Source organism: Mirounga leonina, unplaced genomic scaffold (genome assembly GCF_011800145.1).
Source record: "Mirounga leonina isolate KUSES-001 unplaced genomic scaffold, KU_Mleo_1.0 Mir_154, whole genome shotgun sequence".
NCBI lineage: Eukaryota > Metazoa > Chordata > Mammalia > Carnivora > Phocidae > Mirounga > Mirounga leonina.
The window spans coordinates 52,939,454-53,011,542 of NW_023270389.1; the positions used below are offsets into that span (position 1 = coordinate 52,939,454).

General features: G+C 39.2%; 1 protein-coding gene across 2 annotated transcripts; it reads left to right on the forward strand.

The window, feature by feature from the left end:
* The first annotated feature begins 17,940 nt into the window (after window positions 1-17,940).
* TNFSF4 (TNF superfamily member 4) lies at window positions 17,941-46,478 on the forward strand. 2 transcript variants are annotated; one of them, XM_035010785.1, is made up of 3 exons: window positions 17,941-18,947; window positions 42,132-42,180; window positions 43,701-46,478. In XM_035010785.1, exons 1-3 carry the CDS (start codon window positions 18,795-18,797, stop codon window positions 44,048-44,050), a joined length of 552 nt encoding a protein of 183 aa, XP_034866676.1. In that variant the 5' UTR covers window positions 17,941-18,794; the 3' UTR covers window positions 44,051-46,478. The 2 variants fall into 2 exon arrangements, 1 of the variants encoding a protein (XP_034866676.1); XR_004680289.1 differs by lacking the exon at window positions 42,132-42,180 and having other exon boundaries at window positions 18,877-18,947; window positions 43,701-43,730.
* Window positions 46,479-72,089: the final 25,611 nt, after the last annotated feature.

Sequence of the window (72,089 nt, forward strand, 5' to 3'; positions counted from 1 at the left end):
CAAGGTATTCCAATGGATCTTAAAGTAACAGTATAAATTCATTGATGTAATTTTTGATTTACAGGGCAACCAATGTTTAAGAAACTACCACTTGTTAAGTTCTGGTATGTAATCAAATGATGATATCCACAATTTTCTGAAAAGAATATTAAAACACTCCTCTCTACCAACTACACATTTGTAGTTAATTAGATTTTCTTCATACATATCAACCAAAACAGCATGTCACAACAGATTAAATGCAGCAGATATGTGAATCCAGTTGCCTTTCATTAAGTCAGGTATTTTAAAAATATATATAAAAACATAAACTGTTCTCATTAATTTTTTTGAAAATATAGTTCTTTTCTATAAAAATTTGTTGTTGATGTTAACATGCAATAGGGTTAATTTTTAAATGAATAAATGTTCAAAATATTCTTTTTTAAAAATTAATTTATTTTTTTATTATGTTATGTTAGTCACCATACAGTACTTCATCATTTTTGGATGTAGTGTTCCATGATTCATTGTTTGCTTATAACACCCAGTGCTCATTGCAATATGTGCCCTCCTTAATACCCATCTCAGTTTTAATTTTTGCTATAGTAAATATTGATAGATATAGCACATGTAAATAAAAGCTCTTAAGGATCCTCAATAATTTTTAAGAGCATAAAGAGGTCCTGAGTTAAAAAAAAAATGAGAATCGCTGGTCTCTATATACTCTATGATATGGGTATAATTATTATCCCAAGTTTATGGATGATGAAACTAAGGCTAAGAGACATTAAGTAGCTTGCTCCAAATAGCTTGTGGTACAGCTAAGATTCAAACTGCAGCAGAATGATTCTGGAACTTAACACTTGTCACCACTAAAAATGCCTCCCAGCATTTCTGGATTTAGAAAGCTGGCGAGAATCTGGACAGTCTCTCTACCATCCCTTTCCCACTTAGAACAGGCCTCTTCTGGGATGCCTGGTTTTGGTTCAGGTCATGATCTCAGGGTCATGAGGTAGAACCCTGGGTGGGCTCCGTGCTCAGCATGCAGTCTGCTTGAGATTCTCCCCCTTTCTCTCTCTCTCTCTCCCTCCTTGCTTTCTGTCTCTCAAATAAATAAATAAATAAATAAGATCCTAAAGAAAAAGAACAGATTTCTTCTATGCCCACTTTTTATTCTATTCACCTCACCTCCTTCTAAGTTCTAAAGACATGGGCCAGTTTATATGCAAAACTGCACTTAGTACAGTTAGGAAGAACAGAACATAGAACATATGGAGAGAGGGTGACCACAGACCTACCTGGGTGGGGCTTTTCACTTTCTACTAATTAGGAAGAGGAGAGAGGATATAAGCCAGCACTAGGCAATCTGGGGAAGGTTGGTTCAGTTGGCCAGGGTAGGTGGCAGAAGATCTGACTTAACAACTTTTGTCCTGTTCCATGTTCTCATTTCAGAAGTATTCCAGAGATGCACTTCCACATACTGGTCCATGGCAGACACTGAGCATAACTTAGAACCCTCTTTCTCATTGAGCATAGCGACAGGCTCAAGGCCTGGCCTTCTCAAGGCCAGGTCCCCTACAGTCACTCTGCATAAAGGATATGGCATATGTGATGAACCTTATTACTGTTCTGATGTTATGTTGTACCTGTGATCCCATCTGTACAGCAGGTGTGAGTCTCTTGAACACAGAGCCCATCAGGAAGCTGTGTGTGACTCATTCCCAACTAGAAAAGCAAGTGCTGCTACTTCTATGGAATTTTCACTGGCTACAGTCATTAGGAAAGATCTGTATATTTTTCCTCCTATACCTATGAAATAGAACCCTCTTTTGTCATCCATGCCCTATAGACAAATATATAGTAATTAGCAGCATGGGCTCTGGAGTCAGATTATCTGGGTGTGACTCTCTAGTTGTATTGTGAGGATCAGATGACTTAATGTAAATGAAACACATTTAACAGTACTCAGCTTATAGTAATTCTCCGTGAATAGTATACTGTGGCAGAGTCCCTATTTAGGAAAATGTAGATTGTTTAAAGCTAGGAATTTCAGCTCCAGCAGCAAGGGGGTTAGGTATCCTGAATTATCCTCCAGTTGAAAACATCCAAAAGAAATGGAAAGAATATAAAGAATATTTTAAAAATGCATCTCTGAGCCAGCAAGAAAGGGAGACATCCACAGAGGCTGAAAACTCAGTGAAAGTAGGAAAGTAGGAAACTTAAAGGCAAATGCACATCCAAGCAGATTTCATTTGGGGTTATCTAACAAACCTTGGTGAGCTTGATGTTTTGTTTTGATGGGTGTGCAGGACTTAGAAGTCAAGGGATAAAGACTAAGTTTGGACTAAAGTGGGGATCTCCTAAGAAACTCACAAATAAAGCTGGAACACCTAAGAGCTATGGTCTTAGTTTAAGGTTAAACTCAATCTTCCCTGTAGAATGGGACAACAAGGAAACCTATCTGTTTTGACCTTGGTTTGAGCAGAGGAAGAAAAATCTCCCCTGAGAGTTTATAACCACAAGCCAGTCCTCTCTGGGGTTTGAACATGAATGGAAAGTCTGAGCTGCAAAAAGAAATGGTGAGCAAGTATGTGATTAAAGATGGGTTAAATAAAAACAAACACTGACTGTATAAAATAATAACAGTGGGCGCTTGGGTGGCTCAGTTGGTTAAGTGACTACCTTCGGCTCAGGTCATGATCCTGGAGTCCCGGGATCGAGTCCCGCATCGGGCTCCCTGCGTCTGCTTCTCCCTCTGACCCTCCTCCCTCTCATGCTCTCTGTATCTCATTCTCTCTGTCTCAAATAAATAAATAAAATCTTTAAAAATAAAATAAAATAAAATAATAACAGCAATGATAATACCTAACTGGTAGGACAAATCAAAACAAGACAGAATCAAAATACCAGACAGCTACAGCATTTAAGTTCAGGGAATTACACTGATTAGAATGAAAACATTCTAAGATCTGTGTAGTGCTTAAGAGAGGATAAAAATACGAAATTTCGAGTTCGTTAAGTATGCATGTTAAAAAATTTAGGTTAACCACTAAAGGAATAGGCAACAAGTTCTCCTTCATCCTGAACACCTTTTGAAAATCTTCTCGGGTGTAATGATTTGGCACTGAGGTAACATTATCTGAGACCCTGTTGTTGGGTCGTAAAGAGAAAGAATAGTTTTTACAACATAAAATATTCACTAATGAATTGGCTAATAATGAAATTAGTCCCCACATAAATATCCTTCTCCATCTTTTCCAAGTCTATGGTTGTGAACGTTTGAATGCAAAGTAAATTGAGGGATGAGTAAAATGCAAATCTTGCAAGACAGTCAAGATATTGAGTCTGTGAAAGTACAAGTGGAGAATCACACCTAAAGCTTTTGAGAAAGCTCTGGCAGGTTCAGAACAGTTAACAACTGAAGAAGAGGGAATCAGCAAAGATGGTAGCATGATCACATGATTTAAAGGAGAATGATTTTTTTTTAAAGATTTTATTTATTTATTTGAGAGAGAGAGAATGAGAGAGAGCACATGAGAGGGGGGAGGGTCAGAGGGAGAAGCAGACTCCCCGCCGAGCAGGGAGCCCGATGCGGGACTCGATCCCGGGACTCCAGGATCATGACCTGAGCCGAAGGCAGTCGCTTAACCAACTGAGCCACCCAGGCGCCCGGGAGAATGATTTTGATACACACAGGTTAAAAGAGCCCTTGAGAAAATGGATGAATCTTTAATTGCACTGATTATGGAAAAACCTGAGATGCTAGAAAAGGGAGCCCAAAATACAGTCACCTGAGATAGAAGTTATGTCTCTCTCATATAAGAGTCTAGCTCTGTGAGGTCAGTTGGGGTGCATGCTCCTTCCATCTTACTGCTCTGTTTTCTCCTGGGGGGTGATGCTCACCTGTGGAGTCAGAGATAAATCATGTGGCATATCCATGTTTCAATTAAAAGGAAGGGGAAAGAGAGGAAGTCCAGAACAAGCAATTTCCTTTTAAGCAAGTGATAACAGAAGATATATGTTTATATCACTTCCTCTTATGTTCCATTGGCGAGAACTAAATTGCATGGCCACAGCTGCTAGTGAAGCTGAGAAACGTAGTCTCTGCCTGGCTGGCAAAGGGCCTAGCATAAGAGGAGAATAGATTTGTGGGGACCACTAATTATCTGCCCCAGGTAAAATGGACCCTGTGATCATGTTCTAAAAAACACATGAAATCATGTTGCACTATCTGTACAGTGATGTAGGATAGTTAGGTCTGATAAATTACACCCACCCAAATCAATACTTGATTCAGTCTTTAACTTAAAAAAAAAATCACCATAGCATTATTACTCATATTTTGTAAGTCAGATAAAATGAACTTATTTAAAAAAATAAATAAGCAAGGGTTTATTAGACTAGGTGCTTAATAACCTTTGTTTTGTCTTTTTATTTTCTAGTAAAATGACTAGAAAACTCTTATTTCTCCTCCACATCTGTAGTTGATGTGACTCTCGATCCACAATCTCTGTGTTCGAGAATTGAAACAAACCTAATTTCTATGTTTCTATTTTTAACCTTTGTGTATTTAGGTCCAAGCAGTTGCAATTTAATTTCACTTCATAGTTCCTCTTTTCACTCTGGTTGCACCTAAATTCCAGCACCCAGAAATTATTGGGGCTCTGTCTAACCTGGCATTTGCTGGGACAGCTATCATTCATCTGGGCCTCCTTCATTAAAAACATACTTCAAACAAATACATGTGCCAGGCCCTGAGAAAACGTTCAGCCCTTTCCCTTCACTAGTGAATTTTGGTACATTGCTAAAAATTCTGGCTCAAGAGCAAGGTTAAGCATGCACACATGTTAGAAAGAGAAGTCAATTTAAAAGATTGGCTCAAAGTGAGGAAGAAGAAAGTTAATGACTAAATGGAAATCTGGGGGTTATCTATGATTTTTCATTTTCAATGAATTTTTTAGAGATGTGTATGTATAAGAAAGAGTGACTTCTGTTTGTCCTGGGGAATTACTCTTTCAGTGTTGGGGTCAGGGGTAAAGATCATTGTAAACATTCAAGTGAATGCGGTGGTATTCAACCCACCTCTTACCACATGACTGTAGCTTCCTAGTTGCTGTGGGATATCAGAGGGAGAAAGAGCCACGGTTCTAAAAGTTGCTTAGAGTCTCCTTGTAAAGAAAAATGACAGCTAGGACAGGCAGGAAACAGAACTGTACTAATAAAACACTGTGGCGGAAATAAAGCACAGTCCTGAAGAAGGCTAGTATTATAGATAGGCAGAGAGGAAGGGGAGATGATTGTAAGATGAAAGAACAGTGTGGTCAATTAATTGCAAAAGGGCAGCAAGGAGCATGGTAGGCAGAGCGTCTCGGGCCAGGGATGACAGGTGTAGCTGGAGCCAAGGTTTGAGTGGGAAAATTTGCTTTGTGGCTACACTCTCTTCTCAGCTACTCATGCTGCACAGCTGCAAGCCCTCTCCTGGACACTCAGTTTAATTGTGTTACTCTTTCTATAGCCCTAGTGAATGAGAACACTGGCTCTGCAGTCAGCAGACCCGAGTTTGAATTCTGCGTCCAATACTTACTGCTGTGTGAGCTTGGGGAAGTTACTTAATCTCTCTGAACCTCTCTCTCCTCATTGCCTAGGAGGTTTTTGATGACTGCAATGAGCTACCATATATAAAGCATCCCATGGAGTTTTCAGATACTCAATAAGAGCAATAGTCATCATTATGATCACCACTGTGGTGATGAGTGCTGGGACCAGGGTGGTAGCATGGGGCAAAAGAGGATGAAGTGCAGCTTCAGAGTGTCCTGAGTTCACACAACAGCTACATCACTTCCCTAAAATTCCCACTCTGCCAGGAATAAATGAGATCATGAACATGATGTGCTCCACATAGGCCTGGTATGTCATAGTGCTTTTGAAGATGTTTGCTTCCTTCCCCATCACTTATCCACCCTTTTTTCTTTGTTCCTCAGCATACATCATCTATGTTTCTAGTTTTGTGTTTGTGCATAGACTAGGACAATGGACACAGATGAGGGTGGTCATGTGTTGGCTTGCCTGGACAGTCCTGGTGTGTGTTGTTCACCCAACATTATTTCAAGTAGTTTTGAATAGTCTTCCCTTTCACTCACAACACGTCCAGTTTGGCAATTAATCACCCTAGTGGGACGTCCAGCTTTCTGCCCTCCTGTCCTGCATGCTAGCCATAGTCACGGGATGCTTTTTCTGAAGGGGAAATCACCTGGGGGCTTTGGGCTGGGGCATATCCCTCCAGAGTGGCTGCAGAGCTGACAGGCATCTCCCCAGGCAACCCCCTTATTTGTATCTCCTTCACTGTCTGGGGGTCCCCAGGATTACCTGGCCAGCTCTCTGTTTTCTAGCACAGACTATTCTTTCCCCTGGAACTCTTACTGAGATAAGACACAGACATACAATAGAGTTTCCCACCATAGAGTTTCCCACCCTCGCCTTTCCTGTTTGTTTCCAGCCAACACAGTTTTTCTGGTCCTCTGAGAGTTTATGATACATTTGGGAAAAGGAAGAAGGGGGATCAAAATAATGTATAGGAGGAAATCACAACTCAACATTGGGATGACATTAGAAATGCCCCTAACCTCCATAAGCATATGAAAGTTGGCCTTTCTTAGCCCTCCTCACTGATTCATCCCTTCCAGTGAACTTCTGAAATCCACCTTGGTCTAGTCCTCTTGACTAAATTTTTTTTTTTTTTATTCTTGGGACTTAATGTAATAGTTTCCCCACTATTTTCTTTAGCAATTTATTTTTGGAACTTATTGGGTGCCCAATAAATATTTTTTTTCTAGAATGGGGGCAAGCAAAGAAATGGACTGAAAAGGAACAAATTCCTGGCAGGTTTTTTTTTTTTTCTGAAAAGGCTCATTCCCTGAGAAATCCTGGTCTAATCAGAATGACACTCCGGATAAGGATAGAATCAGTATAAATGCTTATTGAAGGCTATGTGCCAGGTGCTTTAGGAGCATTATGTCACTGACATCTCACAGCGACCCTGTTAAGTTATTATACTCTTTCCTACCTTTACTATACAATTATTATATTGTTTCCCACATTTATTAATGAGGAAACCAAGGCTTAATAAGGTTACATTGTCTAATTACTCCAATAATTCTTCCATTATTACTGAAAAGGTTGAGGCAAGCTGGAATTCAGACTCAGTCAGCCAGTCTTCAAAGCACCTGCTCTTAATCCTTAGACTGTCTCCCCAGACTGCAGGAACCAGAGACCCCATCCCAGACTTGTAGCTAGGATCCAACCTAGAGAGAGCCTGTCTGGCATGGGGCTGAATTTGGGGTGGAGTGGGCCCTACACTTCTGAGACAAGGCTCGACACTCTGACCATTTCTACTTTGTCTCTCTGTGGTCTTGCTTTACCTTGCTTTCTCTGACAGCTTTTCATACCAGTCTTAATGATCATATCCTCATTTTACCTTTAAAGGTTATTGAAAAGGTACCATTTGGTGGCCGTTTGGAAGGGTCACCCCCACTTCAGTTGGCACTGATTTTCCACTGCTGTATTTTCTTACCAGATGGAGTGCCATGAGGGAAAAGGGGCATTCTGATGTTAGGGTGTACAATGGGATGGTGGAAGAGGCTGCTGCACCTGGGTGGACTCAGGGAAGGAATTTTCCAGGCATTTAAGCTAAACCTCTAAATTTTGCTAATTTTGGATCAGTTCTTCCTGTGAGGTCAGCATGGGGGAAATGCTCTTGATTACTCTTCACCTTTGGATTTCTGGGATCAAGATCTTTACTGCCTGATTATATCGTGTGTGGTTATTTATTTATTTTTCACTGAGACAACTAACTTTCCCCGATTAAGGTTGGGACTTTTTCTCTTTGATCATTTCAGACCCTTTCAGTGGACTTTTTGTATCTTGTCTTTTGCCTCTGATGTTTCCTTTACTCAATCAGACTTTATTTCATATCTCACTGGCTTCTCCCCTGCCTTAATTTTTAGATGTCAGGGAGTATCCAGGATAGGCTATTGGGTTCTCATTCTGGAATGCAGTCTTAACAGTGAGAGACAAAACTAAGGTCAAAGCTGGAGGCTGATTGGAGGGAGAACATATACCTTCTAAATGGGTTCTTTTAGTAGGAGTAATCCAGGATCATAATGTTACAGTATTTCTAGCTTTGGAGATGATCAACTATAACATTAGCTAACACTTACCACACATGTACTATATGTTACATCCTGCAAATTGCCTATTTTGCTGCACTTGACTTTCACTCAAACCCTGAGCGGGAAACTTTCCATTTTCACGAGGACAAAATCAAGGCTTAGAGAATTTAAGGGCCTTGCCAAAGGGTCACACAACTAGCAAATGATGGTTGTGGGGTTAGGATTCAGCCATTTTAACCTCTACACTGCTGTGTGAAGGAAGATATCACATGGGGTGAGTCAGCCAAATGACCTTAATCTTGTTACATAACCTGTCTGTGTTTTAGTTTCCTCATCTGTAAAATGGGAAGAAGAAAATGACTCTTGGAGTCATCTTAAGCACCTCTGTGGTGCTTAAATGAGGAGCTGTCCAAAACAGATCTCTTGATTTGCAAAGTGCCTCCTCAAACTGCTTCTCTATGGTCTTCCTCTTAACTGAGTCAATGACACCAATACATAGCGACTCAGTCAAGTCATCCAGAAAGCATGATTGCTTTCTCGAGTTCCTTCACTTGTCATATTTAATCCAGTAAGCCTTCTTGCTCCACCTGAAAAGTACATCCCAAATCTGATCATTTGTCAAAATCTCTACTGCCACAACCCTAGTAGTCAAGGGGCTTCACATCTTGCCAGGATTACTGTGTCTTACTGCTTATAGAAGTTGTTAGTATTAATTCATCTCCCACACAAGTAGAAAAAGAAAACAAATAGAACTCCCCCCACTTTTTTTCTTAAGTAGTAACTAGAAGACCAATAGAAAATATTTTTTACTAACCTTGCAATAACAGAATCCTACATTTTACACATTAGGATGGAACTTTATTTAATATGATGTGAAGGTTAGAGGTGGGAGCAGCTAGGAAACATCAAAGGTGGTTTTTTTTTTTTTTTTTTTTATGTTAGGGGAATTTTGTTCCCCATGTCTGGGCCAGGAACAGAAGATGAGATCTTCAGTTACTAGAAAGAGAGAGATTGAGAGTGTCAAGGAAGAGGGGGCTACTGTAAATAAGGAGTTTTAGAATTTTTTCATCAATGGGCATTGAGTTGGCCCTTCCCTTGTCACCTGGAAACTGAGATGAAGCCTGTAGGGGCCCTTGAGATAAATTGGGTTCTTGGGTGCTGTCAGTAGACATTTGTAGTAACTATGGAGGGGACCTCACCAACAGCCAATAGGAACAGGGATCTAGAGAGTTCAGTATGGAATGTCAAAGTGATTAGATCATGCAAGGGGCCTGAAGACTCAGGAGGAACAATGGTTCAAGGAGAGAACTGATGACAAAGATGAAAACTATCAATCTGGACTGATTTGTGGAGCATCCGAGCTCTCTTTGAAACACCCAGAAATACTTGGGACCACACTGTGGAATGTGACAGGGTCAGGTTATCACGTGGGTTAGGATCTATCTAGCCCAACAGTATCCACTGGAAATATCACAATGTAATCTAAAAATTTTTAGTAACCACATAAAAAAAGCAAATAGAAACAGGTGAAATTAATTATAACAATGTTGTATTTAACCTAATAGATCCAAAATATTGTCATTTCAATGTGACACTAGTCCAGTGGTATGCTGGTAAAGCAGTTCTCTCTGAAAAAAAGTCCCGGTTTGTAGTGTGTACCAATTTCCATGATGTAAATACTCTTACTATGCTCAATTTCAAGTTACAATAATGATACTAATAATGACAACTAACAATTATTGAATGCTACTCTGTATCGAACAGTTTCTCTCTCTCTTTCAGCACTGTACTTTATTTGTCCTTTTTTGTTAGCATTTTGTTATAACATTTCTATAAGAAAAAAAAGAGCAACCCAATTTCAAGTTGTCTCTTTTTTTAAATTTTAATTTATTTTATTATGTTATGTTAATCACCATACATTACATCATTAGTTTTTGATGTCGTGTTCCATGATTCATTGTTTGCGTGTAACACCCAGTGCTCCATTCAGTACGTGCCCTCTTTAATACCCATCACCATCTCAAGTTGTCTCTTAATTCTGATACAACTTTATTTTAGTCATTTGTAAGTCTCTTTATACTGTAGTGTTTTCTACAGCTGCAGTATCCCAATTACAAGGTTATTATCTATCTATTTATTATCTATCTATTATCTATCATCTATCATCTATCATCTATCTATCATCTATCTGTCATCTATTTATCTATCATCTATCTCTATCATCTACTGATTGATCATAGATGACTAAAAAAGGCTGTGACATTAAATAATTTATCAGTAGGAAGTTGTAAAGCTTTTATTTGCATACAGATCTTTTGACTTTGCCCAGAATGTCAAGAATAAAAGCAAAGTGGGATCAAAGAATGGCAGGGCATCATGGAACTAGAAGGGTAGAAGGATAGAACAATAGAAGCCCCAAAGAACAGGAATAAAACTATAGCCCTCAATCCAATTGAATTCAGTCCCTGTACTGAGCACAGCCATGGACCAGTTCTGGGGCGGAGCAGGGGCATATGACAATGGCTAAGGCTTGTACCCTCTTCCCCAGGGGTTGACAGGCACATCTATGCAGAACTCTGACACAGGTTAGACTGTAATTGGTGCTAAAAATAGAGCCTGATTCAGCTGTCCCAGACTGAGCCTAGAAAGCACCAAGGAACACAGCCGAAGGTAGGAAGGAGAGGCCTGGAGGAATTCCCTAAACTGATTTGCATAAAGTCGTAGAGTTTTGTGTGTGTGTGTGTGTGATTTTCGCAGAAAGGATATACCTCTAGGACTTATTAATACAGCTTAGGGAGGTGGAAATGAGTGAACAAACCATATAGTGAGGGTAGGGAGATAAGGGGAAAACTACCTTCAAAAAGAGAGAGACTGTTGATCAGACCTAAGCTTTAAGAGGTGGTTAATGAACATATACATCTGTGGAAGAATAAACATTAAAATGCCCTTACAGATTAAAAAAGAAATCACACTACAACATTTGTTGAAGGCCTACTCTGTCTAGAAACATTGCTCAGTGTATTTATAGATTCTTTTACTCTAGCTCCAAACTAGAAGTACATTCAGAAAAGAGTTCCCTAGATGTACATTGAAGATGACAGAGTGCATGTATCTGGAGGTAGAAACAAGAGAGAGTTTGAGAAACAATGCTCCTCTGGTACAGTTTTTATAATTTTTAGCTTTCTCAGTCTGTTCAGGCTGCCATAATCAAATACCCTAGACTGGGTGCTTAAACAACGGAAATTTATTTTTTCACAGTTTGGAGGCCAAAAGGCCATGATCAAGGAATCAACATGGTCAGGTTCTGGTGAGAGCTCTCTTCCTGTCTTGTGGCTGTCTTCTCACTGCACCCCTCACTTGGCAGGTAGAGAGAGAGAGAGTGAACAAGCTCTCTAGTGACACTTATAAAGGCCTTACCCTATCAGACAAGGCTCCACCTTCATGATCTAATTACCCTCCATCTCCAAATATCATCATCTGGGGGTTAGGACTTCAACAGAGATTTGTGGGGGGACACAAGCTTTCAGTCTATACCACGAGCTATTAAAGGTTTGGAACAGTTAAACAAACAGACAAACCCAGATGATCTTGGTTTAAATCCCAACGCTGTTGTGGTTAAATTACTCTGAGATTCTGGTACCTCATCTTAAAGATTTGATTAGTAATGACCATGCACAGTTGTTCCCAGAAGGATTGAATGAAGCTCAGAGGATTTGTTCCTGGCACACAGAAGACATACAAGAAACATAAGCATGTGTTCTATTCACCAACAATTTGGGAAAAAAATCAGATCCAGCAGATAAGAAGTTATTTTGCTACTGAATTTGACAATGTTAACATCTGCTTAGATATACTGATTGCTTACTAAGTGCCTGGGCCAGACACAGGGCTTGTATTTTCATTTAAAAAATTAATAGTTTTGGGGTGCCTAGGTGGCACAGCTGGTTAAATATCCGACTCTTGCTTTTGGTTCACGTCGTGAGATAGAGCCCCGAGTCGGGCTCTGTGCTTGGCGTGGAGTCTGCTTGAGTTTCTCTCTTCTGCTCCCTCTGTCCCTCCCCTCTGCTCTCTCTCTCAAATAAATAAGTCTTTAAAAAAATTAATAGTATCATATAGAGTTTAAGAACAGGCCTCAGAGTAAGAGGATCTGGATTCAAATCCCGTATTACAAGGTTACTATGTGACCTTGGCCAAGTTAGTTCATCTTACTAAGCCTCAGTTTCTTTCAATTATAAAATGGGTAGAAAAATAGTACCCTCCTTATAGATTTGTTGTTGGGCAGTGGAGAGGCGTTTCAGGCAGGACAATAAGCAAATGCAATGTTCAGAGTGTGAGTACTGTATTGTTTCATTCATGATCAATTATGGGAATGGATCTATACCAGGGTTCGTCAACCTCAGCACTATTGACATTTTAAACCATTAATCCTTTGTTGTAGTGGGAGCTGTTCTGTGCCTTGTGGGATGTTTAGCAGCATCCCTGTGCTCTACCCAGCAGATAACCTGTTACACCCATCCCAAATCCAGACAACGAAAAATGTCTCCAGACATGGCCAAAGGACTGACTCCTGGGGGAGCCAAATCGCCCCCTGTTGGGAATCACTGGTTTACATGAATTCCAATTTACACCCAATTAAACATATTTTGGAAAGAGGAGGGAATTTCTTATGTACTCTGTTTGGATTTGCTTTTGGAATGATTATTTTTGAAAGAAAAATTATCTTTTGGGGGTGAATAAAGGTTCTGTATGTGACGGTGGTTTCATGAGTATCTACAGTCAAAACTCATCTAATTTTTCACTTTAAAGAGATAAAGGTATTTTTGTCTATAATTATATTTCAATAAAGTTGATTCTTTAAAAAAGAAAACTGCCTATATTGTTATGTATTAAAAGATCTACTTACAAATTTTTATATATTCTTGGTGGTGCCACGTTTTATACATACACAACTTAAAAAGTAATATTGTGTCTAGGAATTTCCTCTCATGATGTTGTAATACTTCCTGGGCATAGTTCCACAGACAGAAAAATTTCTGTGGCTGTTTTGTGCCACATAAGTTTTAGAATCTATCATCATGCTCTAAAATAACTGCCAATGATCAACTTAAGATAAAGAAAAGTAGCAAATTCATATGAATGGAGGGGAAAATCAGCATCAGAAGAAAAGGGGTTGACAAGATGAGGGGCTAATGAGTCTGAAACCCAAATGAAATATCACTAGAAGAATTCACATTTGCATTTGAAATAATGGTGTACATCCGGTTTCAATGAAAAGTACACATTTCAGGTTTGCTAATCTTTCACATAAGACCAAAGTCCAGCTATCAGGAAACTTCTGTATTTAATAGTGCCATTTTCAGTTTTGTTTAGACTCTCATTCTTTCTGATCCTGAAAATAGCACGTTTCAGATCTACTGCAAGCAAATTCAATTTAATTTGGTAAATCTTTATAGAAAGACGATTTTGGCCCTGAGAGTGAGTGCTATACAAGACTCTTAACTTTAGGATCATGCAACATCATGGAGGAGCCTGAAATAGATTTAAATTGTTATGACACAAGAGAGATTATGATAAATGCTCTTGATACAGGGGTGGAAACAACTGCATTCTTCTGGGAGTCCCAGGGGAAGCTCCTTATCATAGAAATGTAATAATGAAAGAGACCTTAAGTGGTCATCTGGGGAGATTCACAAATCTTACCGGAAGTTTTAGAAATACAGATTCACAAGGCACTACTCCAAACTTCTCAAATCAGAATTTCTAGAATGAAGGGGTCAGGAATCTGAATCTTTCAAAAGCTAGCTTCGTGATTCTGACGATCAACTAGGCTTTGGGAACTACTGTTCATACAACCCTCCCCACTCGATGGATTCCCGGAACAAGATTCTTTCAGGGGTTTTGTTTAGTTTTCTCTGGAACACTGCAAGCTCAGTGCCTCACAAGACAGCCAGCCCTTCATGGAAAATGTAGTGTGTAGGCTTTGATTGTCAGAGATGGAGGGTAAGGATATTTGAGGCACAGCAACTATCAGAAATCACCAGGAAACAGAAGGAGATAAGTTTGGAGTGGAAACATGAAGCCCTAGGTCCCATTATGGAGTGACTTGAATATCAAGCCAATGAGTTTCAGCTGCATCCTTTTTGAGATGTAGACCCTTGATAGAATTTAGTCATCACTGGGTTTAAAGAATCTGCCAAAGCAGAATGGATTGGAGATCAAAGAGATTGGAAATAGGGAGAAGAGCTAGAAGTTTCCTTCAGGAGTTCAAGTGAGGAGTAATAAGGACTTGGGTCAGAAGCAGTAAGAAAGGCAAAGTGGAGGAAATTATGAGCCGTGCCGCAGGGATAGTCCTACAGAGCTTGAACGACTGGGGCCAAGGAAGAGTCAAAGCTGATTCTGGGGTTTTGAGATTCTGGAATGCTGGAATATTAACCAGAATGAAGACATTAGGATTGAGATCAGGTTGGGAAGGCAGACGGCAAATCAGGCTTTTGACATTTGGAATGCATTTGTTTCCATCACCAACTATCTTAATTCGTCACTTGTCCCAGGACAGAGCTTAGTTATGACTCCCTTTGTATGTTCAGAGGTTGGCATAGAATAGGCCCTCAAAACATTTGGTGAGTTAATAGCCACTGTAAATATCTTTCCCTCTCTGCTTCAGTTTAGGATCTTATTTCTCACTTAAATAATTGCAAGTTCCCGACACCATACCGCTGTCTTTGTGTGAATTAGAACAAGGTGCCCTCTCTGAATTTATGAATTTAAAAAGGGGGCTTTTATTGGGTGGATGCAGCTCTTTGTCCACTTGGGGCTTGGGAAGCCATGCACACCTTTGTGGGAAGATAAAGACTGCCCTTCCTGTAGGGCGAAGCCTTCCACTCAAGGATGGAGGACAGGGACAGCTCAGGGCAGAGGTGGCTTCAGACCACACTCTTCTCCTCAGATGCCACAGGGTGCCCTGGAAAAGTCCCCCAGCTAGTGCCCTTGATCCTGCTCTGCCATTTCTATTTCACTCAAGGAGATATTTTTCTAAAATGTCACCATATTACATTCTGCTTCAAACCTTTCTTTGTTTCCCCAAGACCTTCAGGATAAAGTTCAAAGTTCTTAGAACAAAAGTCCATTGGTGACTGCAAGCCTCTTCCCCGGTCACTCTCCTTCACAGTCCTCCTCTCTAGTCACAGTTCCCAAATGGGCAAAGCACAAGCAGCTTCACCATGTTGCGTTTCCCTCATTCCCTGCCCAGCTATTACTGCTCTCACTTTCCTGCCTGTGACTGTCCTGCCTTCCTGTCTATGACCTCCTTGAGGACTAAGAATGTGTTTTGTTCATGTCATTTCCCTAGCACCAGTATGCCGGCACCCGGCTTATGCTGGTTGAGTGGACAAATGACTTAGAAACCAATGAAAAGCCAGATTTTACCACCATACCCCTCCCCCCAAACCAAACCAAAAAATCAAAATAGAACAACACAAAACAAATACCCCCCACACACCAAACAAATATTTTTTTAAAAAGTTTTTGCTGCTTTCTAAGCATGAGGTATTCTGTCAGTTGTCAAAGCCTTTTATTTTCCATACTTTTCTGTAATCTTGAAATGGCCATTCGTTTAGAGGTCAAAGATCTATGGGAAGATAATTGCTTGGAATGAAGTTGAGGCTTCCTTCCAAGGCTGGCTTGCTCTGGAGGGTCTGTGTGTGTGATCTCTGCGAGAAGCTTTACAAAACAGCACAGAGATTCAGGTAACATTCTTGACCTCGTTGAAAACATTCTCTTTGAAGCTGGAGGACTCTGTCCATTTGCCTGAGATAGAATGCCATTGGCAATGTCTCAGACGGTGGTTTTACTTGTTCCAAATGCCAGGACAGCCCAACTTTGAAATGTTGATGTAGTCTGTCAATAGGGCTTGCCTGGAACTTCCAGGCCAATTTATATTTATTTTTTCTGGGTGTATTCCTCTGCTTTCCACAAAGAATGTGAAGAAACTGTGAGAATGTGTTCAATAAAAAGAGAAATGTTTTGATGTATACTATCACTTGAACTTTAACCTAAATATCACAAGTAGGCAAAATATGACGTTGGAGATCCAGACAGGGAGGTGAGAGGTGCGCCGCACTCCTGTAGACCCACACATTGCAATGGTCGACCCCGCGCTCTTTTGGGACAACACAAAAATGGAAGCTTATTCTGTTGCATAGTTCTCATCGTCTATAACAAAAAACAGTAATTATAGTTTTTCTTCATAGAAACCACGATGTTAATAATGAGAAGAGATACGGCTCAGGGCAGAAGTACACACACTAAATGTTTATTTTTCTATCCTTTTGGCAGTCATTTAAAAATATTTTCTATAATTTCAGCATTAATAGTTTTCATAGATCTTTTACAGCTAGTCTTTATAGTTTCTTTTAGTATTTTAGGCTTTACTCTTTTCGTTGGGTTTTGAAAATAAGTGAGTAAGTCATTACCAATTTTAACATCTATTTATGACTATCAACTATTACACAAGAATTGGGCTCTACACACTGATTTTTTTTTTCATTCTTTCCCCCCTCCACACCCTGTATGTTACACATGCTTTTTTTTTTTTTTTTAAGATTTTATTTATTTGCGAGAGAGAGAATGAGAGACAGAGAGCATGAGATGGAGGAGGGTCAGAAGGAGAAGCAGACTTCCTGCTGAGCAGGGAGCCCGACGCGGGGCTCGATCCCGGGACTCCAGGATCATGACCTGAGCCGAAGGCGGTTGCTTAACCAGCTGAGCCACCCAGGCGCCCAATGTTACACATACTTTGCTCATAGGAATAACTAGCTAGAAATAAGTGTCAATGGAACTTGCTTTTTTTTTTTAATTTTTTTTTTAATTTTTTTATTGTTATGTCAATCCCCATACATTACATCATTAGTTTTAGATGTAGTGTTCCATGATTCATTGTTGGAACTTGCTTTTTAATTTTGGCTTGGAGTCTATGATAAAGTGTTACCTTATCTTCCAGACAAAAACTTGAATTTCTGAAGACCAAAGTGTTCTCCAAGTGCAAGGCATAATGGTTATAATGAGGATATTAATTCATATCTTTGATTTATGCTGTAATAATAAAAGTATTTTCCATTTTCCACAAACGATATCTCTTTGGAATATGCCTTATATTCACTTTCTATAAAATTAAGTTGATATAGCATCCATATTATTGATATCAAAATAGTCTTTCCTCCCTCCTTTCTTTAAATATCTGTTGAATGGCTCATGGGAAGCTTAGAGAGACCTACTTGCCCACAGAAGAAACAGAATTCTGCCTTAAACTTCCCCTCCCCAGCATCCCCATGTCCTTCCGTACAGCACTGGGTTTACCATGTATCCAGTAAATATTTGTCAATCTAGACTTGACTTTATAAATCATTTCATCATTTATTTCATTTTGTCATTTATTTCAGTGCTCAAGGGTGAGTAGTGTCCATCTACTAGTAGAATACTCTGACTTTCTAAGTTCTGAGTCCCGCCCCTGACCTCAAAGGAAGGAACAATCTATTTCAATCTATTCATTTCTTCATTCACACAAAAATTATGTAAGGGGACAAGGAAAAGTGGAAGGAAGGGGAAAAGTTCAGGATACTCTTCTGCTTCTTTTCTGCTATGCTTAAAATTAATCATGTAAATGCTTACTAAATTTGCCTTAAAAGATCAAAGGAGAAAAAGATTGTAAGGCTGTCTATCTAGTACAGTGTCTGACGATAGGAGATGCTCAATATTTATTACAATGCAGTGTACTAAAACCAGAGGATCTCACTCCTTTTTTTTTTTAAAGATTTTATTTATTTATTTGAGAGAGAGACTGAGAGAGAGAGAGAGAGCACATGAGAGGGGGGAGGGCCAGAGGGAGAAGCAGACTCCCCGCCCAGCAGGGAGCCCGATGTGGGACTCGATCCCGGGACTCCAGGATCATGACCTGAGCCGAAGGCAGTCGCCCAACCAACTGAGCCACCCAGGCGACCGGATCTCACTCCTTTATTGTTACATGACCACCATCCCATTTTCTTCTTTTCTCTCTTTCATTTCAAGAACGGTCTGTGTGTGCTTCTTTATATCCATGGATATTTGCACAACGGTTCAATGCTTAGTTACTCAATAAAGTGCAGATGAGAAATTAAGTCCAACATTTCCCTCCAATCTCTTCTCTTACTTAAGACACCTCAGGGAAGGGATACAGGAACTCCTACATCAACGGATGATGATTTTTATCTTTATCAAGTGACCCACAATTTGGTTACTGGTGCAATGAGAAATTAAGAAATTAGCACACTTTTATGACTGTCATTTCACAGTCACTCAAATCAGAACTGGAATGCTACAAAAACAACTCCCTGTTAGCCCAGAGGAAAAAAAAAGAAAGAAAGTAAAGGGGAAATTCAGATTAGTCACAAAGAAGTTCCCCCGCCTGCCTGCAGAAGCTGCAGTGTTAAAACTGAGAGAGTGCGTTCTGCTCTTTCAATCGCCTCTTATCTCTGGTCCTGGGACCTCTGTGTATTTTCTGATTGATAAGCTTTGTTTTCCCTTCATCTCCTTCTTTGTGGAGAAGAGGTCAGTCCCCCTCAGGCTCCCCTTTACCACAGTTTTCATCTTCCTTGCATCCAAACTGTGAAGATGGAAGGGGTCCAACCCCTGGATGAGAATGTGGGAAACACACCAGGGCGAAGATTCCAGAAGAACAAGCTATTGCTGGTGGCAGCCATAATTCAGGGGCTGGGATTGCTCCTGTGTTTCACCTACATCTGCCTGAACTTCTATGCTTCCCAGGTAAGATCGATGCTCCTGTGGGCACTTTGTTTCCTCCAGCTCATGGTGATGGCAGCTCCAGCAGCTCCAGTCACTTGGAAATAATCTGGTGCCAAAACTGCTCATTGCCCTTCATCTGCCCCCCAGCGATTGTATAAAGTGTGGACCCTCTTGTCTCTCCTTTCCTTCCTTCTTTTCAGTAGTGGCAGTGGTGGGGCAGAGTAGCGGTAGGTAGGGCAAGGGCACGGCTTCTGGATTCTTCTTCTTCTTCTTCTTTTTTTTGCAATGCAAGAATCCTGGTATTCCTTTATGAGCTCTCACTTTGAAGCTTGGAGTCACTGATATACTTGCTTTACCCATTCTGCTAGCAAGCAACTGATCAGGGAATTTATATAAAAAGGAAATAAGAAATGGACCAGTTCCACTTTCCCACTGTATTCATAAACCCCATAGGCGATTTGCTTTTTGAAGAATGCTGAAGGTATCAATATTAAGTCCTTTAAATAGCTAACCTATGGACTTTAAGGGCAGAGAGGTGTATGTTCAAGTGTGTATTCACACATGGCCAAATACACCGATAACTTAATCAGAGATTATTTTTCAGTCTTTCTCTGCCAGTCACAACTTATGGACATCACTTTGTCTTTTTCCACTTTTTTTCCAGTGCACTATGTAGTGAGTGATCATTTTTCTAAGTATTTCTCCCATTTTTTTTAATTTTTTTATTTTTTTTTAAGATTTTATTTATTTATTCATGAGAGACAGAGAGAAACAGAGGGAGAAGCAGGCTCCCAAGGAGCGGGAAGCCCGATGCGGGACTCGATCCCAGGACCCCGGGATCATGACCTGAGCCGAAGGCAGACGCTTAACCATCTGAGCCACTCAGGCGCCCGTATTTCTCCCATTTAATGAAGATATTCTTTCCCTTTTTCCTTCTCTTTGTTCTGGTTCCTTCTACATTATTTTTTCTTATTTACTTGTTTATATCTACAAACATTACTAGGTCTTTAAGGATGTTCTTGGCTGCAGGAGATTCCACTGAAAAGAAAATAAATGTATAGTCTTCCCATGTTCCCTTGGTGGGGCTAGTCTGATAATTCTTGTTTCCTTGGCAGGTCACTTTAGGTTAGGAAAGTCTTTCTCTGGTAAAGGTGAGACAAAAGGAACTTATTCTGATAGCCATGTCAGAGACTGGGTACCTCAAATTAGACCAGGATAAGATAAGCAGAGTCCTAACCAATGCCTGGGCTTGTCTTTGTCTACAGGAAGTAGGGGTTTTTGGTGCACAGAGGCTGGTGGGAGTGTGGTTGTGATCAGTGTACCGCAGAGAGGGCTCATGTTCCTAAATTCCACAAGTGTAGCTGGTGTCGTGTCAAGTCTGCAGACCAATGAGCACAGCAATGTGCCAGTCCTCTCTTGGTCTTGTCACACATTTCCTTCACTGTGCAGAGCCCCTTGGATGAAATTAGATTAGGCAATTAGGGGGGAGGGGAGGGGGAGGAGTAACGTGTCCATGGCAGGATGCCTAAGACATAGACCGGAATTAGGCTTTTCTGAGAAGAAAACAAAGAGAATGACCAAAAATAGAACAGCTGAGTGCATTCATCAGGTCTGGGAGCCCTGAGAGTGCTTTTCCTTACACTGTGGGGTGATAGAAAGACAGGACAGATGGCCCCAGTCAAGGCTCAACAATTGCACTGGGGCTCTGAGCAGGAAAGACGAAAAGGTTAAACAGATATATAGCCAGCTGGTGGCGGGACCTCCCCAGACTGTTAATACCTAGGAGATGCTGAGAAGGAGAGGGGTCCTTTCGTCAAGTCACTCAGTGACTCTGTGACAGAGCCTGGAGGGAAAGCTAAGTGCGGGTTTCCAGGATGCTAGAATTCAGTGAGCCAATCTCTGGGAGGGAATTAGCTTTCTCTGGTCCTGGCACAGAAATGGAAGCAAAGACATAAGAGGTATGTTAGAGCTATTTGCTCAAGAAATGTGCTCTCATATACTTGGGGTACAGAATTTTTTTGGCACAGATATTTGAAATTCTTCACTTCACATCACCTTTAATTTTTTTTTATTTCTTAGCTAGACTGGTGTAGCTAACATAATTTCTTGTCCTGTTGTAGGACCCAGGGCAGCACAATGTGTCTTTACATTTAATCTCATGTAGTCTGTTAGGGGGAAGGATAGCATAGATGGGTCATGTGTGTTCTCCCTGGAATTTGATCAAATGGTGGTGGTGGTAGTGTGTGTGTGTGTGTGTGTGTGAGAGAGAGAGAGAGAGAGAGAGAGAGAGAAGGGTGTAATGTAGCTGTTGAAAAAGGGACATAGACTGGTAGCCTTCCCAAACTTATTGATAAGACTGGAATTTTGGACGAAGGATGGGGTTGGTGGTGATATAAATCAAACCTCTACTTTTATAAAACATAATATTCCAGTGATGTGCCTTAGGGGTGAAATTAAGCTGAAATGCTGATCATTTGTCCAGTTAAACTGGATCTCTCTTATTGTAGGAAAACATATTTGGAGAACAATCATGGTTTTTCCTTATTTCCTAGATTTAACTTTTAGCTTTATAAAATAACTGCCTACATGTACAGCTCTGTAAAAGAAAAAAAATACAGATATAACTATTAAACTTCATTTGACAGGAGACTTTCCCTTCAATCAAATTTATTTAATAACCTTTGTTTTCTCACAACTCTGTTAAGTTGTATTTACTTATGTGAAAAGCAGAAGTTTTAGTTCTTGAGATACTAGAAAAAAAGATAGGTCTTACCCACTACTCCTGTAACTTCCCTCTTTGGGCCTTGATTTACTCATTTTAACACAAGACAGTTGGATCACATGATCAGAAGATCTCTTCCAGCTCAATATCCTGTGAGTATGTAGTTTATATATATATTTGTAGAATGGGTGTGAGGTTTTGAGAAATACAAAATATAAGTAAATAGATTTTTGGGTCTAAGCTTATGAATTTCCTGCTTCTTAAGAAAGGACTGGAGGAGATAAATTTTGCACATATATATATATTTTTTATTAAAGATTTTATTTATTAGACAGAGAGAGAGATAGCAAGAGAAGCAGGCTTCCCGCAGAGCAGAGAGCCTGATGCGGGGCTTGATCCCAGGATCCTGGGATTATGACCTGAGCCGAAGGCAGACGCTTAATGACTGAGTCACCCAGGCGCCTCTGCACATATATTTGTAATGTGTACTTATATATCATATATAAATCATATATATATCATACATAAAATATCATATATTTATCTATATCACCTATTCTGGGTTAGCTAAATGCCTTACTTAGAAAGGGGAAAGAAGTGGATGCCCTAGAAGAATATCCATGATACAAGTTATAAAACTGAGTGTTTCTGTCACCCAAACCAATACACATTGTTTGGATATTTATTGGGACTGCCATTTAAAGTATCAGGCTCCTAGTTGTACCTGTGGTGTCAGCTGGGAACAATGGCAGAAAAGAGCTGACCTGTAATGTGTGAAGCTTTCGTAAATTATATCCATGTGGGACGCCAGGGTGGCTCAGTCGGTTAAGTGTCTGCTTTTGGCTCAGGTCATGGTCCCAAGGCCCTGGGATTAAGCCGCGTGTTGGGCTCCCTGCTTGGGCATGGAGCCCATGTCTTCTCCCCTCCTCATCTCCTCCCCCCCACCGCCACCGCTTGTGCTCTCTTGCTATCTCTCTTCCCCCCCCCAAAAGAAAAAAAATTATATCCACGTGTCTCAGGGCTTTTGAAGGTAGGGCTTTTCTAAGATGTGTACCATCTTTACAGTAGCACTTTATGTATGTGAGGGCTTTTATTGATAATTCTTCAGCAAATCCCACAGTGAAAGATTTATACTCTTACCACTTTTACTGCTGGGAAGAACAGAAGTAGGGGTACTTGGAAAGTGAGTGAGTGGTTCTGTACCAATGATGCCCAGAATTAGAACTCGGTTTCTTGATGAAGTTTCAGGCTAAAACTTGGATTTTTATTTGTATCAATTAGGAAGAAAAAGAGGTGTTTTTGCCTGAAGAAGTCTTATTTCAGATTAGCTCAATTTATTTTTTTATTTTATTTTTTAAAGATTTTATTTATTTATTTGACACAGTGAGAGAGGGAACACAAGCAGGGGGAGTGGGAGAGGGAGAAGCAGGCTTCCCGCGGAGCAGGGAGCCCTATGCGGGGCTTGATCCCGGAACCCTGGGATCATGACCCGAACTGAAGGCAGACGCTTAACAGCTGAGCCACCCAGGTACCCTGAGATTAGCTCAATTTAAATGCGTCCCCCATGTAATCGAACACATTTTTTAGAAATTCTTCTTTTAAATGACAGGCAAATAAGTGATTTCCAATACATCTGAGTTTGCATTTCATAAACAATTCTGTGAGAATGAAAAAGAAATGTCTGAAGTGTTGAACTGAACTTGTCATTAAGTATTTTCAGGTTTTCAGGGTAAGTACTGATAAAAATACAGAATTTTTGGATTTTTGAGCAGGCATTAGACATAGTCTATTTACAGATAAACCCCCAGAAACTCAGAGATGGTAGAAGCTGCAGGAACAGGTAATGCTTCAGCTGATTAGAAGGAGGAGTGGAAATTCTTTAAATGGACAAGAGAGATGGTGGCCTTGGACAGGGTCAGAAGGCTTCCTCAGTAGAACCGCAATTTGTTCAGAGTGGTTGAAGTTGAGTGTTCATAGGGGAAAGTGGCAAAAGGTGAGGCCAAAAACCTAGGCGGGGGCAGGTCACAAAGGGTCTTGTGAGTCATGCAAAGGGAGCACACTTTATTCTATGCAAAAGAGAATACAGGGCAAATTACTAAAATTGTTGCTTCTCCAAATTTCGCTTCTCTCCTGTGGTCTATGTATTGGCAAATAAGAGAGTGAGTCAAATCTCTTACAGCACTAGGGGGCACCACAGTAAAACTAACCATTCTCAGATTTATTGTTTTTTGTTGTTGTTTGTTTGTTTGTTTGTTTGTTTTAAAGAGAGCCTACTCTCTTTTCCTGAGGAGCTAAGATTAGAAAACTTTCCTCAGGAAGCCAAGTGATGATCCATGTCTAAGAGAATGAATACTGTCGGGGGGCCTGATATTGTTCACTATTTACACAGTGATAGTATTTTCTAAATAAAAAATTTAGATACATGTTCTGACCCATGTACTCAAAATAGGACAGAGTAGTTTGGACGGAGATCATGCTGGAAAATGCCACATATGTATATGGATATAGAAAAAAACACATACACACAGGAGATTTGGGGAGTGAGCAGAAGGGCTCTTGGTATAGACCCATGAGTATAATCTCCCGGTTCCTTTTCTCTGAGCTCAGCCTGTAGCTACTAGCATGGAGTAGACCCAGCTTTGCCCAGGGTTGACCACCCTGCCTTTACAATTCTATTTCTTTAAATAGCAACTACTTTTGTGCCCTTTACTCTTAGAGTAACTGCAGCTTTCCACCCTCTTCAGGGATTCTTTATTCATGGAAAATCAATGTTAATTGGGAGGTAGCTAGGTTAGAGGAGCCATGTACAATGTTGTTTTTAGGTTATATTTAGTGAGTTAAAGGAAACAACAGAAATACAGAATAGAAAGGTTATTCCCCAGTCACAGGTGAAACCTATGGTCCTGACATCCGATAGCTTGTGTGTTTTGTTTGTAGTCACCATACTTTGGGTATCCATACTTTTTCAAGCGAAAGAATTAAAACACTTCCTTATATGAAATTACAAAACATCTTCTCAAACTTCAGAAGGAGCCATTGGAGTTGTGTAGACGACAGTGCCCTGGACCAGGAACCAGATGACTCGTTCAGTCCAGCCTTCTAACTTTGTGATCCTGGGTAAATTCTGTGAAATTCCTAGAGTGTCCATTTAATCATTTCCAAAATTGGAACTTGGCTTCTGTGAGGAGCGAATGTTGTGGTACAGAGCTTTGTAAGTGCTGAGATTATTATTCGTGAACATGCTTCCATAGGCAGAGGACCACTGAAATGTTTACTTTGTGGCACCTATCACATGGACAAACACCCCGTAAGTCAATCCTCAGAAAGCATACCATAGTTAAGGTTAACCTTAACTTCATGAAGCTTGACTTTGTTACTGAAATTTTTAGGATTAAAAACAGACAAACAAATCCTTGTAATAATCATAGCATTTTTTTTTAAGATTTTATTTATTTATTTGACACAGAGATAGACAGAAGAGCACAAGCAGAGGGAGTGGCAGAGGGAGAGGGAGAAGCAGGCTCTGCACCGAGCAGGGAACCCGATGCGGGACTCGATCCCAGGACCCTGAGATCATGACCTGAGCCGAAGGCAGACGCTCAACCATCTGAGCCACCCAGGCGCCCCAATCATAGCATTTTTGAACGTAGATTTCTAAGAGCTCATGACTGCGTTAAAGAAGAAAGGAAGAGTGAAGGGGAGAATTTATGAAGGTATACCGTGTTATTAGGGTTAGTGTCTGAAAATGGTTTGGAGACCTAAATTACACACTTAGACCATGACCTGTTCCATCTCCCCCCCCCCCACACTTTGATATAGTTCATCCAATTCTGTAATGACTTGTTTGCCAAATCAGGTAGAAAATTATGTCTAGAAAAGGCATGTCGTCTTGTTCACAATACTGGAAACATTGGGGATCTGACTAGCATAATTAAAAATTATTTTTCCTTTCAGAGACCTTTCATTCTAAAATGTACCTTAGGTGGGTTATGAATTTGTATAAATTTGTCTAGCTTTGATAACATGTAAACATCACTTAAGAACACACTCTAACAGAAAAATGGACAAATAGGCTCAACTTTAATGTTCCCAACACTGATGTAATAAGTAAATAATAAACCATCATTCCCAAAGTGTTGCCCTGTATCTGTGGGGAAGTGAGGGTCCCATGAGTTTAAATGTTGGACCCTCAGAGCTGGGCTTTCCTGTAGCTAGAGCTAGGGCATGGTCCTAGAGAATCACAGAAACCATCAAAGATCTGGATGAAAACAATATCACAAAACATTATAAGCAAGCAGCAAAACAGTCATTAAGGGCAAATATAAAAACCTGTTGGGTTATAAAATAAGTTGTAAAACACATTTTACAGTTCAGTAATACAAAATATATTTTGAATTACTTGTGTGTTGGGTGCTTAATGTTTTCAGCTTCCAACACCCTGAAAGTTCTTAACCTGACCCTGTCTGTATCTGGTATGATGAAGACTGGGAACTCAAAGCTCTTTTTGGAGGGATGAGGGGTACCACTCCTGCTGTTACTTGCAATAACACCCCCTCATTTTTGCAGATCTTTTCCCTACTTTTGTCCTGTCTAATTCACTACAACTTTGGAGAAAGTTAGATGGATATTTGTGTTCAGTTTTGCAACGAGGAAATTTGAGGCATGGGAGACTTGCCTAGGTTCATGTAGAAAAGTCAGGGTTAAAAATTAAGACCGGTGGGGTGGGGTGCCTGGGTGGCTCAGTCAGTTAAGCATCTGCCTTTGGCTCATGTCATGATCTCAGGGTCCTGGGATTGAGCCCCACATCAGAGTCCCTGCGCATCTGGCTCCCTGCTCAGAGGGAATCAAAGATTTACTTTAATGTGATAGTGTGATTTGCTCACACGATGTATTAGTTTTTTAGGGTGGCCATAATAAATTACCATAAACTGGGTGTCTTAAAACAATAGAAATTTGTTCTCTCACGGTTCTGGAGGGTAGAAGTTCAAAATCAAAGTGTTGGCCAGGCCATGCTCCCTGTGAAGGTTCTCAGGAAGAATCCCTCCTTGCCTCTTTCTGGCTTCCAGTGGCTCCTGGCAGTCTTTGGTGTTCCTTGGCTTGTAGTTGCTTTACCCCAAGCTCTGCCTCCATCTTTGCCTGATCATCTCCCTGTGTATATCAATGTGTCCTCTCTTCTTGCTTTAAGGACACCAGTCATATTGGATTTAGGGCCCACCCTGACCTAGTTGGCCTCATGCTAACTTAAGTAATTACATCTACAAAGACCCTATTTCCAAATGAAGTCACTTTCTGAGGTTCCAGGTGGACATGAATTGGGGGGGGGGCACTTATTCAACTCATTACAAACTACTTATTCACTTATTTATCTATGGAGTAACAGTTACCTGTCAGACACTGAGGAAGCAGCGGTGTGCAACATAAGGTCTTCCTTGCCCTCCCAGAGTTTCCAACACAGCGGGGAAACAAGACAGTTAAAGAAGCAATCGCGCAGTGTATGAGAAGTACTGGATAACCAAGTAGGGTACAGTAAGAAGCTTCACTAAGAAGTTTCACAGAAAACTACCTACCTGCTTCCATATCTAGTTTCTTGACTGGGATTGTAAAGCAAGCATACTTTTCTTTTGCATTAGGTGCTTTGTTTCTCTTCCACTCATTATCAGAAAGGCTCTAGTTTTCTTTTTTTTTTTTAATTTTTAATTTGAGTGTAGTTGACACACAATGTTACATTCGTTTCAGGTGTACAACATAGTGATTCAACTTCTCTATACATTTGCTATGCTCACCACCTGTCCCCAAACAATGCTATTACAACATCATTGACTATATTCCCTATGCTGTACCTTTTATTCCCGTGACTTATTCATTCCGTAACTGGAAGCCTGCACCTCTCACTCCCCTTCACTCCTTTTTCCCATCCCCCCACATCCATCAATTTGTTCTCTGTATTTATTGGTCTGATTCTGCTTTTGTTTATTCATTTGTTTTGTTCTTTAGATTCCACATATGAGTAAAATTACATGGTATTTGTCTTTCTCTGTCTGTCTTATTTCACTTAGCATAATACCCTCTAGGTATATCCATGTTGTTGCAAATGCAAGATTTAATCCTTTTTAAAAAAGATTTTATTTATTTATTTGAGAGAGAGAGAGGAAACACAGAGAGAGAGTGAGAGGGAGAAGCAGACTCCCCACTGAGCAGAGAGCCTGAGGTGGGGCTCCATCCCAGGACCCTGAGATCATGACCTGAGCTGAAGGCAGACGCATAACTGACTAAGCCACACAGGTGCCCCAGATTTTTTTATGGCTGCATAATATTCCACTATCTACATCTATGCCTATGCTTATGATTCTATCATCTATCATCTTTCTATCTATCTATCATCTATCTATCTATCCATCTATCATCTATCTGTCATCTATCATCTATTGATCTATCATCTACCTATCTATCTTTATACCACACCTTAGGAAGGCTTTAGTTTAAAATTTCATTGTCATTGTCACCACCATCATCATCCCACTGATGATTTTTCCAGTCACCAATCTCAGTTTGCACCAGAATTCAGGTTGAGGATTATTTAGGATCATGCAAATGAGGCTAAGAGCTTCACTGCACAAACAACACTAGAGATATTTTTGATTGTTCACTAACCATCAGAGGGAGCCACTTGGGGAGGAGGCCTGCTGCTTTTTTTTACAGTAGAAGGATTTACTGTGTTGAAAAGATCTTCTGTTCAGAAAGTCTTCTTACCACCCAGTCTCTTGGGATTTCTCTTTTGAATGTTGTGATTTGCCTACTCTCTGACATGGAGGAGTCTGTAGGCATTGCTTAGTCCACAGTGTGAATAAGTACTTCTTATTTCATATGGCTTATTCTACCCCAGTTTAACTGAGGTTGGACATCAAGATGAAGAAATTAGAAACTGAGGAAGGGAAAGGACTTATTCTAGCTTAAGACCAGACCCAGGTGTTCCTATTCCCAGACCAATGCCTTATCTGCTCTACTATGTTGCCCTTCCAAAGCAATGGTCCTTCCTTTTTGTACAGCAGGTGAAATGGGAAATGAGTGACTTCAAATAGAAAGATATTGATTGTAATAATTTTGCAACTCCCTTTGTACTCAAGGATGAACAGGGCAATTTCAAAAAACCTTGAGCTATGCATAGTGTTGGCTAGAGCCTGTGTCAGATATTATGTGATTATGGAGTCACTAGCTAAGGTCTGGGCATAGTCTAAGGGGCTAAGTTCCACCTTAGCTCAGTAAACATTTATTTACTATGCCATTATGTTTGAGGCATTGTAAGACTTATGATAATGCAGTGGGTACATTGTAAACTGACCCTTCCAGTTGCTTAGAGACTAACCTGCTACAAGGATATTATCGTGGAGACTAAACCATTGAGGTGAAAAGGGAGTTCTTGGAAATAAGTTGGCAGACCCCTCTGTCAGTGTATTTTGAGGACTTCCCCAGTTAATGTGGAAAGGGAAACCCAGATATAAGAAAATCTTTCCCTTGAGGATATAAAGAACTGGTTGCATTAGGTCAATCATATAATTTTGAAAGTGTGCTCATGTCATATGGATGCTTTTGCTTCTTCATTTGGTTGTTTACCTGAATACCTAGATTCCTTTTAGGAATTTGTTAATTGCTAAGCATTCAGGACAATGAAACCACAGTTCTTGTTCTCTGAGATAGAGAGGATAGGGTCAGTAGAAAGTGCCTCTTTGAGGGATATCCATTACTAAGTAAATTTGGCAAGAAGAGTGGAAGTAGTTAGAGAGTGCAGGCTACATTTAGGATATCATATGGGCTGTGTAGTAGAGAGGAGAAGAAACATTAAGAGAAAGATTACAGCAAAATGGTGCTGGCAGCCATGGGAATGGAGAAAGAGAGTTCGGATGAAATTAAAATGGATTTTCTTTGTGTTCATTAAATCACAAAAGATTATTCAAAGAGGTTTTCAAAGCCACACATTTTCATCTTTAAGAAATATACCTTTTGGATAAGGTTTTCTGAATAGAAAAGCCTCTCTGGCCAAAGAACCAGTTTTTGCCTGTTCTTCCCTTTTTTATTTTTTGAGTGGGCTTGTGAATTTCCCTGATAAGAGGTGGGCTCTTTGCAAGGAGACTGTTTCCCCTGAGTACACATTAAATGCACCAGGATGAGAGTCTACTTTCCCAGCCTATTATAATGAGTTAAGTATGGAAAATTCCATCTTTCTTTTCCGAGGCTCTTTGAGACATATCCTGACAGCTTGTGAAGTTGTGCTTTCATGATCTCTCAGGTCTCTTCTTTTTTTTTTTTTTTTTTTTAAAGATTTTATTTATTTAACAGAGAGAGACACAGCGAGAGAGGGGAACACAAGCAGGGGGAGTGGGAGAGGGAGAAGCAGCCTTTCCACTGAGCAGGGAGCCTGATGCGGGGCTCGATCCCAGGACCCTGGAATCATGACCTGAGCCGAAGGCAGACGCTTAATGACTGAGCCACCCAGGCACCCCTCTCAGGTCTCTTCTATTGACATGAAGCCCAAGGTGGGGGAAGGAGTAGTTCACATCCCAGTGGAAGTGGCATGGTGAACTGGGGAGTCCCCATCAAAGATCTGTTTCCCCACCATCCAACACTGATTCACACCCCAGCACACTCCCATGTAAGATCTTGACACTATCCTGATATCAAGTGAGGAAGGACAAGGCCCACAGAGTGAATGCAGAGCCCACTTCCTGCTTTCATATTTGATGAGTGTCATTCCCTCCTTCCAGGATGTCCTTCTCCAGGACAATTGCCAAATGAGTATAAAGTTGGCAGCCTCATGCCACATCCCAATGAATCAGAATTAGAAACTCACACTCTCCAAAGATGAGCTCTTTATTTTATTTATTTATTTATAAGATTTTATTTATTTATTTCAGAGAGAGAGAGAGCACAAGAGCGGGGGACAGTCAGAGGGAGAAGCAGACTCCCTGCTGAGCAGGGAGCCCAATGTGGGACTTGATCCCAGGACCCTGGGATCATGACCTGAGCCGAAGGCAGATGCTTAAAAGACTGAGTCACCCAGGCGCCCAAGATGAGCTCTTTAAATAAGCATCACATTTTTGGGAACATGGTACAGACTGCTAGGTAAACACTAGACATCAGACATTTTCCATCCATGTTCTTGGACAAGTCAGTGCTCAAGATGCTAAGAGAGGCCAGGAAAGGACCTAATTCTGGCTCTTCTTTGCAGCACCTGCTTGCTGCCTATTTTATACTTATTCATTGGCCTGCTGCTCCTTGCCAGGACAATTGTACCTAATCAGAGCTGAGCTAAAAGTTTTGCCAACCTGTACTATGCAGACAACTTTGTGGAGTTGGCTGAAGAACTTTTTTTTCTGAAGAACTTCTGGATATTTTGAGATATATCTGACTATTTTATTTTTTTTATTTTTATTTTTATTTTTTTAAAGATTTTATTTATTCATTTGAGACACAGAGATACAGAGAGAGAGCATGAGCAGGGAGAGAGGCAGAGGGAGAAGGAGAAGCAGGCTCCCTGCTGAGCCAGGAGCCCGATGTGGGGCTCGATCCCAGGACCCTGGAATCATGACCCGAGCCAAAGGCAGATGCTTAACCATCTGAGCCACCCAGGCGCCCCTATCTGACTATTTTAACAACTATCTAAAACCTAATATATTAGTCCTGATCAGTATTGATGATGAAAATAATTCAGATTAATCTTGGACCATCAGACAAATGTTTTCATAGGGCTTTTTTTTTACTCTTAAGATAGTATAAGAGAAGGTTTATTATCAGGAACTTGGAGTTCAACCAAACTCAAGTTAATACCTGTTTATTCATGAGCAAGTTCTTAACAGCACTGATTCTCATTTTCCTATCTGCAAAACATGGGTAGTTATTATTCATACATACTAGGATTGTTTTACACAGCAAATGAGGTAATGAATCTGAGAAAGTATAACCTAGTTCATGGCATGTTGTAAGTTCTTAATGAATTTTTACTCTTTTTCTTGAATACCAAGAATGCTCTCATTTCTAGACCTTTCTTCCATAGAATATCTTTTGCTTATCTGGTTCTTTTCTCTCTTTCAAGGCCTCTGTCCAGCTCTTTCCTCCTTAAGCTGCCAAAGCCTGCAGTGATTTTTCTGTTCTCTGGAACCTTATGGCATACACTGTCTATTGACATTTACCAAAGGTTTTATATAGAGGGAGGGTTTTATTTCCTCAACTGGCATATGAGTTTGTCAAAATAAGAATTGTCTGTTCTATTCCTTTGTGTTTTCAGAGCTGAATCTAATGCCTGCCATACAACAGATACTCAGTAATTGTTGATGCTGTGTCAAACCACCAAATAATTCAGTAGAAAAAACATTTCTTATTTGCATCAAGGAGATGATTTCTTTTATACTCATCCTTCTGAGACTGCTTCATTCAAACATCAGGACTATACTTTTTCTGATGTGCTTGCCTTATAGGAGTTTGTATTTCACCTTTGAGAATGATGTGGGCTCTTCAGACTTTCCAGATTGAAGAAGCTTTATTCTATAGCTTGTTCTTACATGGAAGCTCTCTGGGACCTTTGATATTTTCCCATTTTTTTTTAGTATTTGGAGAGGACCTGAGGATTTTGCTTTTCTTGGTATTAAAAAGACCATGTTTATTTGCATGTGGGTAAAATAAGTATCTTCTGATTGTTTTCTGGTAATCTTTCTCATGAAGCCCAGATCCTTTTGTACTGTTTCTTTGGGCTACAGAGAGCCAGAGAGCTAATATTTCAGGGACTTTGGTAGTCTTTATTCATTATTTTATTAATTCCTTCATTCTGTAGTCATATATGAGGCTTGAGCTTGAGTAATGTTGCATGGAATAAATTAAGAACATGATATGGATTTTGTCTTCCATGTGCGTCCAGGAATAATAGCTGACATTTGTCAAGTCCTTTCACTGTTCCAGGACACATGCTGAAAATTCACAAAACATTAGCTCATTCAATCTCACAACAACCCTTTGACATATAGATTTTACCATTTCCATTTTATAGATGAAAAAACTGAAAATCAGAAGGTAGTACCATTCACCAGGGTCACATACTTAAATAGTCTTGTAGAGCAAATGAGACTTATATCCAACGGTGATAGAATGGAAGTCAATGGAGTGTTTTTATTTTATTTATTTATTTATTTTAATATTAGGATCCACTCTTGGTGTTGTACATTTTATGGGTTTTAACAACAATAATGGCATGTACCCACCATTACAGTATCATGAAGAATAGTTTCACTACTCTAAAACTTTTGTACTCTATTTATTCATCTCTCCCTCCTCCCTAACTCCTGGCAATCACTGATCTTTGTCTCTGTGGTTTTGTCTTTTTCAGAATGTTAGATATTTAGAATCATATAGTTTGTAGCCTGTTCAGATTGGCTTCTTTCACTTAGTAATACGTATTTAAGATTCCTCCATGTCTTTCCATGGTTTGATGGCTCATTTCTTTTTAGCACTGAAAGTGCAGCGGCTGGATGTATCACAGTTTGTTTATCCATTCATTTACTGAAGAACATCTTAGCTGCTTCCAAGTTTTGACAATAATGAACAGAACTGCTATAAACATCCATGTAAATACAGTGACTTTAAATACTTGCTATGGGAGTGCAGAAGCCAAAAATCAGGAATCTGATTTAGGCCTTGAAGGTGTTGATGTTTTAATGAGTAGACACAGATGGAGGGACATTCTTGGCAGAGACAACAAAGAAAGTATTTTTCGAATGCTTGCCAGACTAACTGCTGGGTGCGTTCACATGTTATCTTACTTAAACTTCATAATCATCTGGAATATTCCAATAGTAATATTATGCCTTATTTTCATAAAGCTGAAAACGAATGCTCAGAAATAATATATAATGTTTCCAGACTGTTTTTCTGGGACAGAAAGGTGCACAGTGCTGCACTGTGAGGCTCTCCTCCAGAGGAAGGGAGTGGGTCCGCACCCTGCCAGGTACTTTAGGATTTGTTGTTTTGAGTCCCAGCCACTGGCCAGATACAAAACACAGGAGAACTCTGACCCTGGGCATGCTGATGGCTGGGCACAGACTTGTTGAGGGCAGGGATCTGACGAAAGCTTGGGACACAGAAGAGGAAATTGATCACTTTTCTGTGAGGGCCTCCTGAGCAGCGGCAGCTGTAAGTTTCCCTCCCTGGGACAAGAGGGTAGGGTAATGCCATCTTCCACATTCACCCACACCCCCCAGCCTGGTTGGACTTTAGCACAAAACATAGCACCTCCAGTAGAGGCTGGAGTCACTTACACAGAGCCATGCCCACCTGTACCTCACGGGGTATCTTTATTAGGGCAAGTCTGGCTGTGAATCAGCACCGTGGGCCTCTCCCTCAGACCAACACAGGTCTCCCACATGTACTAAGTCTACTGATCATAGAGTACTCCAAAGCATCAGCTTCATTTCAGTGGAAAGAGGAACAGTTTTTTTTTTTTTTTAATTAAAAATATTTTTTTCTTTTTCTTTGGCATTAGGCTTATAGTTTTTTGTTCATTTGTTGGCTTGTTTGTTTGTTTCCTTTTCTCATTTTTTGGATCAGTCTTTTTTTTTCCTCTCTTTTTTCTTTCTTTCTTCTTCTTGGGAATCAGGCTTATACTTTTTTGTTTGTTTGCTTTCTTGTTCCCTTTCCTATTCTCTTTTCTTGGATCAGGGTTTTTTTGTTTTTTTTTTTTAATCAGGCTTATCTTAACAAACAAATCAAAGCACATTTAGTTAAAGGTCTAAATATCAAATACTTCCCACTGCAAGCAAGGAGGAACTCTACAGAGGACTGACCTGTGGGAAAGAGCAGCCAAACACAACAGCAGAAGGCACACAGCATACACCAGAAACACTTCCTGAAGTGCAGGCCATGGACAGTGTATGACATCTTAATATAGTATTACTATTATAGTAGTATAGTATTACTCTTAGGAACAATAAACATAACAAGCTTTCATAACACACAAAAGACAGAAACTTAGACATAATGACAAGATGGAGGAATTCTCCCCAAAAGAAAGATGAAGAAGAAATCAATCACAGCCAGGGATTTGCTCAAAAGAGATATAAGTAATATATCTGAACAAGAATTTAGAATGACAGTCATAAGAATACTAGCTGGGCTTGAAAGAAGCATAGAAGACACCAGATAAACCCTGGCTACAGAGATTAAAGACCTAGAAACTAGTCAGACTGAAATAAAAAATGCTATAACTGAGATAAAAAATAGACTGGATGTAATCACATGAAGGTAGAAGAACCAGAAGAACCAATAGGTGATATAGAAGATAAAATTATGGAGAATAATGATGCTGAAAAGAGGAGGGGAAAAAAAAACTATTAGATCATGAATATAGATGTAGGGAACTCAGCTATTCCACAAAGTGCAATAATATCTGTATCATAGGAGTCCCAGAAGAAGAAGAAGAGTGAGAAAAAGCTATATTTGAACAAATCATAGCTGAGAACTTCCCTAATCTGCAGAAGGAAACAGGCACTCAAGTCCAATAGGCACAGAGAACTCCCCTCAAAATCAGCAAAAACAGGTCACCACGACACTTGCAAAATACAAAGATAAAGAGAGAATTCTGATAGCAGGGTCCTTAACCTACAAAGGTAGAAACATAAGGTTAGAAGCAGATCTGTCCACAGAAATATGACAGGCCAGAAGAAAGTGGCATGATATATTCAATTGTGCTGAATGAGAAAAATATGCAGGCAAGAATACTTATCTAGCAAAGCTGTCATTCAGAATAGAAGGAAATATAGTCCCCAAGACAATTAAGAAGTAAAGGAGTTTGTGAACTCCCAGCTCTGCAAAAAATATTAAAGGGGACCCATTGAGTGGGAGATACCAAAAGCAACAAAGACTAGAAAGGAACAGAGACAATCTATAGGAATAGTGACTTTATAAGTAACACAGTGGCACTAAATTCATATCACTAATTACTCTGAATGTAAATGCACTCAATGCTCTAATCAAAAGACATAGGATATCAGAATGGATTAAAAAAAAAAAGACCCATCGATATGCTGCTTATAAGAGACTCATTTTAGACCCAAAGACACCTCCAGATTGAAAGTGAGGGGGTGGAGAACCATCTATCATGCTAATGGACATCAAAAGAAAGCTGGAGTAGCCATACTTATATCAGACAAACTAGATTTTAAACAAAATACTGTAATAAAGATGAAGAAGGGTACTATATTATAATAAAGGGGTCTATCCAACAAGAAGATCTAACAATTGTAAATACTTATGACCCCAAATTGGGAGCAGCCAAATATATAAATCAATTAATAACAAACTTAAAGAAACTCATTGATAATAATACAATAATAGCAGGGGACTTTAATGCCCTACTCACAGCAATGGACAGATCATCTAAGCAGAAGATCAACAAGGAAACAACGGCTTTGAATGACACAGTGGATTAGATGGACACAGTAGATTAGATATATTAAGAGAATTTCATTCTAAAGCAGCAGAATACACATTCTTTTCAAGTGCACATGGAACCCATTCTCCAGAATAGATCACATACTGGGTCACAAATCAGGTCTCAACCAGTACAAAAAGATTGAGATCACTCCATGAATATTTTCAGACCACAACACTATGAAACTTGGACAACCACAAGAAAAAAATTGGAAAGACTGCCAATACATGGAGGTTAAAGAAATCCTACTAAAGAATGAATGGGTTAATCAGAAAAATTAAAGAAGAAATAAAAAAATACAGGAAGCTAATGAAAATGAAAACACGACAGTCCAAAACCTTTGGGACGCAGCAAAGAGGGTCAGAAGAGGGAAGTGTATAGCAATACAGGCCTTCCACAAGAAGGAAGAAAAGTCTCAAATACACAACCTAACCTTACACCAAAAGGACCTAGAAAAAGAACAGCAAATAAAGCCTAAAACCAGCAGAAGAAGGGAAATAGTTAAGATTAGAGCAGAAATAAATGATACAGAAATTAAAAAAAAAAAAAACAGTAGAAGAGATCAATAAAACTAGGAGCTGGTTCTTTGAAGGAATTAATAAAATTAATAACCCCCTAGCCAGACTTATCAAAAAGAAAAGAGAAAGGACCCAAGTAAATAAAATCATGAATGAAAGAAGAGAGATCACAACCAACACTGCAGAAACACAAACAATTATAATAGAATATTATGAGCAATTACATGCCAAAAAATTGGGCAATCTGGAAGGAATACATAAATTCCTAGAAACATATAAATTACCAAAACTGAAACAGGAAGAAATAGAAAATTTGAACAGACCCATAACCAGCAAAGAAATTGAATCAGTAATCAAAAATATTCCAACAAACAAGAGTCCAGGGCTGGATGGCTCCCCAGGCGAATTCTACCAAACACTTAAAGAATTAATACCTATTCTTCCGAAGCTGTTCCGAAAAATGGAAAGGGAAGGAAAACTTCCAAACTCATCCTGGGAGGCCAGCATTACCTTGAATTCAAAACCAGACAAAGACCCCTCTAAAAAGGAGAATTACAGACCAATATCCTTGATGAATATAGATGCAAAAATTCTCAAGATACTATCTAATCAAATCCAACAACATGTTAAAAGGATTCTTCACCCTGATCAAGTGGGATTTATTCCTGGGCTGTAGGGGTGGTTCAATATCCACAAATCAATCAATGTGATACACCACATTAGTAAAAGAAAGGACAAGAACCATATGATCCTCTCAATAGATGCAGAAAAAGCATTTGACAAAATACAGCATCTTTTCTTGATAAAAACCCTCAAGAAAGTAGAGATAGATGGAACATAACTTAACATCATAAAGGCCATATACAAAAGACCCACAGCTAATATCATCCTCAATGGGGAAAAACTGAGAGCTTTTCCCCTAAGGTCAGGAACACAACAGGGATGTCCATTCTCACCACTATTGTTCAACATAGTACTGGAAGTCCTTGCCTCAGCAATCAGATGGCTGGCTGGATGGCTCAGTCATTAAGCATCTGCCTTCAGCTCAGGTCATTATCCCGGGATCCTGGGATCAAGCCCCACATCGGGCTCCCTGCTCCAAGGGAAGCCTGCTTCTCCTTCTCCCACTCCCCCTGCTTGTATTCCCTCTCTCGCTGTCTCTCTCTGTCAAATAAATAAATAAGATCTTTAAAAAAAAAGGAAAAAAAATAAATCCCATTTACAATTGCACCAAAAATTGTAGGAAAAAAATCTAGGAATAAACCCAACCAAAGAGGGAAAAGATCTGCACTCTGAAAACTATAGAACATTCATGAAAGAAATTGAGGAAGACACAAAGAAATGGAAAAACATTCCATGCTCATGGATCGGAATAACAAATATTGTTAAAATGTCTATTCTACCCAAAGCAATCTACACATTCAATGCAATCCCTATCAAAATACCATCGTTTTTCACAGAGCTGGAACAAACAATTCTAAAATTTACATGGAACCAGAAAAGATCCCAAATAGCCAAAGTAATGTTAAAAAAGAAGACCAAAGATGGAGGCATCACAATCCCAGACTTCAAGCTGTATTACAAAGCTGTAATCATCAAGACAGTATGGTACTGGCACAAAACAGACACATAGATCAATGGAAGAGAATAGAGAGCCCAGAATTGGACCCACAACTCTATAGTCAGCCAATCTCCAACAAAGCAGGAAAGAATATCCAATGGAAAAAAAGACAGTGTCTTCAAAAAATGGTTTTGGGAAAACTGGACAGCAACATGAAAAAGAATGAAACTGGACCACTTTCTTATACCATACACAAAAATAACTTCAAAATGGATGGAAGACCTAAATGTGAGACAGGAAGCTATCAAAATCCTAAAGGAGACCACAGGCAGAAACCTCTTTGACTTTGGTCGTAGCAACTTCTTACTAGACACATCACCAGAAGCAAGGGAAACAAAGGCAAAAGTGAACTATTGGGACCTCAACAAGATAAAAAGTTTCTGCACAGTGAAAGAAATAATCAACAAAACTAAAGGCAACCGACAGAATGGGAAGAGATATTTGCAAATGACATATCTGATAAAGGGTTAGTATCCAAAATATATAAAGAACCCATCAAAATCAACACCCCCTAAATAAATAATCCAGTTAAGAAATGGGCAGAAGACATGAACAGACATTTCTCCAAAGAAGACATACAGATGGCTAACAGACACATGAAAAAATGTCAACATCACTAGCCATCAGGGAACTACAAATCAAAACCAGAATGAGATACCACCTCATACCTGTCAGAATGGCTAAAAATTAACAACTCAGAAAACAACAGATGTTGGCAAGGATGTGGAGGAAGGGGAACTCTTTGCACAGTTAGTGGAAATGTAAACTGGTGTAGCCACTCTGGAAAACAGTATGGAGGTTCTTCAAAAAGTTAAAAATAGAACTATCTTATGATCCATCAATTGTAGTACTAGGTATTTACCCAAAGGATACAAAAATGCTGATTTGAAGGGGCACATGCACCCTAACATAGCAGCAATGTCTGCAATAGCCAAACTGTGGAAAGAGCTGATATGGCCATTGACAGATGAATGTATAAAGAAGATGTGGTATGTATACACACACACACACACATATATACACACAATGGAATATTACTTAGCCATCAAAAAATGAAATCTTGCCATTTGCAACAACATGGATAGAACTAGAGTATATTATGCTAAGTGAAATAAGTCAGTCAGAGAAAGACAAAAAGCACATGATTTCATGCATATGTGGAATTTAAGGAACCAAACAGATGAACATAGGGGAAAGGAAGGAAAAATAAAATAAGATAAAAACAGAGAGGGAGGCAAACCATAATAGACTCTTAACTACATGGAACAAACAGGTTGGTAACTTGAATTAAAAAAAAAGATCATGCACAGTACTGTTTTGTATCAAAAAAAAAAAAAAAAGAAAGAAATAGTATATAAAGTTTCCAAATGCACAAACCTAGATAAGTCACAATTTGAACTGAGTCTGACTCCCAAGTCTGTGATCTCTGTCTCGTTTTACCAGGCTCTAGTCAAGGGCAAAAACATTTGAGAAAACAGTTGGCTAGAACATAAGACACAGACAGGATATGTGTGGCAATAAAGCTTGACAAGGAGGTTGGAGCCAGGCCATGAAGGGGCTTGAACCAGGCACTGTGGAAGGGTTTCAGGGCCGTGGGGTAGTGAGCGTGAAGTAGTCAAATATGGAGGATGAAGGGAAAAGTTGTGAAAAGTCAGGGAGCAAGAGAAAGGAAGGAACATCTTATTTTATTTCACAACATTGCCTGGATTTGATGGTATTGATGCTAGCAAGAGACTTCTGAGAATATGTAAATGTCTAATACTGGGCAATCTTTAGGAGAAGGAACAGGAAGCCTGAGTCGAGTTCTGTTAGATCTACCCTAGAGAGGAAGTCATGTGTGCTTTCTTTGCTGCCTCTCAGCATTGCGGTCTCAGAGAATGTCCTCTTGGTTACTACCAACCTACTTCACCAGGGTACTTCAAAACATTCAGCAATTTCTTTGATTTGCAGGGACCTTTTAGAGATTTTGCAGAGTCAGTCAAATTAAATCATGAGGACTTTTAGATCTGAGAGCTGGATGTAAATTTGGATGAAGAGGCTTCATGTTTTTCTCTTTTATTAAAATTGACTTAGAATTGCAACTTTTAAAATCCAAATCTTGGACAGTTAATGCTGGAAGGGATGCCTGTGATCTTCTGGTAATTTTTAAAGATGAAAAACTTGACTTCTAGGCAAGTTATGAGATTTGCCCAAGATGACACCAAACTTGCCTGGCTGACATTAACACTGACGTTGCCGTGTGCTGAAACCTGTGCTATTTGTGCTACTCCACAGGCTGCTTCTGATTTTAAATAATGTGGCCACTCATGCTGGGACCAACCAGCTGGAGAGTAGTGGGGGCATTTATTTACCCAGGGGATTATGGTGATAGTGTAATATGCCCTTTGAAAGGCCCTCTTCCAGAACATTGCCTTAAGCACGAAGGTCACTAATTCAGCCGTCACAAACAGTTCACAGAGGGGAGAGAACCACAGACTCTCAAGCTCTCAAGTCATCCCAAGTCAACACCTCTGTCCATGTGCTCACCACTGAATTAAAATTGCCTCTGAGGTCCACCCACTGGCAGGCCTCAGAAAGACTCTCCCTTCTTCCTATGCAGCCTGTTGGTTTCAGCTTGGTATAAGGCTTGTGATTTGACTTAGAAGGGAAGTAGGGGATTCCTCATCCATGTGGGCAGTCTCAGTGGAATCCACTTGACTGCAGCCCCTAGTGTGCCAGGAGAGTGGGAAGCAGGGATTCCACACCCCAGGGTATGAAAACAAATCCCTCCCCATACCTTTGATCAGAATGTCTTGCCAAAAATAATCTGTGAGAAGAGATGTTGTTCATGGCAAGAATAATAGGTGGTGTTTTTTGGTTTTGGTTTTGGTTTTGATTTCCTTTTTTAGTGAGTAACACAAGCATGTGGTAAAAAAATTTAAAAATATAAAAAGTAGACTGTGAAAAGTAAGTGTCCTTCCACTCCTGACCTTAGGCTTCCAATTCCATTTTCCAGAGGTAATATTTATGACCTGTTTTCTGAGTATTCCTTCAGATATAGTCAATGCCCATACATGCATTATTAATATTTTTTAACATGAATGGTGATATACTTTATATACGATTCTGCCTTTTTTTTTTTTTTGCACTTCATATATTTTGGAATTTGCTCCATATTGAACTGCTTTGTTCTTTTAACCGTTAAATTACTATAGATATTTTATTTATCAGGCTTCTTTTCTATATTATTTTACTTCTCTCTTGCTGTTGAGTACTCACTTGATTCAAGTTGTATTTTTCAAGTCATTAAACAAAAGAGAAAGAGACAACGTTAGAAATATATACACTCAAATCTACTGAACTCTGAATGATTAGAACAGTTTCTATTGCCCGTGTGACCTGCAAATAGTACAATCTTACTCCTGTGTTGCATGCAGTGAAAGAACAAGCAGCCAGGAAGCTTCCAGAATTCACTCTCAGTACAGTCTAGGAGTTTGTGGCCATGATGGATTGATTGGTCCCAGCCTTCTTCATGAGGGGATCTCTATGACTGAATGGATTTCTTAAGATGGCTATTAAATGCTCCATTATCTAAAGTGGGAAAGTGGGGCTCAGAGAACCAAAATAATATACCAGAGCAGAGTTTGGCAGAAATGGGGACAGATCTTAGATGTCCCCCATGACAGAGCAGAATACTCCTAATTTATCTTAGGAGATGTTATGGAAAAGCAAGGCGGCAGTAGAAAGTCTGGGTCTAATCTTTGTAGAAAACACGAAGTGTCTTGTCAAGTCATTCCTTCTATAGTCCTGCATTTTTGCTTCATAGGATATGACTTGTCAATTTCATTTGCTCACTTTTTTTTTCCCTAAAAATATATCCTTTTTCCTTCTTCAGGTGCCACCTCAATATCCTCCAATTCAAAGTATCAGAGTACAATTTACCAGTAAGTATTGTTCAGTTGATTTATGTTTTTAAAAGAACCTTCCTTCTAGTCTCTTAATTTCTTTCGGAAAACAGAATCTCTCCCTACCCTTTGGGAAGCACGAAATCCTGCAATTGTTAGAGCCTGCATGCTGTTTTCATTAGGCACAAAGAAGGTGTATAAAGAAGACAAGGTTGTAATTAGTTACCAAATATGTGTTTGTCACTGTATTAATCACTTTATATGCCTCTCTTAATCCTTCCAGGAATCCTCTGAGTAGGAATTATTCTCATTTTTTAGGTAAGGAAACTAAGGCTTTACTTCTTACAAGGCTGTCTGACTGTATGACACATCATTTCCCACTAAATCGATTATAGGACAAGATTTTATCTTAATGAGAGGTGGGGGGGTGGGTCTCGGATATGAAGACAAGGTAATCCTCTAACTACCAGGATAGCGTTATTTGGATCCATGATTAATATTAGGACAATAACCAGTAGTTTCTATATGGATATTCATTTGTTTATTAAATTCTTCTGAGCCTGAAGGGAAGTATATCTTGCCTTCCATCAATGGCCCTCATTTTCAATTCAGACTATCCCCCCTGGGCCTGGCGCAAAGTAAGAATTAACTGAATTTTATGCCGAGTAGTGGAGACCTGTTGTTTCCTATAACTAAGGGACATGGGCCAAAATGGGGAATCTGAGATATGGTTGCTTGGCCATTCGGGATATTGTGAGGTAGAAATAAGAATTATTTAGTCTTTTTGCCTTACACTTGGAATGGCCTTATATGAAACTACCAAAGCCATTAATCTGTGTCCTCCGTCACCCCTAATATTTTTTTCTGTGGTAGCAACTCTTCCCAAGGCATTTTCCAGGAAAAACTAGTAATAAGGTAAAATGGAGAAGCAGGTCTGTGTTCTTAAGCTCTTCCACCTGCATCTTACTGAGCAGAACTGAGCCCACAGACATTCTGTGTATAACCGCATTATTAAGCTTAAGTGACTTCTAGCAAAGGCCAGTAATAAATGCTGTTGAGAAGTCCAGTCCCAAAGCATATGAAAAATTTGCATTTCATGGACAGGTGGAGAGAGGATTTAGAAGCATTAACAAGCTTTGTGTGAAGGTGGTGTGCAGGATCTGGGCAAGGGGCATTCCTGCTAACCTTCCCCTAGTCTCTCCATTGAAAAAGAAAGGAAGCACTGAAGTTACCAACCCCTCCTGGTTTTGAAAAATCAGGGAAACCTCGAAGTTCCATTTCCTGCCACTGGTCTGTTGTGACTACTGCCAATTGCTATAACCTCTTAGTTTTTGAATCCCAACCCCATCTGAAATTCTCTTGGCCTCCAGTATTATGCCTCTTCTTCCACTCCACAGGTGACGCAGACTCCAACCCTCATGTAGAAACACAATGTTCTCTTTCTTTCATTCTTTCCAAAATCTCTCCCTATCACTTTTTCTTAGATGAATTAGAAGGTTGTTGCCTTTCTGTGCTGTGCTAAGGAATCATTTTTTTTCTTCTTGCCCTCCCCTCCTTAGGGTGTGAGAATGAGAAGGGTTGCATCATCACATCCCCAAACAAAGATGAAACCATGAAGGTGCAAGACAACTCAATCATCATCAACTGTGATGGGTTTTATCTCATCTCCCTGAAGGGCTACTTCTCTGAGGAGCTCAGCCTCAGTCTTTATTACCGGAAGGGCCGGAAACCCCTCTTTTCCTTGAGCAAGGTCACATCTGTTGACTCCATTGGAGTGGCTTATCTGGCTTTCAAGGACAAAGTCTACTTTAATGTGACCTCTCACAGTACCTCCTACAAAGACATTCAGGTGAATGGTGGGGAATTGATTCTCATTCATCAAAATCCTGGTGGATTCTGTGCCTACTGAGGACCCGAGGGCTGCACCTAAGTCAGGCACCCAGCATGAACACTGAACTGGGGTTGGACAAGACTCTGATTCTTCCTTGGGAGTGGAGAAATTGTCCTAGCTTAGCCCCTAAAAATGGCCACACGGGATGTGACCAGAAGCAAATCCCCCAACTCAGGGATATTTAAAACTTATATTACATACCAATTAACTTTATTTATCCTCATGTCTTCTAAATCACCTACTCCTCATCCCTCATGGTTGCCTCAAGCCTACTAAGCACCTCTACAAGAATGAGAAAATAGGTGCCTCTTCCTTAAGGCACATTATTTCTATTGGTCAGGAAATTGTCATAATAAACTTTCTTTATTGAAAAAGACACTTCACTGCCGTTTGCTGGAAATTTGACATCTGGCTTTGTCAAAATGAAGAGGACCAAGGAAGGGGCTATGAATCTGCCAAAGGTGGTGTGGACTAACCCTTGGCAGCCAAAACTGTCTCTCCAAGATGAAATTAGTTGCTGTTTGTGTAGTGTCTAAATACCTCTCTCATTTGGTGGAGTTCAAAAGGAAGATCATCTTGAGAACAGCTGTCAGGACTTGAAGACAGCCAGCTAAGGAATACTTTGTGCTCTGGGCTTTCTTTTTCTTTACCACTTTGCTTGCTTTCCCAGCCTCCAATGTTCTTAATAGAAATTTCCCTTCAAAGAATCATCCTGGGGATGTGATGCTGTGAAAAATCTAAACAGTAATTTCAGGGAAACAGAGAGGTTTTTCTAAACCGGGAGAGTGAGATAATTTATTGTGAGGGTTATCTTTATGGCATGGAAGAGCAGTGAAACTGGACATCTCATGGTAAAAGTCAGTAAGAATTTAAATAGTCTGGGAAGGAAAACACATTATTTGCCACTGCTAGGCAAAGCAACGCATGTGCATTTTCCCTCTTATGCTGAGATACACATTCAGCCCTATTTCTTGTACATGTATACCACATTGCTAGCTTAAAAAATGAAGCAATTCTATTCTTGAATACAACTTTAGGCCAAGACACTGAGAAGTTATTATATGAAAAATAATATCTGTCTAGAAACACCATAAAATTGCATATGATCTAATACTGATAAGTGACTAGAATGATCAATAATCAGCAATACCAATAAGGAAAAAGATCCCTTTGTTTTTAGTTTAAATATCCCTCTTGATGCATCAGGCTTATGGCACTGTGGACAAATACCCAGATGATTTGTAAGTTCTCAAATTTTTGATAAATTTTTTTAATGGCAGCAAATGGTTTCCTCTCAGTTTAAATAGAGTGCATAACACAACATAGAATCTTTCTGGATGATTCTGTGTCATCACAGTGATTGTACTGTGCTGCAGTACAGTGATAGCTCCAGGATCTCCAGAAAGGGGGAAGGCAGTTTGCCCCACACTAAATTACATTTGGATATTTTTCTATTTAACACAGTTTTCCAACTCCTCTTAAGTGTTTATTTATCTCCAACTATGTTCTTGTCCCTCTATTTTAATTTGTTATGGAAAGAAGGTAAACAAAGGTGCATCACGAAAAGAAGCTAAGTAAGAGGAATTGTGCATAAGGTAAGAGTAACCAAGCTCTGAGTGGTTGCCAAGGCGCTCACATAATCATAATCATGATCATGATCATAATCATAGGTAAACATTAATGGAGGGTCTGCTGTGGACCAGGCGTTGGGCTAGATGCTTTACATGTATTGTTCTGAGCAAGATATTCTGTGATATTTGTCCTGACTACTCAGAGGATTTAAATGTGTGTGTGTGTGTGTGTGTGTGTGTTTATTTGTTATTGACTATGGTCTGCAAAGTTGAAGCTACTCAATGGGTGATATCTAATAAGTAAATGTTTATGACTATAGATAATATTTAAGAAAATATATATTTACTTTTTAAAGTTTGGAATTTCTAACTATATTTCTCCTGAACATGCACATTCCTGGCCTCAGCATAGTTGTTCTGTGGGTTGTCTTTCTTTGTTGTCATGGTCCTTCTTCACAGATGCCCACTCCCTTTGGGTACACATAGTTTGCTCTTCCCATGCTGGCTTCTTTTGGCCACGCAGGGATTTTTTTTGTCATGCACCAGCTTCACTCCCCTCCCCCCACTTCCACCCATCAAAATATGCATGTCCCCTTTAAGTCATTCCTCCAGAAAGAGAATTAAACCTTCTCCAGGCACAACAAAGTTTTGTGGAAAGAGAACTGAATAAGAAGTCAAGAGATTGAAAATCTAATTTGATTCAGTCACTAACTAGCTAAGTGACCTTGGGCAAGTAATTTCCCATTTTTGGATTCTGCTTTCCTCTCTTGTTAAGTGACTGTTTTAGAATCTTATGTTCATAGTGCTAACTGTGAATGTTCATACTAAATGTCTAGGTACTAGTTGCTGTGAGTCAAGTTGTAGAGCCTTCTCTTACACTGTGTGGAATTTTTTTTCTTAGACAAACATCTTCCCTCAGCCTTCTTGACAATTCCTTCAAAAGCAGTTCCAATTGTTACTTAGCAACTTTCTATTTAGGGGATGGCATAAAGGATTCTAATCTTTTTTTTTTTTTTTTAATTTTATTTATTTATTTTGACAGAGAGAGACACAGCGAGAGAGGGAACACAAGCAGGGGGAGTGGGAGAGGGAGAAGCAGGCTTCCCGCCAAGCAGGGATCCCGATGCGGGACTCGATCCCGGGACTCCAGGATCGTGACCTGAGCCGAAGGCAGTCGCTTAACCAACTGAGCCACCCAGGCGCCCCGGATTCTAATCTTGATCCAAATCATAATTTGTTCTTAAACATACTGGGCAGGTCCCTTATTTTAAGTCATAATTTTATAGTTAGTGCTTTTCTGGCTCTCAGGAAGTATTAATATTGATATTAATAATAAAGCTAATAATAATATTGATATTTACATAGAAACAAATAAAAGATTTCAGAATTCACTACTGGTTAAAGTGCTAGAGTTTTTATTTATCCCCTCTTCCTTTCCTTGTTCTTTTTTTTTTAAAGATTTATTTATTTTTAGAGAAAGAGAGTGAACGAGCAGGGGCAGGGGGTAGTCGGGGGAAAGGGCAGAAGGAAAGAATCTCAAGCTGCTCCCCACTGAGCTCGGAGCCCATTGTGGGGCTTGATCTCATGACCCTGAGATCATGATGTGAGCCAGAATCAAGGGTTGGACACTTAACCACCTGAGCCACCCAGGACCTCTTCCTTTCCTTGCTCTGATCAGCTAATTCCCTGATGAGGGAAGGATGGGGCAAGTATTCTGGTGTCCTATCTGCCTCCAATTTCAGCCATCAGACTGCCAAACTCCATCTCTGCTTTTGAAAAGACATTCACTAGAAGTCCTCAGAGCTCCTCCTCATGGTTCAAAAGACCAATTCAAATATAATTCTACTATGCACTATTCTTCTTTCCCTCAGGAATTCTTGCCTCATTTCTAAACGTGGGATGATCTCTCTGAGTATTATGTCCCCTTTCCTTAGTAGTAATTACATCCTAAACCTTACTCTCCTTATATGTAAAGTGGGGGATATTAATACATACCTTCTGGGTTATTGTGAATATGAAAGTACCTAGTATATTGCCTGAAACATGGTTGTTCTCAATACCTAATAATTATTAATTTACAAAAGTCACTTACTCTACAAGGCAAAAAGTAAGTACCAAACGAATAAAAGAATTATGGAGATTTAGGATGGAGAGATCACTGAAGCATAATGGAAGAGCCTTATAGGATTGAGACTGGAAAAGAGATAAGGAGAACATAGCTGGAGAAGAACAGTATGTGCAAAGGCCTAGGGGTAGGAATTCTCATGGTGTTTTCTGAGGACAAAGAGCTACCATTGTGGATATGGCTCTCATTCACTTATTTCTTTATTTGAACATATTCTATTTTTCCAAGATAGGAATTTGTGTTTGGTCATGGTTGGAGATAGGATTAATGGGTAGTTTGAGGATAAATTATTGAAGGCATAAAGACAAAGCTAAGAATTTTGGATCATGTCCTACAAAGGGAAACACTGAAGGTTTTTGAATAAGAAGAATTTATCATGGTTTGGGAAAAAGAGTAAGCTCTTGTCAATATCATTTTTCATTTTGACCCAATTCATATGAGTACCTTACTTTCTGTCAGTTAAACAAAAGCTTCAAATTACTTCTATTAGAAGAAAATGAGGAAAAGAAACATCATAAGAGCCACATTTTTAATACTTTTGGGAAAAGACATATAGAGAGCTTCTTATTAAACTCAAATTAAATGTTTAATAAAGGCTCCACTGGATGGTTTAAAAATATTAAATATTTTCTAAAAAGTAGTATTTTAAGATATCAATCTGAGATGTTATGAGCACTAAAAAATAATCCCTGAGGATTTCAGTCACTCTTACACATTTATTTCTTTGTTTATGTCTTAAATATATCCTGTTTCTCAATTTAAATTTTTGGCAGCACTTTGGAATTGCCTTTCATCTATCATCTAATCTATCATCTATCTATCTATCATCTATCTATCTATCTATCTATCTATCTATCTATCTATCTATCATCTATCTATCATCATCTATCTTCTATTATCTATCATCTATTATCTATCTATCTATCTATCTATCTATCTATCTATCTATCTATCTATATCTATCTATCATCTATCTATAAATAACTTTCTCTCCCTGGCAGTAGCCTCACTCACAGAGTATGTGGGTGTCTAGGAACCTCTCCCTAGCATCCCTAGTAACTAGCCATAGTGGCTGATAATCCATGATCCATGGGATCGAGACATGAAAAGATATTTAAAAGTAATTGTTACTTAGGAGAGCTGACACATGAAACCTTTTAATGTTTTACCACCACCACTCCCTCCCCTGTCCAACAGAAGTTGGTCAGATGGTTTGTTTCAATCTTGAGGGCATGGGATGTAAAGCCCTTCAGTTCTGACTGGTGCCTGGGGGACAATTAGGGTTGCATTCCATCCAAAATCAGGCAGGGAGTTGACATAGGAAGAGGTTGCTAAGCAGGCAGGGTATTCTAGCATTCTGCCACAGTCCTTGAGAAATCTGAAGCCATTATGCATGGGGCACAGTTAAACATGGTCCTGATCAGCATTTTGATTGATGGAACTGGTTGACTTTGTTCATCTTTTTAGGGCCTATTTGTGAGATAAAACAGAGGGAGCTAAGAGCAGTGTGAGAATCAGTGGATTTCTTATATAACATCCCTTATATAATTAAAATATTCTAACCATTCATCTACAGATAATTGTTGAATTCCTACTATGTGTTACCATGTGCCTACTGTGTATGTACTAGAAATATAAATACAAATATAAAATAGTTTCTTTCCACTAAGCATTGAGTATAATGTGTAGTATTAACTAGAGTGGGGAGAAGCTAGAAGCCAGGATATCAGGTAAGAAACTAAGTGTTGATGACTGTAAAGGAAAAATGGATTTGAAAAATAACAAAAAATTAATCAGACCTACTGACTGGTAGGATGTCGGTGGTAGATAAAGGGAGAAATTAATTTGTTTGTTCATTAAAAATGTTGTTTTGAGAGTCAGGAAGAAATAAGAAACAACAAGCAAAAACAAGAAAAGAACAAATTAGAATGTTAGGAGAAAAGAAAAAGGGCTCATCCACTTTAAATTGGGAAGAGATCTCATCGAAAAGATGACATTTAACTCAAGATCTGAAAACTGGAAGAAACGAGCTGTTTGAAACCAGAAATGTTGACTGGGCCAATGAGGTGGGGGTGGATAGTGGGAAAAGGAAGTTAAAAATACCATCTATGACCATGTGACCAATTTCAGAAATGGGGACTATAATAGTTATATTTATTCCTTATTTTGATATGACTATATTAATGTATATGTTAACCAATGTTTTCCTTCCACTCTCCATTCCTTTGCCATCTGTTAATGGTAGTTAACTTTACATCATATCAGATTTTATTTCTTTATTTGACAGAGAGACAGAGAGCACAAGTAGGCAGAGTGGCAGGCAGAGGGAGAGGGAGAAGCAGGTTCCCTGAGAAGTAGAGAGCCCAATGTGGGACTCGATCCCAAGACCCTGGGATCATGACCTGAGCCGAAGGCAGATGCGTAATGACTAAGCCACCCAGGCACCCCAACATCTTATGTTTTAAGTAATAGAATTTCAAAAAGGGAGTGTGACTCAGTTGAAAAGAAAATGAACATCAGCCAAAGATGGATGAATGAATTTTGGATCATATTTGGGGGAGAGCCAGCATGTTGTACAAGGGACAGCTGCATCATTGTGTGGAAGTATCATTTTGACGTTATCTTTATTTGGAAGTAAATTATGATTAAAGGATACTATGGGGCCAAGGGGTGAACTGTGGTGGGGTTTGCACTAGTACAAGTTAGCTAAGATAGAAGCATAATTCCTAGAATTCTTTTACCCCTAGAGTTACAGGGAGAAGTCTGCATGAGATTTATAAGGTGGAAATAAAGAAACAGCCATTTTTATACTCGAAAGCCTGGAATACAGTGTCAGGTACTGTGGCAACTCATAGTTATTGTTGTGGATCTGTCGACTCACTATGTTGCTGTGGAGCAAAACCAGAACCCACAGCTCATCTTGCTTCTTCCAGATCTTCTAAGCTTCTCCAAGTCCTGAGGCAGGCATTTATGCAGCTCTGTGGTGAAGGGATCTAATTTCTCCTGCAAGTCACCAGTGTCCTCAAGGTTGGTGGTGCCTAGAGACAGGTGTGTGTTCCAGCTTATTTTCATGGGTTCAGTGTTCAAGAGAAAGTGACAGTATTGAGATTAGGCAAAGAAGATCCAACAAATAAGATAACAGTAGTCCTCAAAGAAGAAAATTAAGACAGAAAACAGAAGAAATGCTAAAACTATAATTTTAAAAAAACCCTTCTGAAATAAAAAAGATTTGAAACCACATATTAAAATGCATAATACATAACCTTGGGAATCCTGACTCTGAATGACTGAATTTTAAAAATTACTGAACTTAAAAAAAGATAAAGAATTCAGTTATTGTCTTGGCAAAATATTATCACCAGACTAACACTCTTTTATTTTCCCATCTGCTATAACAAATTGCCACAAACTAATCAGCTTAAAACAGAAATTTTCTTGTAGTTTTAGAGGCCAGAAGTCTGTAAAGAGTCTTACAGGGCTAAAATAAAAATGTAAAAAGGGCTGGATCCTTCTGGAAGCTCTAAGGGAGAATCCCTTTCTTTGCCAGCTTTTAGAGGTTATTCTCATTCCTTGGTAAATAGCCCCATATTACCTCACCTTTTCTCCTCTTGCTTCAACATTCACATTGTTTTCTTTCTTTTCTATAGTCTGCCTCTGCCTCCCTCTTATAAGGATACCTGTGATTACATTTAGGGCCTATTTGGATAATCCAGGATAATGTCCCTATCTGAAGAGCCTTAACTTAATCACATCTGCACCATCCCTTTTGCCATATAAGGTAACATTCATAGGTTCCAGGTATTAGGACATGGATATCTTTGGGGTAGGAGGCATTATGCAGCCTACCACAAACACTTTAACCAGAAGAAAATAGAAAAAAAATATTTAAAATACCCAAAGGAAAAATAAATATGAGCCAAGGATTTTATATTCAGCAAAACTGACATTCAAGTATAGTTGGCATGGATAAATTGTTTTCAACTTTTAAGAACTCAGAAAATCTTGTTCCTATGAGCACTTCATGAAGAATCTATTAGAAAATGAGCTCCAGACAACTAAAATAACTACACAGACATTGACCTAAGGACTTGTGGTGATCATGAAACACCTGGTTTTTATAAAAATAAGGCCTAAAAGGAGGAGATTATAGTATATAATGGCTATATCCTCTGACAATGTAGGTATATTATAACTTTAAAATGGATAGGGGAGAATGAGGACGATATATTAAAAATATGTTTTAAGTTGTTCTTACTAATTGTATTGATGGTAGTTATATATAAGATTGCTATTCTGAAACTGTTGTGTATGAAGTGGAGTAAAGTAAATGTATAATAATCACTCAAGGCTCAGCTTGAAGAAAATTCCTGCATAAGGCCTTTTTAAATTCTACTAGGCAAAAGAAAGCTTTTCTTCTGTCTGAATTCTCATTATATAACTCTTTTATGACCTTATTCTTTTCATGATGATGAGTTTCTATACTTGGCACAGTGATAAGCATATAAAGTTGGCCATTATACATTTTTATTTTAGCCCTGTAAGACTCTACAGACTTCTGGCCTCTAAAACTATAAGAAAATACATTTCTGTTGTTTTAAGCTGATTAGTTTGTGGCAATTTGTTATAGCAGATGGGAAAATAATAGAGTGTTATGATAATATTTTTGCCAAGACAATTATTGAATTCTTTATCTTTTTTTAAGTTCAGTAATTTTTAAAATTCAGTTATTCAGGGTCAGGATTCCCAATAAGAAATTTATTAGGTACAGAGGTAAAACATTGATATTGCTAATAAAATTCTTATACTGGGTCCACATTTCTTTTTTCCCAAAGTGATGCTATATCTGAAAGATAAAGTATCTTCATTAATAATGTCTCCTCATTAAATAGTGAAAAGTTCCTTCTACCATGTCCTGCCCCCGGTAAATGTTTTTTTGTTTTGTTTTGCTTGGTCTAGATTGGTAGTATGAAAATAGTTCCCCAGGGACCCATAATTTTACTGTTTTCTGAAGGTAATTTCTCTCTATGGGTATAATTTATTAGATAAACATCATAAACCATAATTACCTACCCACAAAAAAGCAATTACACTATTACTAATTACCTACTCACAACTTCCTTGTACACAGAACAAGATACCTTGTACAAGATATAAGGATGCTGTAGTATTCATTCTGAGTCTCTAGCCCAGCCATGTGCTTACAAGCAGAAGACTTTGTAAGAGGAGGCTTTAGCCAGCTGGCCTTAGACCAAAACCAAACCAAAACAAAACAAAAAAACAAAAATACCCCACATGACTTTCTTCTAGCTTGGCAGATTGTCTGTTAATTTAGTGTCAATTGAAAACATAACTCAGACACCATCCAATAGGAGTCTTCCTCAAAGAGGAATAAAATCTAGCTGAGGAGCCTGGAGAAAAAATAGTGTCCCAAGCTAAGCACAAATATGCAGACAGATGTGTCTAGATTCACATTCCACAAGAAGGTCTTAACTGTTTTTTTCATAAAGTTAAATAATACAGGAACATTTTTCAGATTACAGAAAGTTATGCTCTTCATAAGACTTTTGCCAGAAATTCTCAAGTGGCTAATTGTGGTTATCTGTGCCATAACTTCCTAAATAAAAGCTTCCTTCTTGGGACTTTGAGGTGCTGAGATAGACCTTGGGAGCATCAACAAAAGGGATGATGAAATGCAAGTGAGGGAAAAAGAAAAATAAAGCAGGCATGGAGAGGACAAGAACTCAAGGAAGGGACAATATGTTTCCTTCAAGAGCACAGGTTTACACTATAGGTTTAAACTTGAGGATATATAAAATTCATTCAATTTATTTGAACAAGTATTTGTTCAATTTTTTTTCACCAGGTGCCTTGACACTGTGCTAGGTGTTCTGAGGAATCTGAACAGAAAGAAGTAGAAAGGTAGCAGAATAATATGATTGGTATAAACCCAATACTTGGAATCAAAGGAGGTTTGAGTTCAAGTTGAGACTTTACCATCACTTATCAGCTGTGTTCTTTGGCTGATTACTTACTTGTAGTTCCCCTACTTATTGCCTTCCTTGCTCCATCATCATACAGATAGGGATAATGAAACCTATTCCACTGGATTGTTGAGAGGATTAAATGAAGCAGTTCATGACATTTTCAAGATGTTTAATAATCTTTAGTTGCCACCTGTAGAAAGCACAGCTCTTGTCCTATAGGAAAATAATTCACAGAAACAAAAGATATAAAAGCCTCTAAAAGAAGTAGAGAAATATAGAAGTTTATATGGGCTTGCAATAAGGATGAATAAGATAAATGGAATATTTTGGATGATTAGCAAATGGTGAAGACTCTTTGATCTGTGTGAAGTGGTAAGCCTGTAGGTTTTTGTTTTATTATTGAAAATCCTACAGGCTTAAAAAACTTTTTTTAAAAAAGTCAGCCTTACCATTTTACAGGTGAGAAATGTAAGGTTTGCAATAGCAGAGACTACTAGCTGATCAACAAAACTGTTTCCTCTTCTTCCTGGGACTCCCAGCCTCCCTTGCAGTTAGTAGTGGTCATGTGACTGAATTCTACCCAATGAAATGTGAGTCATAGCCCCTGCCACTTGCAACTCTCCATGCTCTTCTCTTATCTACTGGTGGATATTAACCTCCAGGGCAACTTTGAAGCCTTCTGCAACTTGTGTCTGCAACCAACTGCATGGAATAAAGCCTGTTTTCCCTTTCTTGTTACCAATCAGAAAACACCTATTTCATCTACAAAGCAAGAAATTTCCAGTATTTTATGTCATTGAGATTTGGGGATTTTTCTTTTACAGTAAGCAGGATTGCTGAACTAAAACACTTCGAGAAAATAAGAAATTGATTATATATAGAACCACTCACAAAGCCAAGTTTAAAACCTCAGAGCATCAAGGAATCAGTTGAGAATGTTAGAGACAGGTGAAGTTCTAGAGACTATACTCACATTCTAGTAGAGAAGCAGCCATATTTAAGGGGAAAAGATATCATCAACACTACCACCAGTACCGCTATCATCATCATTGTCATGATTCTACAGGCAATAGTATGTGCAGTGGCTAGGGACAGGCTATGGAGCCAGATGACTTGTGTGAATCCTGGTTTACCGTTCACTACTTGTGTGACCTCGGGCAAGATACTAAACTACTCCATGCCTCAGTTTGTTCATCCATAAAATAGGAATGAGGATATTAATATTTATTTCACTGAATCACTGATGGCATTGTTATTTCATATGTGTAAAGTATTTAGAAGGGTGCCTGGCACAAAATAAGCACTAATTATGTAGGAGCTATTATCGTTATGGTTTTAGGATAAGTCAAGACACTGGGGAAAATATGAGGCCACTGAGACCTCGTATTGTTTTCACCTTTCCCTATCTAGTGTCTACAAAGAACATGGTCATAGGTAGCTGGAAAGCATGGCTATTTAGACTCTATGTGGGTGATGGCTTTTATTTATTTATCATTATTAATTAATTAATTAATTTATTTTTGGGGGTGATGGCTTTAAACATGAGGAAGTACAGCTAACCTTCTGATTCTTAAGTTGTATAGTGGATAATGAGTATTCATTTTATTATTGTCTTCCATAACGTTCACATACATATATACTATTTTGCATGCATCAAATATTTCATCAAAAATAGGATTTGTGGAGTCCTACTTATGAATTTATGGAAAATTATATAAGTAGATTACAAATATAATGAGAATCAACTTTTCAATACTTTAAATTTTTTTTTTACTTTTTTCTTTAAAGATTTTATTTATTTATTTATTTTTCAGAGAAAGAGAGAGAGAGAGAGAGAGCACAAGCAGGAGCAGTGCAGGCTGGGGGAGAAGAAGTCTCCCTGTTGAGCAAGGAGCCCAAAGTGGGACTCAATTCCAGGACTCTGGGATCATGACCTGAGCCGAAGGCAGATGCTTAACTAGCTGAACCACCAGGAGTCCCTACTTTTTTTTTTTTTTTTAATTAAGTGGGTTCCATACACAATGCGGGGCTTGAACCTATGAGCCCAAGATCAAGAGTTGCCTGCTTTACCAATTGAGCCAGCCAGGTGCTCCACAAGTCCTGAGTTTTCCAATGAATCCAGTTTTAATATATGGTATTTTTGTATGCCAAACTGATATCTTGTCCTTTGTCTATACGGTAATGTTGATTTTATGACTACTGTTAAAAACACATTTGCTATGATTAAAATTCATAAAATGATTTCAAAGAGAAAAAAAGAATGAATTTTTAATATTTAAAAAATAATAGGACAAACACTCTGATTACACCAGTTGTAGCATAACATCCCAAAGAGATAAGTTGGCTTGCTTTGCTCAGAAGAATGAGGCTACGTGAGTGAGGATAAGTCAAATCAAATACAATGGTAAGTGGGTGAGATTTGTCTTTGATGTCAACAGGATTCTTGTCTTTACTCCTTTATGCTCCTGGTTTCCTCCTGTCTCACCTTCTGTCCTTATCAAATCACACTTTTTAGCTACCATCACCTATTGCCTGGTTTTATTTAACATCTTCTTAACGGGTTCCCTTGGCCACTAATCATGTCCCCTCCAATCCTGTCTCTACCCTGCATTCAAGAAGTCTTTTTGAAAACACAAAATTTGACCATGTCACTTCTTGACTTGAAATTCTTGGATTACTCTATTGCCTTCAGGGTAGAGTTAAGATGGTGTGGCAAAGCAAAGATTACTAGTTGCCTTCAGTATTTTCTTTTTCTTTCTTCCTTACTAGCAGACCCCGATTTTGTTAGGGAGAATTGTGCTCAGCTAAGAAACAATATGTCCTAGTACCCCTTGCATATACATAGGAACGCTTGTTTGACTAAGTTCTGGCCAATGGAATAAAAGCCAAAGTTTCAAGTGTAGCATCTAGAAAAGGAACTGACTTGGGAGAACTGTAACCAGTTGTTCTTTTTCTCTTCTTCCATCTCCCTGACTGGAGGAAATAGTGGCTCAAGCTTAAGTGGCCATTTTGAGACCTTGAAATGGTCTTATGGAGAGAAGTCCTACACTAAAGATGGAAGAACTGAAGGCAAGAATGAGCTGAAATCTTTAATGGTTCCTCCATCATGTAGATAACTTGGACTGCCTATTCCTGGATTTGTTGTACATGACAGAAAAATAACCCCGTGTCTTATTTAAACCATTGTTTAGCGACTTCCATCTCTTACAGCCATACACAACTTCTAAATGATAGATGTGACTTTAAGGTCTGGTGTCTACCAGTCTCTTCAGCCCTTTATAGCATGTCTACCTACTTTTGCCCTCAACCCTCAAAGATCTACATCTCAATCAGAATTAATTACTTTTGGTTCCTTAAACTGGTTGCTCTATTCTGTCTGAAATATTGTCTTCCCTCTCTTTGATTAGCTTAATGTCTACCTTCTCTCTAGTCTTAATTATTACTTATTCCAGGGAGACTTCCTTTTCAATCATTAAATCTTATACTATCTTGTCTGTTATCAACTGTAATGGATAAATTGCTTCTATGCTTCCTTTACTGGAACTTAGGTTCAGTGAAAGCAATAGCTAGGTCATGTCTACAGTTTTATCTTTAACATCTAGCAGCAATTTGGGCATCTCAGAGCCAGTTAGTAAATGTATGGTGACTGGTGAATGAATAATGAATAAATTAGTGGATAAATTCACACCAAAGTGAAAATTATGGATTTATTCAAATGAGCTGCTAACAGGGCTATTTTGCCTATGAAAAGAGGTCAGAAAGTAGCTCCTCTGAAAGAGATGGATGGTCCTTTTTGTTTTCCTGTTATCACATGACATAGCCTCCTATTCCACAGGAGGAAGAAAAGATGGCAGATTTCCATTTTTGTCTATAATTTGCCATTATCAATATGTACTCCTCACTCTTCTCCTCCTCCTCCCTTCCCACACACCATGGCTTAGAGGAAGATTCAATCAAGGATGAATATTTCTTCAGAGAAAACACCATCTCTAATTTAAACCAAACAAAATCCAAGGAGTCAGTTTGGCTCTTTTGAGTAATGGGCTTGGAGGAATGTGTCACCATGTGCCAGATTCTACACTGATACCATCAACTCTTTGCATAAGTTTGAATTTATTTTCCAGTTTTTATTGTTACTCACATTTCCATGTTCTTTGTTCCCTTTCTAAAAAAAAATAATTTGTCAAAAGTTATCTTATCTTGGGGTCTCTGTCTAGGGAGAGACTGAAACCTGGCTGGAAATATTTGTTGGCCAAGAGAGAATTACACTGCTTATGATTTACTTGGATGAGTCTGTGAGTCTAAGATAACTAACATAAAATTGTTACTTAAAATAGAGGACTTACCTGGGATTCCCAAAATTTCTTATGATTTGGGCAAGTAATGAAACACCCACCCTCAAAGACTGACCAAATAAAGTAGCTGAGTTTCAAGAGTTTAAAAAGTCAGTTCTTTATTTCCCTTGGCTTTATGTTCTGTCACTGAAAACAGGAGTACTTTCTAAGTTATCTCCTTTTAAGGTACTCAGATGGAGTTCTGAAATTCTAAAAAGGAGGTTTGGGACCAAGGACCAGAGAAGCTGCATTTCTGAGATTTATATATCAACTTTTGTTTGTGTTTGTTTAAAAATGACTTAATGAAATTACCTACACATATTGAAAAATTTTTTATCAATAGTCACCTACTCCTACCTTCCTGGTCAGTGTCAGAATAGATTGAAATACAAATAAAATTCACTGCATATCTGGATTCTTTTTGTAACTGTAGCAAATTTGGTCAAAGTCAGCCAAATCCTTTAAAAGTTGCTGTGAAACAGATAGGTAGATACTCTTGACAAATCAGAAATATCTTGATATAAGTATACAGGTATATAATAATATATTGAGTCCCATACCCACTAAAGGAAACTTAGCCAACAGAAAAGACAGGTGATGGTGAGGAGAGATGCAGGCAGAATAAGTGGGGAAATTGTAGGTTTAAATGTCTCAGAGGCTGTCACCATCCCCTCCACTGCATGGCAGACATCACTCATTAATCTAGACATTCTCTTCTGTCATGCCTAAGTTAACTTCATTATTTTTGTTAACCTGGTGTTCCAGGTAGATGCTAAAATTAACTGGCATTAGTAAGATAAAGAAGGGTTCTTTGTAACTAAAGTATTAAAAATGTAAGTATTGGATGTACTTAAAAGTTAGTGAAAAACTAACCATGGAGATGGGCCTAAATCACGAGTTCTAGTCAACATAAGTAAGAGATTGAGTTGGGATGTGAGTCCTACAGGTAGGAGAGCTATTCCAATGGGGAGAGAGGATGTGGAGGAAACTTTCAACACTTTGCAGGAAAACTGAGCATCCTGTGACCTACTTATATGGCATAGAGTACACAGATCTCATTTCCTTCATTTATGGTTGTATGACTTTGCACAAGTCACTAAACTCTCAAATTGCTGTCTTTATTTGTAAAATTTCAAGACAAAATTGTAAGAATTAAATGAGATAATCATTAGAGTTTTGTAAATTATCAAGTGTTATGAAAACCTACTATTAAGGGACTATTGATTTGTAATAAACATTAGCCAGGTAGACTCTAGATAGTTACTACCTCAGTGAATGTGAAATTTTGAGAATAATGAATGGATAAAATCACACTAGAGCTAATCTACAGAGAAATCAATCCTCCAGAATGATAAACCAAATCACAAGCAGGAGAAAATAACGGTGGAGGTAGAAGTGATTGAGGGACTTTCAAGCCAAGAGTCCACAGATACAAGAAGTGGGAGGGGACCCTGGAGCCTTCATCAGGGTGATGAATTGAGTCACTATATCTGAAGTAATTTGGCTGTTGTGCTATGCAGTGGGCAGTGGTATATGTGCATGCTAAAAGCAGAGAGTAAGACTAAGGCCCAACTTCATGCCCTTCTACCCTCCCACAATGACCAAAGGCAGGTAACCAGAACAGGCTGGTCCAAAACCAGGTTCCTCAGTACAAAAATGCACAAACACTGAAAGAAAACCTGTACCATGAAAAAGAGGCACTAAACTTAACAGACAGAACTATTCCCTCTGGTTAAAAAACAGTGTTAGAAGAAACTCATATGAGGAGGAAGGGAATGGTTTTCACAGGAGGGGGTCATTGATGCTAGTCCAGACCAAGTTGTTTGCAAGAGCTCACCTATGCCCCAGAAGCTCTTCAAGAGCCACTGACCTACACCATACATCACAAGTCACACAGCTTACTTACGACATGTCCTCATTACTCACACTGGTGAAGAAACTTTCTTCAGAGAATTGTGAAGAATAACTTGGAAGCCAGCCATGCTTTTGGGATGATTGACACTGAAGTGGACAGGGACACTGAATGGGAATGGAAAACAAGCATTGAGTTAGGTACGTTGTGTGGGCAGTCTCCCCATAAGCCACAGGTAAAGGTGGGTACACACTGAGAAAATGGCAAAATGTTGATTACATCACTTTGGATTGTTTTTCAAAAGCTTACTATCCATTGGTGTCCTGACTTCTAAATGTGACAATTATACAAATACTTGCTAAAGACTATACATGTATCATGTATAAATGTCAATAAGAAATAACCACTGACTAAGTTCTCTTCACTCCTTTCCAGCAGCCTTTACAAACAAGATACAAGATAATAGTTAAATAACAACACAGTGAAAGATGTTACGAGTGCAGATGAATGGGGCAGATATGGACTGCTATTGTACTGGAAAAAGAAGTCCTTGTGAGTTGGAGCTCCCTGAGAAGTTTGCATGGACATGGTGGTCCATAGCTGAATGTTAAGTTTGGGTAGCAAAAAAAGTAAAAATGTTAGGCAGTTAGCCTGGTAACTTGTAATCTTTGTGGATCCTAGATAGGCACAAACCTCCTATAACCAAAAAGAGCTATGAAACCTAGATATTTCTCCAGGCTTTGGAAAAAAGTCAAGAAATACTCCACAGTGCAATGAACAGGATGAGAAACCAGAATAAAGGGCATACTAAGTACTTATGCTATGAATTAAAGACATCTGTCATGTATGGCCATCCAGTGTCTTTTTTTTTTTTTAAGATTTTATTTATTTATGAAAGAGAGAGAGAAGGCAGGGGGAGGAGCAGAGGAGGAGGGACAAGCAGACTCCTCACTGAGTGTGGAGCCCAATGCGGGGCTCAATGTCAGGAACCTGAGATCATGACCTGAGTGGAAACCAAGAGTCAAATACTTAACCGACTGAGCCACCCAGGAGCCCCTCCAATGTCTTTTGAACAGATTCTATACTTTGTTCTCCTATTATGATTTCTACTTTTTTTGGGTAGAATGGCGCTGGCAAGTCATCTAGGTTCTACCACATAGACATGGGACTTCAGAGTGAGTTATGTGAGGAAAAATGCTATGTGTAGGTGGTTGTGGCTTGGTTCTGGGGTCGGGATCAGTGGTAGAAGCATTGTTCTGTGGTGAGTTTCTGGGAGGAGTTTCTGGAAACCCAGCCATAAGTTTATTTCTCCAGCCCCTTGAGCTACTTAATATCCGATAATAAATCCTTTTCTGCTTAAAGTTGCCAGAGTAAGTTCTCTTTTTGGGATTAAGATGCTTAGCTGACATTCCATTGGTTCTAGGTAGCCTTTGTAACTCTTGGCTTTAGACTGCCCTACATCTTTGTCTGGGGATGGATCACATGAAGTCTAAGCAGTGGAATGACCTTGTGTAACTCATAATATAAGAAGAGTACAAGTCCATTGTCTTCCTCCATCCCTTTAATGTTTATTCAGAAGAAGTAATCTTTCCCTACTCTGAAAACTCTGGTAGACCCCAGGACTTTTCTATTCAGGATTATGGTAGCCTTCAGTAAAGAACATAGTCATGTGTTCAATAATTACATTATCTAGGAGAAGATATTAGAGAGATCTCAAAATGTGATTTATTGGCTCATTTCTCATTTCCTCCTACTTATGGATCAGCCTGTTTCACCTGAACGCGTCTAGTGGGAAAGAGAGTCATGATTAACTTCTTCCTTAACTCTCGGTCTTTTTATCCTTTCTTACCTTGCTGGTGTGGGAATGTAAAGGATTAGAAAAAGCATCAATTGGGGGTGGAGCAAGATGGCAGAGGAGTAGGAGACCTGGATTTCATCTGGTCTCAGGAATTCAGCTGGATAGGGATCAAACCATCCTGAACACCTACGAACTCAACAGGAGTTCAAAGAAAAGAATAGCAACAACTCTCTGAACAGAAAAGCGACCACTTTCTGGAAGACAAAATGATAAGACAGAAAAAATCACCTCAACAAAAAGAACAAGAGGTAGTACCGACTGCCAGGGACCTACTCAATATGGACATTAGTACAATGTCGGACCTAGAGTTCAGAATCATGATTTTAAAGATACTAGCTGGGCTTGAAGAAAGCATGGAAGTTATTAGAGAAACCCTTTCTGGAGAAATAAAAGAACTAAAATCTAACCAAGTCAAAATCAAAAAGGCTATTAATGAGGTGCAATAAAAAATGGGGGCCTAACTGCTAGGATAAATGAGGCAGAAGAGAGAATCAGTGATATAGAAGACCAAATGATGGAAAATAAAGAAACTGAGAAAAAGAGAGATAAACAACTACTGGATCACGAGGGCAGAATTCAAGAGATAAGCGATACCGTAAGACAAAACAACATTAGAATAATTGGGATCCCAGAAGAAGAAGAGAGAGGGGAAGAAGACATATTGGAGCAAATTACAGCAGAGAACTTCCCTAATTTGGGGAAGGAAAAAGGCATTAAAATCCAGGAGGCACAGAGAACCCCTCTCAAAATCAATACAAATAGGTCAACACCCCGACATCTAAGAGTAAAACTTACGAGTCTCAGAGACAAAGAGAAAATCCTGAAAGCAGCTTGGGAGACGAGATATGTGACCTACAATGGTAGAAACATTAGATTGGCAACAGACCTATCCACAGAGACCTGGAAGGCCAGAAAGGACTGGCAGGATATATTCAGAGCACTAAATGAGAAAAATATGCAGCCAAGAATATTATATCCAGCTAGGCTGTCATTGAACATTGAAGGAGAGATAAAAAGCTTCCAGGACAAACAAAAATGAAAGGAATAGGCAAACACAAAACCAGCCCTACAAGAAATATTGAAAGGGGTCCTCTAAGCAAAGAGAGACCCTAAAAGCAACATAGACCAGAAAGGAACACAGACAATATACAGTAACAGTCACCTGACAGGCAATACAATGGCACTAAATTCCTATCTTTCAATAGTTACCCTGAATGTAAATGGGCTAAATGCCCCAATCAAAAGACACAGGCTATCAGATTGGATTAAAAAACAAGACCCATTGATATGCTGTCTGCAAGAGACTCATTTTAGACTGAAAGACACCCCCAGATTGAAAGTGAGGGGGTGGAAAACAATTTAACACGCTAATGCACACCAAAAGAAAGCTGGGGTGGCAATCCTTATATCAGACAAATTAGATTTTAAACCAAAGACTGTAATAAGAGATGAGGAAGGACACTATATCCTACTTAAAGAGTCTATCCAACAAGAAGATCTAACAATTGTAAATATCTATGCCCCTAACATGGGAGCAGCCAATTATATAAGGCAATTAATAACAAAAGCAAAGAAACACATTGACAACAATACAATAATAGTGGGGAACTTTAACACCCCCCTCACTGAATTGGACAGATCATCTAAGCAAAAGATCAACAAGGAAATAAAAACTTTAAATGACACACTGCACCAAATGGACTTCACAGATCTATTCAGAACATTCCATCCCAAAGCAACAGAATACACATTCTTCTCCAGTGCCCATGGAACATTCTCCAGAATAGATCACATCTTAGGTCACAAATCAGGTCTCAACAAGTACCAAAAGATTGGGATCATTCCCTGCCTATTTTCAGACCACAATGCTTTGAAACTAGAACTCAATCACGAAAGGAAAGTTGGAACGAACTTAAATACATGGAGGCTAAAGAGCATCCTACTGAAGAATGAATGGGTCAACCAGGAAATTAAAGAAGAATTAAAAAAATTCATGGAAACCAATGAAAATGAAAACACAACTGTTCCAAATCTTTGGGATGCAGCAAAGGCAGTCCTGAGAGGAAAGTATATAGCAATACAAGCCTTTCTCAAGGAACAAGAAAGGTCTCATATACACAACCTAACCCTATACCTAAAGGAGCTGGACAAAGAACAGCAAATCAAGCCTAAACCCAGCAGGAGAAGAGAAATAATAAAGATCAGAGCAGAAATCAATGAAATAGAAACCAAAAGAACAGTAGAACAGATCAACGAAACTAGGAGCTGGTTTTTTGAAAGAATTAACAAGATTGATAAACCCCTGGCCAGACTTATCAAAAAGAAAAGAGAAATGACCCAAGTCAACAAAATCATGGATGAAAGAGGAGAGATCACAACCAACACCAAAGAAATACAAACAATTATAAGAACATATTATGAGCAACTATATGCCAGCAAATTAGATAACCTGGAAGAGATGGATGCATTCCTAGAGATGTATCAACTACCAAAACTGAACCAGGAAGAAATAGAAAACCTGAACAGACCTATAACCACTAAAGGAATTGAAGCAGTCATCAAAAATCTCCCAAAAAACAAGAGCCCAGGGCCAGATGGCTTCCCAGGGGAATTCTACCAAACATTTCAAGAAGAATTAATACCTATCCTTCTGAAACTGTTCCAAAAAATAGAAATGGAAGGAAAACTTCCAAACTCGTTTTATGAGGCCACCATTACCTTGATCCCCAAACCAGACAAAGACCCCATCAAAAAAGAGAATTACAGACCAATATCCTTGATGAACATGGATGCAAAAATTCTCACCAAAATACTAGCCAATAGGATCCAACAGTACATTAAAAGGATTATTCACCACGACCAAGTGGGATTTATCCCTGGGCTACAAGGTTGGTTCAACATCCGCAAATCAATCAACGTGATACAATACATTAATAAAAGAAAGAACAAGAACCATATGATCCTCTCAATAGATGCAGAAAAAGCATTTGACAAAGTACAGCATCCTTTCTTGATCAAAACTCTTCAGAGTATAGGGATAGAGGGTACATACCTCAATATCATAAAAGCCATCTATGAAAAACCCACATTGAATATCATTCTCAATGGGGAAAAACTGAGATCTTTCCCCCTAAGGTCAGGAACATGGCAGGGATGTCCACTATCACCACTGCTATTCAACATAGTATTAGAAGTCCTAGCCACAGCAATCAGACAACAAAAAGAAATCAAAGGCATCCAAATCGGCAAAGAAGAAGTCAAACTCTCACTCTTTGCAGATGATATGATACTTTATGTGGAAAACCCCAAAGACTCCACCCCAAAACTGCTAGAACTCATACAGGAATTCAGTAAAGTGGCAGGATATAAAATCAATGCACAGAAGTCAGTGGCATTCCTATATACCAACAGCAAGACAGAAGAAAGAGAAATTAAGGAGTCGATCCCATTTACAATTGCACCCAAAACCATAAGATACCTAGGCATAAATCTAACCAAAGAGGCAAAGGATCTGTACTCAGAAAACTATAAAATACTCATGAAAGAAATTGAGGAAGACACAAAGAAATGGAAAAACTTACCATGCCCATGGATTGGAAGAACAAATATTGTGAAGATGTCAATGCTACCTAGAGCAATCTACACATTCAATGCAATCCCCATCAAAATACCATCCACTTTTTTCAAAGAAATGGAACAAATAATCCTAAAATTTGTATGGAACCAGAAAAGACCCCGCATAGCCAGAGGAATGTTGAAAAAGAAAAGCAAAGCTGGCGGCATCACAATTCCGGACTTCCAGCTCTATTACAAAGCTGTCATCAAGACAGTATGGTACTGGCACAAAAACAGACACATAGATCAATGGAACAGAATAGAGAGCTCAGAAATGGACCCTCAACTCTATGGTCAACGAATCTTCGACAAAGTAGGAAAGAAAGTCCAATGGAAAAAAGACAGTCTCTTCAACAAATGATGTTGGGAGAATTGGACAGCCACATGCAGAAGAATGAAACTGGACCATTTCCTTACACCACTCACAAAAATAGACTCCAAATGGTTGAAAGACCTCAATGTGAGACAGGAGTCCATCAAAATCCTAAAGGAGAACACAGGCAGCAACTTCTTCGACCTCAGCCACAGCAACTTCTTCCTAGAAACATCGCCAAAGGCAAGGGAAGCAAGGGCAAAAATGAACTATTGGGACTTCATCAAGATAAAAAGCTTTTGCACAGCAAAAGAAACAGTCAACAAAACCAAAAGACAACTGACAGAACGGGAGAAGATATTTGCAAATGACATATCAGATAAAGGGCTAGTATCCAAAATCTATAAAGAACTTATCAAACTGAACACCCAAAGAACAAATGATCCAATCAAGAAATAGGCAGAAGACATGAACAGACATTTTTCCAAAGACATTCAAATGGCCAACAGACACATGAAAAAATGCTCAACATTGCTGGACATCAGGGAAATCCAAATCAAAACCTCAATGAGATATCACCTCACAGCAGTCAGAATGGCTAAAATTAACAAGTCAGGAAATGACAGATGTTGGTGGGGATGTGGAGAAACGGGAACCCTCCTACACTCTTGGTGGGAATGCAAGCTGGTGCAACCACTCTGGAAAACAGTATGGAGGTTCCTCAAAAAGTTGAAAATAGAGCTACCATATGACCCAGAGATTGCACTACTGGGTATTTACCCCAAAGATACAAATGTAGGGATCTGAAGGGGTACATGCACCCTGATGTTTATAGCAGCAATGTCCACAATAGCCAAACTATGGAAAGAGCCCAGATGTCCATTGACAGATGAATGGATAAAGAAGAGGTGGTATATATATACAATGGAATATTATGCAGCCATCAAAAGGAATGAGATCTTGCCATTTGCAATGATGTGGATGGAACTGGAGGGTGTTATGCTGAGCGAAATAAGTCAAACAGAGAAAGACATGTATCATATGACCTCACTGATATGAGGAATTCTTAATCTCAGGAAACAAACGGAGGGTTGCTGGAGTGGTGGGGGTGGGAGGGATGGGATGGCTGGGTTATAGACAGTGGGGAGGGTATGTGCTATGGTGAGCGCTGTGAATTGTGCAAGACTGTTGAATCACAGATCTGTACCTCTGAAACAAATAATGCAATATATGTTAAGGAAAAAAAAAAAGAAGATAGCAGGAGGGGAAGAATGAAGGGGGGGAATCAGAGGGGTAGACGAACCATGAGAGACAATGGACTCTGAAAAACAAACTGAGGGTTCTAGAGGGGATGGGAGTGTGAGGATGGGTTAGCCTGGTGATGGGTATTGAGGAGGCCACATTCTGTATGGAGCACTGGGTGTTATGCACAAACAATGAATCATGGAACAATACATCAAAAACTAATGATGTAATGTATGGAGTTTAACATAACAATAAAAGATTAAAAAAAAAGCATCAATTGGACTGACCAAATAAAGTCAGCTTAAACATGGCAGGTGTTTAAAGCAGAGTCTTTCATGAAGCACTTTGTTGGCTCTTTGGAAGCTAAGATCGTCTCTCAGACTTCAGTTCCCTTATTTTGAGCAGATACTTCTCTAATCTCGATGGTCACTTGAGCTTTCTGTAGTTACTTGAGCTTTCTGTAGTTACTGTGCTTTCTGCAGGTATTTAGTTCCAGGTTTTTGCTGCTGGGGTTCCACTGCCTCTTTACATGGCTATATAGGACAAACACCCAAGGTGAGTTCTCACACCTGGTTCCCATCAACATCTTTGCCTTGACAACCTCTAGTAGTGTTGGCCAATCTCAATATAATAGCATGTCTGTTTCCTTACCACCAGAGCAGTTAGCTCGTATTCGAGTTGAGATTCTTTGGGTGAACATTATTTATTTTATTTTAATTTAATTAATTAATTTTATTTTAGAGAGAGAGAGTGCATGTGAGAGTGAGAGTTAGATGGGGGGCAAAGTGGGGGAGAGGGAGAGAGAATCTGAAGCAGCCTCCATACTGAGCACAGAGCCTGAAGCAGGGCTCAGTCCAACAACTGGAAGATCATGACCTGAGCTGAAATTAACAGTCGGAAGCTTAACTGACTGAACCACCCAGGCATCCCATCTTTGGGTGAACATTAAACCTCAAATCTTTATGACATATAGTGATCACAAATTAAGCTTTTTTCAGTAGCCCAATGGAAAGCCACACTCCTATGAGTGAGATGAAGGGGCAAGCATCTCTTCCTAACATCTTGTTCTAGAAATAAAAGACAGGTATGTGTTGTTTTTTTTTTTTTTTTAAACAAAATGCTTTCAAAATTTGATAAACCGAACTCAGCAAACATGTATGCAGTGGGAAGTGAGTCGCTCTGAAGATGCAAAAATAAACAAAAAATGGTACTTGTTCCCTGTGTGGTAGATTAATAATTGCAAACAAATAATTGCAGAATGGCATGTGTCAGGGAGAAATGATGGTATGCAACCAGCCTGCTGAAATGATGTGATCAGAGGAGTAGATATCTAAAAAATGAGTAATATTTTTAAGAGGAAGCAAACCACACTAACTCAATGGAAAATGTCTCGATATATGAGATGGACAAGAAAATATGAGAAATTTCAAAACAGAGAGATTAGGCTAGGAATTTGGCCCAGTGGGGGGGAGGAGAGTTTCCTTTCAATTTGCTACAGAGCAGTTTTAGATTGTGATGTCTTATCTTGTGGATACACTTCAAGTGACGTCTGGGAAGCTCCTGGCTTCAGAATCTGCATACTTTGTTTGGCTTTAGGTACTTATATAAGTTGTTTGAGAACATCAGCGAATATCAATAAGATAAGTATCAGGAATTTCTTTTTTTTTTTTAAATCTTTTTTTTTTTTTTTAAGATTTTATTTATTCATTTGAGAGAGCGAGAATGAGAGAAAGAGAGAGCACATGAGAGGGTGGAGGGTCAGAGGGAGAAGCAGACTCCCTGCCGAGCAGGGAGCCTGATGCGGGACTCGATCCTGGGACTCCAGGATCATGACCTGAGCCGAAGGCAGTCGCTTAACCAACTGAGCCACCCAGGTGCCCCAGTATCAGGAATTTCTAATGAGTAGAATTATTTTCCTTGGATCCAAATAAATGAGCAACAGAAGAAATTCTCCAGGTTGTGTTCTTTGGTCACAGTGCAATAAAATGAAAAATAGTTATCAGTAACATCTTATTATTATTATTAAAGTAAGAATTCAATTCAATAACAACAAAAATTATATGAAAAATGTTTTAAAATTCTCCAGTACAATCACTAAAAAAGACACAAGCCAATGACTTAATAACAGACTTTAGATAAAATAACAAAAATTAGAGCTCCTCATAATACAGAAAGCCTTTGGGACGAAGTCACAGAAATACTCAGAGGTCAATTCTCAGTCTTCAATGCTTTTACTGTTAAAAATAATGAAAAAATAAATAAATAAAGCACTTAATTTGATTATATAGGGGGAAAAGACACTTTAAAAGTCCTAAGGAAATTAGCAGAAATGAAATAAAACAAAACCTAAAAAAAATAAATTGGGAAGCAAAAAATGTTACAGTAGAACTAACAAACCCAAGAGCTATCATTACTCTTATAAGGTTGCAGCTTTAACAAGGAAGAAAAAAATGAAAATGAAAAGGAGGAAAAACACCACAGAAGAAACTGTTAGCAAGGGTTCTCTGAAACAAGAGAGCGGAAACCTGTCAGAGAGCATGATGGCAGAGGTGCAACATTGCAGCAGATGATCCAGGTAATCAGATGGCAGTGGCTGAAGCAAAGCTTCTTGCTCTCTTGCCAATCAGGGACGCTTCTTGGGCAGGCACCTGGAATAAGGAGCTCCATCTGATACAGAGACAGGGACAGAGGCAGAGGAGTGGAAGCTGCTCCTCAGAGTGAACCCAGAGCATTTGGGAGTGATGATTTTCTATATCTTTTTATTTCTTCTCTGCTAGTGGGAGACCCGCACAGTCTTCCTCAGGGTTAGGAGTAAGGAGAGTGAGACTTAACACAGGGTACACGTGAGATTTAACATGGGGGAGGGGAGGCAGGGTCTGTCCTCATTCCTGGGTCCAGAACTTACTGATGAAGCTGCAGTTTAGAAGTCAGGAAGCTCCACGAAGTGAGTGACCCAATGGAGAAATGCTGTGCCCAGCAGCTTAAATGCTTCAAATGCCTGTGGACTTGCCATGCTTGTGCCTGTCAGGAGCTGGATCACTGAGTACAGTTGTCACAATTGCCTTGAAACACTCATATCTCAGGACCATACTCACCAGACAGAGCTGTAGCAGGGAGATGGCCTTGCCTCCCTTTTGCCTTCCAAGTTGTACAGGAGAGCATGGGCAGAAGCTAAGTCACATCCAGGACTTCAGCTGTGGAATCTGGGAAATGTAGTCTGTAGCATTCCTGATGAACAACAGAACTGAATGGATCCAAACCAAACCAAACCCACATAAGGGGATTGGAAAATGATGTCAAGTGCAGACGAGCATATTCAGCACAATGCATCTGGATGTAAATTTCCTTTCACTTACCTTGTTTGGGGTGTGGTGAACCTGAGAGTAAATTTTTAGCAATTCTGGAAAATTCTCAGCCATTATGTACTCAAATGTTGCCTGTCTTCTTTGGGTTCCTACTTTCTCTTGGTTTTTGGCCTCTGAAGATTCATCATTACTTTCTCTCCATCGATTCTTGACTGTTCTCTTTTATGGTTTCAGGTCTCACATGTAGATCTTTCATCCATTTTGAGTTTATTTTTGTGTATAGAGTAAAAAAGTCATCCAGTTTCATTCTTTTGCTTGTAGTTGTCCAGTTTTCCCAGCACCATTTGTGAGAGAGGACTGTCTTTTTCTCATTGCATATTTTTGCCTCTTTTGTCATAGATTAATTGATTGTATAATTGTGAATTTGTTTTGGGGTTCTTTTTTCTTTTCCATTTATCTATGTATCTATTTTTGTACTGTCTTTGTCAGTTTAATTTTCACGCCCAGCCAGGAACCCTAAGAGGGTTGAGAAAAATTTTTTCCTCTCCTACACTTAAGTAGGGATGCTTCTAATGTAGTTCCCAAACATGCAATTAAAAATAACTTTCTTCCTTTACTTGAGGGCCATGATGACTCTGGGAAGAGCAATGAAAGCTGTTTCCTATTACCATAATCCCTCAGATGCATTCTCTCACAGCAAGAAGGGGCAGAGAGAGTGTGGTAAAAAAGCTTCCTTGGGAGCAGAACCCACGAATATTCTCTCTTTACCCTGGGTCAGGACCAAGTGTGTTCCACTAGATTCTGCCAATCCAATTAAAAGGGGCAAGGCATCTTGGCTGTTAAATCTGGCTAAAGGCTAAAGGTGGGGCCCAGGTCATTGCTACTCTGGGACTGAATCTCGCATGAGTCACAGATGTGCAGAAAGGAGATGCTTGTAGTTCACAGGCGCTGATGCATGGCTGCACCCACCCAATACCCTTCTAGTCTTCTCTTCCACATTACAGTGTGCTTATAAAATATACTCTTATCCTGCCTCTACCCTGTTTAAAATCCTCCAATGACTCCTTCATTACCTTCAAAGTAAAACTCAAATATGTGATAGAAGACCATTCATGATCTTAGCCACTAGCGACTTTCCCACTTTAGCCATTCAAAACATTTTGCTTTTCTATGAACATATCTCATTGTTCCAAATCTCTGGTCAGAGTCAACCATTCTCTGGGTCTCCCAAACTGAATCAATGAACTCTCTGCCAAAGGACTTTTGGACTTGAGAAGAGAGAGAGAAATTGAGGGTAGGGGGAGAGATACCATCTCAGCTGGTAGAAGCTGCAAAAGGTCAAACTCAAGAGTGGTTGGTGACCATGTTTTGTCCAAATGTGTAGAGAGGATGAGACCCACATGGAGATAAATGAGAAAAAGACTGAGAGTCTTGGCAGCATTGAGTCTCCAGTTCCAACTGGGTTTTATTATATTGCTAACCTGGCTAACTCCTCCTTATCCTTAAGAGTTGCAAGTACTGAGACAGTACACAAAAATAAGGGAATGAGTTTCTGGTCTCCAGTGAAAGAAAGTGCCATATAGAGCTTACCATCCAGGAGCACTCCCTTTAGTTTGTCTGCTTGGAATAGCGTATGACTAGGAAAGACGGGTGACATCCAGTTATTTCTAGCTTTTGTCCTTAAAGAAAGTGCCCAAGGCTTTTATTTATAAAAACATTCTTTGGGACTAATTCTCAGCAATTAAGATGATATCCTGAGTTTTGTGAAAATATCTGATAATCTGAATTTTATAAAGGTATAAAAATAAAAATTTTATACCCTTTATAAAGGTAATGTGTTTAGAGGTTTCAATGG

Excerpts from the sequence above, each read along its gene's own strand:
- TNFSF4 (XM_035010785.1), top strand. The coding sequence starts at position 18,795 with ATGGAAGGGGTCCAACCCCTGGATGAGAATGTGGGAAACACACCAGGG. Across the intron at positions 18,948-42,131 it reads TGAACTTCTATGCTTCCCAG|GTGCCACCTCAATATCCTCC; the intron begins GTAAGATCGATG and ends TTCCTTCTTCAG. Across the intron at positions 42,181-43,700 it reads TATCAGAGTACAATTTACCA|GGTGTGAGAATGAGAAGGGT; the intron begins GTAAGTATTGTT and ends TCCCCTCCTTAG.